Genomic DNA, 72,089 nt, shown 5'->3' with positions numbered 1-72,089 from the left:
ATAGCATGAAACAAATACCCTGTCGACCCAACATGTAAAGCTCATATTTTCTCGGTTTGTGTTTTGTATATGAAATTTGAATATAGGTACACATCTATTGTCTAGATAAATCATACTTTCCGAGAAAGACACAAACATTGAATTCAAAAAAAAATACTGCAAGTGACATTTTCGAGATCCCTTTTTATTGTCAAAATGCGTAGCATAATTTAAAAAAAAAATCGCTTTTATTGGATTTTACATTTCTTCTTCCACACAACAGTTTTGTTGGTTGCTATATATCTTTGTTGAAATCAATAGATATTAGAGATCATTATCAAATTTCGTTTTTATTAGAAAAACCATTGGTAAAGTAATTGTTTTGCAGTTTTTAATGTAATGATCTCATGAATCTAAATCCAGAAGGACCTAGTATCAGTCGGAAATGCCTCGTAGACAAAAATCTGTAAGTGATTGCGTAGACGATGCCTAGTGGGCACAATCCTTTTTCTTCAATGTATTTGAATCAACAACTTAATATAAAAATTACTTGCACTTTTAATCAGAATAACAGTGGAGAACTATTCAATTAGGGAACAATCTATAACAAGATCCGCAAACTTTCAAATCTTACATTGATTGTTTATGAATTTTCATAAAAAAAATTGTAGAAATATGAAGGACTAGAATTTGTAAGATTGAATTTTTGAATTTGCAACTTATTACCGTTTCAGTAGATGTATGTCTTCATGGTATTTTTTTGGTTTACCATATATATACATGGTTGGATTACAAGTCGACTGATTTTTTTATGTGTATAGCGTGAGTGATTTCTTCTAGTGTTTTTTTTTTAATATTAATAACGAAAATAATAAATTTCATTTCTAGATTTGTTTTTGATTTAACCAAATATCTCGTAGACATCACTTGTAAAATTCAATTAGAATTTCAAAATAAACTTCCTTCTATTAATGTCATTGTTTATGAAATTTTAAACGCTCATTTCCTTTCACCTTAAGTCATTTTAATGACAAGTATACCATATTGGAAACTAATCCCAATGAACATTTAATATACTGCGCGCAATGATTTATCCAACTGCATATTCAAATATACAATCATCGTAATGTATTTAAAGCAGTAAGTGTGACAAGTTCAAGACAACTAAATTGATGATATGCTATATCATAGACCAATCAGTCTTAGACAGTGAATCAAATTTATCTATAGTCATGAGAATTACAAAAGTACTATGATAGGATTTATAAATTAGTTTTATTGCGATGAATACAAAATCGTTCTGACACCAAGATTTCAAATTACATTGCTCACGCATTTCTTATAACTATTGCATTTTATTCAGTTCTAGTGTAATTTGATAAGATAAAATGAATTTAAATTTTGTTAAATGTATCTTATCATGAAGTATTTATGCATCCGATGTCTGCGTCTTAGATGTAATGCAAAACTTTTCACCACTAAAAGATTCGAGTAAGGAAAACAAAGGTGAGATATTTGGTATTGCAAATTGTGAAGGTTTTTAAAATCAAATAGCTTCGCCTATCCGGATAACTGATAGGTGTCAGACCACCAATTACTCCCTCCAAATTAGAACGTATGTAAAAGTAGCCCTTCTCTGACACAAAATAATGGTTTTGATGTCCTTGTTTACTTAAACTAACCAACAAATTTGCAGAAATGAAACTTTTGGTGAAAGAGAAATATATCTAGATCATTTTGATTGAATGAAGAAACATGTATATTTCAATGAAAAAATGACAGTTTAAAGAGTGGATTCCTCCTAGATTTGCGTAAAAATCATGCATTTGGCAACAAAAAATTATCATCTGAACACATAATTCCAAAAAGAAAACAAACTTGGTGAGAATCTATATATTATTTTTTTTTTCATTTCTTTCGTAGTAGTAGACTTAAGTACTTAAATTTCAATAAATTCACTACAATGTCAGTGGCGTAGGGGTACGTACGCTGATCTATCCCAAGGCGCTAAGATTGAGAGTTCGAATCTCACTGCCGGAGTTGGAAAAACAATTTCCTATATTAAATGTAACTTAACTTAACTTTCCTATATTAAATGTAACTTAACTTAACTTAACTTTCAATTTCAAAAAGGAAACCTACGAATATTTTTTTTAAAAGAATGTGTGTGCAAAATTGCCCCCCCCCCCTTTTTTTACCCCATTTGCTCCATCGGGCTCGGTCAAGGGTGTCCCAAATCGAGCTAGCATTGGTAATTCAATGAATTTTCCCTTGTAAAAACAAAGTAAGGTTGCTGATTGATTGAAAACGAATTAGACAAATAATTAGGGTCCAAGTTTGAAAGCGGACAAAAAGAGCGTCTAAAATCAATTATTTTGAATGTTACGGACATCGATATTTCAAGGCCTATAGCACGTTATGCGTCTATTTATACCACTATGATAACTTATATGGCTTCAACAGACTCGAGGCATTGTGTTTCCATCAAAACCTGACCCTATTAGCCCACCAATATGTCTCTGCACGACTTTTTGCCCACGTGACTTTTGGAAATATACCACGTGACCAAAAAATGACGAATTATCGTCAAACTTAATTTTTTGAAATATTTTACCAATTATCTTTCATTTGACCCCAACATGGCATGTGTATGACCATTGATGCGAATTCTGTATTCATTTAAACTTCGATAATGTATTTTCGATAAGTAAAGGTCTAAAATGCATGAAAGGGAAAGGGTTAAAAATTGAGGATTAATGCGCTCTATAGTATACTAATTTTAGATTTCCAGAAAACCAGGTTTTATTTTAGTACTTTGTTTGAAGGTCAGTTATTTTGTTAGAACTCTTTAAAGGTAAGGTGAAAATTGGCATGTAGAAAGCTGATACATGTACAATTAAGGATATACCTGGTTTCTATGAAGTTAAACTTAAGGTAAAATATTAAGAAAGCTGTGAAAATTGCAAAATTTGGTTGAACAGATAGGGATTTTTAATTGGTGGTCTGACACCTTTAAGACATCTGTTTTCTTGAAGTGATGATTTTTGTTTTTTTTTTTATTTCGGCCTTCGCTAATTAGACAGATGATGATATAGGTTTTCGAGTGTGCTGTCCATTTTCACTGAACTAGTACACAATTTGTTTAGGGGCCAGCCGAGGACCACCTCCCGTTGTGGGATTTTTTCGCTGCGTTCAAGACTCATTGGTGGCCTTCTGCTGTTGTTTGGTCTTTGGTCGGGTTGTTGTCTCTTTAACATATTCCTAATTACCATTCAGAATTTTATCTTAGGTATTGAACACAAAGCATGACATTTAAATGAATTTATAGTGTAAATACAGATCTATGAAGGATGGCCGTATTACTCAGATGTTAAGTTTTATTACTCAGTGTTCCATGTTACTGTATCTCGTTTCTCTATACATATTGATCATTATATATGTCGTTTGTATTTTTTCCTCATATAGAAAAGCCATAGCTATCTTACTTATTGCAGTCAATCATAAAAATTGAACCAATTGAAAACAAAAGCATTGAAAAATCTCCACACAGTCATAGTTACAAATTTAGAAAGAATAGAATTGACAAAGAGGTAATTGGCAAAACCATTTAATACTTCATCAGGATAAAATATGTAACAATTAGTAAATTTTTAGTGAATTAGAAAGGCTGGAGGTTGATGTAACGATTTAGTATGAAAGCTTTTTGCACTCTGTATTTTATTTTGTATTTCACACAGCGTTGAAGTTAATTCGAATGTCATACACGCGAGAGATTTAGCTAGCTATAAAACCAGAATTTATTCACCATTTTCTACATAAAAAATGCCTGTACCAAGTCAGAAATATGACAGTTGTTATCCATTCGTTTGATGTGTTTGAGATTTTCTGTTTTTAATTATCCTTGGAGTTCAGTATTTTTGTGATTTTACTTTTTTCTAAGCATACTCTGGAAAACAATCATTCGGATATCTTTTCTGTTTTTGGGGGTGAGATCTGCAAGGACTAGGATAACATTCAGGACTATTTTTTTAATGATAATAAAATGTTTAATTTGCTATGTTTCATACGAATACATATCAAAAGACACATCCTTTTGTTTGTAATATTTTCAATAAATAAAATGTTCAAGACACCTCATTTTATACCATATAATATACCATAGACAAAACTAGTTTTTGGCAGTGAATTAAATGAATACTACAAAAGAACGGAGATATGATTATAAATCAACGTATTACCTTGGATATGAAACCATTCTGGCACTAAGATATCAAATCAAATTACTCACGTATATTTATGATGATTACTTGTAATTTGATAAAAAAAATAATAGAATTTAAATTCAAATAAATGTACTTTATCAAGAAGCAATTGTCTGTATCTTCTTAACCAAATTATTTCATAGTTTGCACCAACAAACAAAATGACGTATGCTTAAAGTGTCAAATTTAATATGAATGTTACTTTTTTTTTAGATGTTTCAGTCCAAATAGGTTCAAATCAACAACGATAGATAAGAAATTAAAGTAGCACTTGCTAACTCGTCCGAAGCCTTATTTTTGCACATATGTATGTTTAGAATGTAACTTGTCTCTTATATGAGATGACACACTGCTTGTGGACGTTTCGTTCCCGATGATATCCCCAGCCCAGAAGTCAACATTTCGGTGTTGACATGAATATCAATAATGTGGTCATTTTTATAAATTTCATGTTTACAAAACTTTGAATTTGTCGAAAAACTAAGGATTTTCTTATCCCAGGCATAGATTATCTTAGCCGTATTTGGCACAACTTTTTGGAATTTTGGATCCTCAATGATCTTCAATTTTGTACTTGTTTGGCTGTAAAAACATTTTGATATGAGCGTCACTGATAAGTCTTATGTAGACAAAAGGCGCGTCTGGTGTACTTAATTATAATCTTGATACCTTTGATAACTATTTACACCACTGGGTCGATGCCACTGCTGGTGAACGTTTCCTCCCCGAGGGTATCACCAGCTCAGTACTCAACATTTCGGTGTTGACATGAATACCAATAATGTGGTAATTTTTATAAATTTCATGTTTACAAAACTTTGAATTTGTCGAAAAACTAAGGATTTTCTTATCCCAGGCATAGATTACCTTGACCGTATTTGGAACAACTTTTTGGAATTTTGCATCCTCAATGCTTTTCAAATTTGTACTTGTTTGACTGTAAAATTATTTTGATAGGAGCGTCACTGAAGAGTCTTATGTAGACGAAAAAAGTAAAATCACAAAAATACTGAACTCAGAGGAAAATCAATTTGAAAAGTCCATAATCACATGGCAAAATCAAAAAACAAAACGCATCAAAAACGAATGGACAAGAACTGTCATATTCCTGACTTGGTACAGGCATTTTCAAATTTTCGAACCGCGCGTCTGGCGTACTAAATTATTATCCTGGTACCTTTGATAACTATTTATAGTTTTTGATAGCTTTTGTTGATAGTTTTTGTTCTTTGCATCAATGGGAATATAACCTATTAAAATAAAAATTTGCTTATGAAATGGGTATCAGTACAAATTGTATTTCAAATGTATATTGCATCTGATCCTTCATAAATGTCATTTGCTGCCAAATTCATGTTGACCAGTTTTGACTCTAGTCTTATAGCTTACTAAAACGTACAACATTATATACAAATTAAAAAAAGGAGCAAGATGACAGGATTTTGGGCTGTTCATTTCAGTTCCAATGTTATTAATACAAGCAAAAAGCAAAACCGTAAGCTTTAAAACGTTTGACTTTCCAAACTTTTGGCGTCTCGGGTATCTAATGAAGATTTTCGGAATACACACATCATGAACACAGGAATCGGTAGGAATATGCCTTACCACATACAGATTTTCAATCAGCGTGTGTATATACATTGGTATTATACGTTTTTCAGATAATCTTTATTGGCGGATTCCTACGAGGTTGTTTTTCTCAAAAATATCTCCTTTATCAAGTTATACCGACAATAATCTCTTATATTACATAAATTGCAAACAGTAAATTTTAGTTGTATGAATGATTTGCATACAGTTCATTGTGTTGTATGGTGGTAAGACATACCTAAATTTGTTGGCGTATCGTTGTTTAGAAAACATGTAATAACTGTTGCGATATGTGTTGCATAGCATGTTTGATGGGTTTTTTTCCAATTTAGTAGATTTGTGTTTTACCTTCTTTCAAATTCAAATTTCGATTGAATGGTTTGTGATGCATCTACTTTAATTTTGTAAATATCTTTTTAATTGAAAATACTGCAACCATTACGATTATTCCATCACTTTCTGACTGACAAATTTCTTGAAATGTATATTATTTATTAAAAAAATATATTAAATGGCATCTCTCCATGAAATACGCTAAATGATAAATTGGCTAGGGATACAAAAACGATTTGGCAACACTTCTACGTCAAATATATTTCAAATAAATACCAGTATTTAGTTTTGAAAATGATAACTCTGCATTAGAATTCAAAGTTATGTTTCAGACGTATTTGGCACTGAGTTTACTGGCATGTGTTCTGGTTTGCCAGGCAGACCGTGTTCAGGTATTTAAAATATAAGTTATCTTTGATCAAGCATACAGTGAGTTTTATATATGGTTCTTGTTTAGCAGGTAAGCCTCTTTAATAATCGTTGAAATAGTAAGTTTTCTTGTCATATTTAGTTTAAACTTGCTTTACCATTTGATTACAATCAATATTTTTGACAACTCTCTAAATTATATGTCTATGTCTGTATATTTGATTGATTCTGATCAAGATAGTTCATATTCATTCATAATTTTGCTAGTTTTGATATTCCTTCAATTAAGATTTATCAGAAGGAATTGACACATACACATTTGAGTTTTGAGATTCCTTTTTCCGTTTCCACAAAAAGTTTCAAAATTAGTGTTGGAATATTTTGGGAGGTTTTCCATTATTATTATCAAATTGAGTTGTTCAGATTGTTATGTACAAAGAATGGACAACAGATATCTGCAAACAATCGATTTAATTAGTGGACAGTGTCGAATTTAGTGCAGATGTTTGCTTATTGTGGCGCTCCAGTGAAAACGGAAAAAATGAATCATAAAAGCAAGGCAAGTTTGTAAATTTCAGATAACATTGTATGCATCTATGGTTTACTTATTTCGTTTCTGTCATGTTTTTATCAAGGTTTGTCTGTATTCATATTTATTTTTTGTGACATATACTAAAACAAAAAGTTTGAAGTAGTTTTGGGTATTCTTCCTCACCAAATACGTTTGGATTCATGTTTTGGTTGTTTTGTGGGACAACGTTCATTAGCTCTCTCTCTCTTCTCTCTCTCTCTCTCTCTCTCTCTCTCTCTCTCTCTCTCTCTCTCTCTCTCTCTCTCTCTCTCTCTCTCTCTCTCTCTCTCTCTCTCTCTCTCTCTCTCTCTCTCTCTCTCTCTCTCTCTCTCTCTCTCTCTCTCTCTCTCTCTCTCTCTCTCTATTTAATCAGTGTTGATCTTAAGAATTGTTGACCTTACTGCCAACCATCCTCTTCAATCCTCGTTTAGTTATATAGATTATGTTAGTAATCAAATATAGATTCTATTTATTGTTGCCTTAACTTATCATCCTCTTCTCTTGTATTAAATAGTCCTAAATATTAATAAAATATTTGCCGCTTGGTGTTAATAAAAACAACATCAATTCAATTGGCTGTTAATCGACTTTGTGTTTTCAATTATGTCAACAGCATTTAATTAATTGTAACTTCTTTTCATGTTAAGCTTATACATGTAGAAAAATTCATGTGATGCAAAGCATTGTTATAATTCACACACTTCCCATACTACATTAAGTTAAAGCGAAATGAACTATAAAATTTGCTTATGAAATATGAAATACATAAAATTATATTCATCTTACAGGAGTTGCTTCCAAATATGGATTCGTATAAGATGTATGACTATGATGAAAGTTTTGAAGAGAAGTCATTACTACCACTTCTTAGAGATCAGTACAAGAATGAGGTAATTACACTTACATCACTTTAATCGTGGAATTTATTTCTCATGTGTACCAAACTTGCATTAATGTGTTGTTCTCGTCAAACAATTATTAAATTAATTAATAAAAATTTCATGCAAAAGGATTGTTCATGTTTGTCTTTATGACATAAATGAACTGTTCCTGGTGAAGGGAAATCGCTTTAAGAGCTTCGGAGGTATAAATTCATATCTATCAATTATAGGTTTTTAACGAGTTCAATACATGTATGTTACATATATACCTGTTCCGATTATATTGACCGAGGACAAGGTCTGGGTGTCAATATAATCTAACAGGTCCATATATATAACGTATTGACTGAGTTAAAGTCCTTAATTTTATGTTACTTATGATAATAATGTATTATGGAAATGGACTCCAATGTTAAATTGTATTTTGCAAAATTGGTCACAAGGCGTCGAAAATGTTAACATATAAGATAAACTTTTTTTAGTGTAAACAAAAAAAACTTATTTTGTTTAACTGTTAAGAACAAAGAATTAAAATTATCTAAGTTTCCACTGCTGTGGTGCTTCTACCTTGATTTTAATGGGCGACGTCATAACGTAGAGAAATTTCAGACCAGAACGGCTTATTTCCGGATCTATATTTATCAAGATTTTTTATATTGACCGTCAAAAATACATATAAATAGATACATATCATTAACATACTTAAAAAATAGTAACAAGATTTCAGATACATAAAATAACCTTTCAAACACGTGATCAATGGAAAATCAGAATGCTACATAAAGGCAACAGTTGTTTACCGCTGTTTAAAAATCCTAAATCGATTGAGAGAAAATGAATCCGGATTACAAGCTTAAACTGAGGTAAACACATCAACTATAAGAGGAAAACAAGGAAACAATAGAAACAATTAAGTGTAACAAAAAAACAAAACAACAAAACACACAAAGAAACGAAATATAAGTAACAACTGCCATTTTCCTGACTTGGTATAGGACATTTTAAGAAAAATGGTGGGTTGAACCTGGTTTTGTGGATAGCCGAAACTCGCGCATTTATGGCAATGTTAAATATAACACTAAAAAATAACAACATTATATGACAAGACTACAGTACAAATAAATGCAATAACATTCAGGACAGATATATACACAAATAAACATTAGGACATTTCGACATGTTAATAATTAACTTAGGTACTAGTCTTATAATTTAATACACCATACGTGCGTTTCGTCTACATGAGACTCAACAGTAACGCATAGATCAAACTGGTTCAGAAAGACAAACAAGTACAAAGTTGAAGAGCATTGATGAACTAAAATTCCAAAAAGTTGTGCCAAATACGATTAAGGTTATCAATGCCAGTATCAGTATTTAGAATAACTCTTACTTTTGCAAACGGTAGATATTTAAAAATGACCATACAATTGATGTTCATGTCTACACCGAAGAGTTGACTAACCTCAGAATAAAAACGAACGTTAAACAAAATATGATAACCCATAAAACAGCAAAAAGTACCATGCATTGTCGACTGTATAACGGTTCAAAAGTGATGTCACAGGTAAAATTCTAAAATTTTGATTCAGTTCAAAATCAGGTTTGTAATTAAGGTATTTGATGTATGATATAACAATTACAATACTATTAATATAGAATTGTGTTAGTAATTAGAAAATTATTTGGATTATCTAGCTATCTTCTAAATCAAACTATATATCAAATTAATCGTGTAAGTTGCCCCAAACTATAATCTTATAAATGAACTGGGTGATTGGTTATCTTTACTTTACATAAGGTAAGACTTACCTATAATAGACAAATTTTAAGTCTGATTTCCGGTTCCACTTGAGTGCAATGTTGGGTCAAATACAAAAGCAGAATATCCAGTCATCATGTACAGAATAGATTTCTGAAAAACTTTGTTTTCAGTTATACAGCACAGAGTCGAAATTAATGGTGAAGAACTATCAGTCCCATAGGGTGTCACCAGCTCCGTAGACAATAATTCTTCACTAATATAGTTTCTAACAAATCTTTGTTTTTAAATTGTCCGTAAATTATAAAGACACTTAGGTAGCAATTCTCTCAGGCAAAGTTTATTTATTTTATATCTTTTGGGTTGTATTGCTTTTCAACAGTTTCGTTTCTTATGCAATCAGGAATACAGTACAAACAAACGCAAGCCCTCTCAGCACAGAAAAATGCATAAAAAAATAATATACAGACACAGACATATTAACAAGCTCCACCTTTACGTTATCGTAACACTGCGTCTATTACAGTCATTTCGAAGTGATCATTAGAATTAAGGATAGGGGAAAGTTACTGAAGGAATACTATACATTTATTGTGCGCAGTCTTTTGTTGTGTTCATATGTAATAACCTTTGTAAATAATTTAAACCATAGTTCGTTTGTATATTTCAGATATCCAACATTGAACACAAACGTTACTCAATTTGTGGAGCAACAGGTTGCCAGCGAAAAACAGGTCGCAATAAGAGTAGTTACCAAAAAGTTGCAGCTAAGCGATTTATTGTGTGTGGACCAAAGGGATGTAAGATTGAATGATGTGATCATATGACAATTATCAATAATATGACGGGAAAAAATTCTATATTTTCATGATTAAATGATACCTAAAAATAAATACATTCTTTTTTATGCTGCATTGCATTATTAATTAATGTACAGTAGGAATTTTGCGTCATAACTGCAAAATCAAAGGATTTCAAGAAAACTTGACGGCATCGTATAATTTCACCAAAGAAAACAGAGATTATAAAATTCGCTATTCTTTAGCTTTCAAAACTATGCCCTTATTCCAATAAACTACCATTTGTTTTTTGTTTCATTCAATCAAACAGGACGCCTATCGAACACGATTCTACATTTTGCCTATGCATTGAATGTTATTCGATACTTATACATGCACTAGAGACAGTAAAAATTTAAATGAAAATTAGAGAGTGCAATTTAGTGCACCGGTTAAATTTTGAACTGAACATTTAAAAACAAAAATATTTAAATATGCCACTATCGAAGTTATTACGACTGGACGGATGGTATTTGCAACATGAGCTTTTGAATTAAAAAATCTTGTTATTCGTCCATATAAGGTGATAGTTTAGGAATAACATGATGACAGAACAGTTACATTGTAAATAAACTCATCATAGACACGAGGATTAAACTTTATATTTACGCCAGACGCGCGTTTTGTCTACAAAAGACTTATCAGTGACACTCGAATCCAAAAAAGTTGAAAAAGCCAAATAAAGTACAAAGTTGACGAGCATTGAGGACCAAATTTCTTAAAAGATTATTATTCTTCCTGAGCACATATCACTCCCGGTTAAAGATAATAAACCTTTTTCTACATTTCGGTGTTGTGTTATGTGGATTGTTGTTTGGTAATGGTTTTATGAATACCGGATTAGTAATACTTTAGAGTTCTTTTTCGTCGTAGATGAATTTATAGATTAACACATTGAGCAACACATGGTGCAGCTGAAGCAACTAAGAAGACAAGTTTTTATTATTAAAAAATTCTTGTAAAGGAGTAGGTTCAGTAAGACCCCTTTTTGGCCCCAAAATATAGCAGTTTTACAAAATTGTTAAAATGTAAACCTTTAGTTATTTATTGGACAGTAAAATGCTTCTGCTACATAAATATGGGCTGTTTTTGACAATACAATGCACATATATCCGGTACTAGCACCATTAAGTCATGCTAAATTACTGAAATTCTCATAATTCTAGCATTTTAGTTACATTTTAGACTGTTTTTGTGTAAAACGAAAGTGGCCGCATTCGTGTTCATCCTTAATATTGAAATGTATGTTGTATTTTATGATATTACATATATAAAGGTTGAGGATGAACACGGATGCGGCCATTTTCATTTTTACAAAAAAACCATCTGAAAAGTGACATTTTTCGGCATATTAGGTAGATTTTTCATATTTGAGCTTGGATCGGATCGTTTTTAATGACTAAATATGTTAAAATCTTTCACATAAACTAATTAATTCAAATATAATAGACCCTTAAGTGTTTAAAAAGTGGTCAAAATCTTTCGTCAGATGAACATGAATTTGAGGCCAAAATCGGTCCTTACCCGTTACCGGACCTACTCCTTTCCTTTTTAATCAATTAAAAGTACAATAACAAAAATACCGAACTCCGAGGAAATTTCTAAACGGTAATTTCCTAAGAAAATGGCAGATGCAAAAGCTCAAACACATCAACAATGTATTAGTACTGAGCCTCGTCAAATGGATATTACCAAAAATAAACTTAACAGGAAATGTAATAATTTACACAAAGACAAATCAAAGAAAACAATAAAACTTTATTCAGACGGTAAACGAAATCCGTACCTAGAATCTATACTTTAAAACCATCTAGTTTTATTTGTGAAGTTGTCATTTATAAAAAAGGTCTTGATATCTTCTGATGAACATTTTCTTTAGAAAGGACGAGACTTTCTTTGACATTCCCCTGGTTCATCCACTTTCTACTCATACAGTGGTGACCTTTTACAAAGTCTAAGTAGCAATTGCAAGCTCTTAAATACCGAAGTAGGGAAAAATATATCCCGTATGCAGGTGGAGTTTGGTATATTGGTACTACGGTTAGGGAAATTGATAATTTCAAATATTACAATTTTTTCTTTTGTAATTGGTTCTGGTACTGAGATGACATCCCAATTCAAATTCGAGGTTTAAATCTTAAAATGAGACAAAATGTGTCTGATATTTCCTAAATGTCTAGTGCTGGAGGATATATCAATTGAACGTAATCAGAAAAGTTTGAATTGCATCAAAATATCTAAACATAAAATTAAATGATCTGTCTTCTTGAATTTCTTGTTTTGACAAGTGTCAGGAGGAATTCCGACTTGTATGAGAATAAGAAGAGGTCAGGAAGGAGAGGTGTACAGTTCGTTCTGATGTGAATGCCGACAATGTGTTGACAAAGCCTACCTTCAAATTCAACAAATATGTTGTCAATAAGAAACTTCAGAATACTGATCACTTGTTCCTCTATGTAGCATGTTTTACTGTTTTGATTACTATTAACAAAATATGCCGTACGGTATCCCAAAGTAATAAATTTATAGCGTGTGCAACCATTTTATGCTGAGTTATTATTATGTATTTGTCTATCTTCTGAATTTATATTATTAAAAGTCCTGTATCATTATTTTGTACATGTCACAAGATTTTTGTTTCTTTAACCTTAAGCTTATACTGACTTGGTACATTGTTAAATGTAGAAAGCAAAAACGTTGTATTTTGTCGATGTGTGTATTATGGGCATGCATTGTTATCATAAGCTATGTAATTAGCATTTTACGTGAATGTAGTGCATTTGTGCCAAAAAAAACTCCGTTGACACTCAATAAACGATTTTGTTTGGTTTACATTAATTTTACAGTTAAATGACTTATCAATATTTATGTTTTCACACATGTTTATCATTTTCAAAAGATGTTCTGCTGTTTATTAAAAAAAACTTGTCATAAATATTTCTTATTTCGTTTGATGTTCTTAACGATTTTTTCATATATTATTACATTATTCAGAAGACAGAATGTATAATAATGGTGGCATTGGTATATGTTAATTCGCTATCACAATTGCATACTTGTTATAAGGCCATAAGCGATAAAACTAAAACAAATATTGAATTTTACAAAGCCTTAATACGTAAACAGCATAATCAGAATAACAATTGGCGGGAAATCAAAAGTACATGTATAAGGTTTTCCGAAAGAAACAAAACCGAAAAAATAATATCGCTACTATATTGATCATGGTTCTCCTTGTAATTATAGCCCATTACGACCCCTCTGTCTGTTATATTTCCTTCGGAAGGATGTTATATATTTCAAAGATTTTATATAAGTAGGTAGTTAACTTTCACATTGATATTTTTCAAAACTATTTTTGTTGTTGTGATATATGTAGTTTTGTCGCAATTACCCCCACAAATTTTGGTGTGACTTGCGCTTCGTATCAACTGAAGTAGGAGGTTACATGACAAAAACGCTTATATCATAAGTATAAAACACTATATAAAATTCTTTATTTTAATAGTTCTATACTTCGGGAATACCAAGAGGGAATGCCAAGGCGTGTTGAAGACTATTTATCAAATTTTCTTTGATTTAATCATATCAAAAGTTGATTTTGAATTTCAATTTGGAATCCTTCACAAGAAAACATTGAAATGATTCCAATCTCTTTAATTTTCATTTCAATATCAGTTCTTTGGTTTTCCAAGGCATTTCCTGCTCAGGTAAGTTTTATATTTTCTAAATTACTTTGTTGAACCATCAGTTTCCATTTTCAAAATTAGTTAATTCATATAAAAATTTATGATTCTCACTATTCAAACATTTGCAAAGCTTTATATGATTTAATGAATGATTATTTTATTATAATGTAATTTGATTGTGTACAATATATTTTTGTGTGACATGGCATTAAAACATAAAAAATTAAATCAAATCAAATCATAAAGCTCAAATTTTCTAGCTTTATCTTCACCTTTTGTGAACCCTACTTAGTTTTTTCTTCAAAATGCGGGTTCTCTCTCGGTCAAATCAGTTTTCTTTTTCGTGAACAATTATTTGTTTTTCTGAACAAATATACATTTGTTAAGAACAAGTATATTTCATGAACAGTTATTTATGTTTTATGCATATATGTTTTATTTTATGAACACATATTTAGGTTTTTTTAGTATATATTTCGTTTTTATAAATATATTTCGTTTTTATTAATATCTTTCGTTTTTATAAACATATTTCGTTTTTACGAACAATTATTCAATTTATGAACAAATGTTATTCAGTATTGATTTAGAGCTTGAAATATGTTAAGGCTATTTTTCAAAAACGTATATATTACAAAACTTTACGACAAAAGAGATGATTTCAGCTTTCCAATTGTGAACGTTCCATTTATAAGTAGCAACATTCAAGCAGCACCTGCATACGGGGTATATATCTCCCAATTGATACGATATTCCCGTGCTTGCATTTCCTATCATGATTTTCTTGATCGAGGGTTGCTGATCACAAGGAAGCTATTAAACCAAGAGTTTCATATGGTGAAGTTGAAATCATCCCTTCGTAAATTTTACGGACGCCATCACGAGTTGGTTGACCGTTATGGAATAACCGTTTCACAAATGATATCGGATATGTTCCTTACGTCGTATCTACAATCCCCTTTCCTTTCATGAATGTGACTTACCAAATTAGACTATTTACCGGATTTGTTCACATAAGCAACACGACGGGTGCAACATGTGGAGCAGGATCTGCTTACCCTTCCGGAGAACCTGAGATCACCCCTAGTTTTTTGGTGGGGTTCGTGTTGTTTATTCTTTAGTTTTCTATGTTGTGTCATGTGTGCTGTTGTTTGTTTGTCTTTTTCATTTTTAGCCATGGCGTTGTCAGTTTGTTTTAGATTTATGAGTTTGATTGTCCCTTTGGTATTTTTCGTCCCTCTTTTACATGACGCACATCCTATAATCATCATTTTACTTTTTTGTCTGTAATGTCGCAATAGTTTCCATATATGTATGAACGTTTGAAATATATCAGATGAACTTTTATAGCCTTTTGTGTCCCTCTTATTTCAGTATGATATTGGCAGAAACTATGGTTTTACTATAGATGACAATGAGGATTTAGACGTGGAAAACACTGTGTTTTTAAATCTACGAAAAGAAAGTAAGGTACGATGAGTCTCTATATTCACCAAACTTCTCATTATTTTTATTTTCTAATTATGTAATTCATGATGCAAAGCAATATACAGTACGATTAATGAATGCATTATTATTTTTAAGTAAATTATGTAGACTTTCAAAGTTGGAAATAATGCTGATATCGTCGTCAATAACTAAAAAAACTTTAATTGTAGCAGGTTAATAGTTTTTTCATAGGATATAAAAACGGCGATTAGAGTGCACTAGAAATTGTATTCCAGTGTAATATAACAGATTAGTTATTGGTCACTAATGATACCTGTGCTTAAAGTACTCGATAAACAGGAAGTTGAGTAGCAATGGATGTGAAAACCAATCACTCGGTATAAAATTATTACATAAATGTTGATACCAAATTGCAGGTTGCTCTTATTTGTCGATCTCAGAAAAAAGTAAGATGAAAAATTCATACATAATAAAAATAAAAGATGTGGTATGATGGCGCTATTCTGTGTTAGGATTTATAGATATTCAGCAAACAAAAAACTGATGAATAATGAATCTGACAATGTTTGACATGGTAAATCAATGTTCCCACAAAGAGTAATCTCTTATTCGTAGTTCCCCCCGAAAAAAGTCGGGAGTATCATATCTGGCCATTATCTTAGATATTTTTACAAATGTTCAATGCTGTGACGCAGTATGCTTTTTGTACTCAAGCTTTATTTATTTCAGATATTCACCAATTACCAGAAACGTTCTGAAGTACTTAAAAAGTTTTCTGGTTGTAGTGTATTTGGTTGCGATGGCGTATCACAAGGAAAGTAAATTTGAAAAGAAATAAATGTTTAGAAATAATTACTAGTACAATATTGATAAACTGTATATAAGTTTTGTTCATACATTAAATTAACTATTAATAATTTGTTTTGTAAACTTGGCACAATAAGTAAAACTTACACAAATACCGAACTTCAAGGGAAATTAAAAACAAACGCATCTAACGAATGGAAAACAGCCTGTCTTATTCCTGACTTGGTACAGGTATTTCCTTAGGTTCAAAATGGAAACTATAGAGCATAGTTACTCAAATCAACCTTAGGTAGAAAATGGAAACTATAGAGCATAGTTACTCAAATCAACCTTATGTAGTAAATGGAAACTATAGAGCATAGTTACTCAAACCAACCTTAGGTAGAAAATGAAAACTATAGAGCATAGTTACTCAAACTAACCTTATGTAGAAAATGGAAACTATAGAGCATAGTTACTCAAACCAACCTTAGGTAGAAAATGGAAACTATAGAGCATAGTAACTCAAACCATCTTAGGTAGAAAATGGAAACTTAAGAGCATAGTTACTCAAACCAACCTTAGATAGAAAATGGAAACAATAGAGCATAGTTACTCAAACCAACCTTAGATAGAAAATGGAAACTATAGAGCATAGTTACTCAAACCAACCTTAGGTAGAAAATGGAAACTATAGAGCATAGTTACGCAAACCAACCTTATGTAGAAAATGGAAACTATAGAGCATAGTTACTCAAACCAACCTTAGATAGAAAATGGAAACTATAGAGCATAGTTACTCAAACCAACCTTAGATAGAAAATGGAAACAATAGAGCATAGTTACTCAAACCAACTTTAGGTAGAAAATGGAAACTATAGAGCATAGTTACTCAAACCAACCTTAGGTAGAAAATGGAAACTATAGAGCATAGTTACGCAAACCAACCTTATGTAGAAAATGGAAACTATAAAGCATAGTTACTCAAACCAACCTTAGATAGAAAATGGAAACTATAGAGCATAGCTACTCAAACCATCTTAGGTAGAAAATGGAAACAATAGAGCATAATTACTCAAACCAACCTTAGATAGAAAATGGAAACAATAGAGCATAGTTACTCAAACCAACCTTAGATAGAAAATGGAAACTATAGAGCATAGTTACTCAAACCAACCTTAGGTAGAAAATGGAAACTATAGAGCATAGTTACGCAAACCAACCTTATGTAGAAAATGGAAACTATAGAGCATAGTTACTCAAACCAGCCTTAGATAGAAAATGGAAACTATAGAGCATAGTTACTCAAACCAACCTTAGATAGAAAATGGAAACAATAGAGCATAGTTACTCAAACCAACTTTAGGTAGAAAATGGAAACTATAGAGCATAGTTACTCAAACCAACCTTAGGTAGAAAATGGAAACTATAGTGCATAGTTACGCAAACCAACCTTATGTAGAAAATGGAAACTATAAAGCATAGTTACTCAAACCAACCTTAGATAGAAAATGGAAACTATAGAGCATAGCTACTCAAACCATCTTAGGTAGAAAATGGAAACTTTAGAGCATAGTTACTCAAACCAACCTTAGGTAGAAAATGGAAACTATAGAGCATAGCTACTCAAACCATCTTAGGTAGAAAATGGAAACTTTAGAGCATAGTTACTCAAACCAACCTTAGGTAGAAAATGGAAACTATAGAGCATAGTTACTCAAACCAACCTTAGGTAGAAAATGGAAACTATAGAGCATAGTTACTCAAACCAACTTTAGGTAGAAAATGGAAACTATAGAGCATAGTTACTCAAACCAACATTAGATAGAAAATGGAAACTATAGAGCATAGTTACGCAAACCAACCTTATGTAGAAAATGGAAACTATAGAGCATAGTTACTCAAACTAACCCTATGTAGAAAATGGAAACTATAGAGCATAGTTACTCAAATCAACCTTAGGTAGAAAATGGAAACTATAGAGCATAGTTACTCAAATCAACCTTAGGTAGAAAATGAAAACTATAGAGCATAGTTACTCAAACTAACCTTATGTAGAAAATGGAAACTATAGAGCATAGTTACTCAAACCAACCTTAGGTAGAAAATCGAAACTATAGAGCATAGTAACTCAAACCATCTTAGGTAGAAAATGGAAACTATAGAGCATAGTTACTCAAACCAACCTTACATAGAAAATGGAAACGATAGAGCATAGTTACTCAAACCAACTTTAGGTAGAAAATGGAAACTATAGAGCATAGTTACTCAAATCAACTTTAGGTAGAAAATGGAAACTATAGAGCATAGTTACTCAAACTAACCTTATGTAGAAAATGGAAACTATAGAGCATAGTTACTCAAACCAACCTTAGGTAGAAAATGGAAACTATAGAGCATAGTAACTCAAACCATCTTAGGTAGAAAATGGAAACTATAGAGCATAGTTACTCAAACCAACCTTAGATAGAAAATGGAAACGATAGAGCATAGTTACTCAAACCAACTTTAGGTAGAAAATGGAAACTATAGAGCATAGTTACTCAAACCAACCTTAGGTAAAAAATGGAAACTATAGAGCATAGTTACGCAAACCAACCTTATGTAGAAAATGGAAACTATAAAGCATAGTTACTCAAACCAACCTTAGATAGAAAATGGAAACTATAGAGCATAGTTACTCAAACCATCTTAGGTAGAAAATGGAAACTTTAGAGCATAATTACTCAAACCAACCTTAGGTAGAAAATGGAAACTATAGAGCATAGTTACTCAAACCAACCTTAGATAGAAAATGGAAACTATAGAGCATAGTTACTCAAACCAACCTTAGGTAGAAAATGGAAACTATAGAGCATAGTTACTCAAACCAACCTTAGATAGAAAATGGAAACTATAGAGCATAGTTACTCAAACCAACTTTAGGTAGAAAATGGAAACTATAGAGCATAGTTACTCAAACCAACTTTAGATAGAAAATGGAAACTATAGAGCGTAGTTACGCAAACTAACCTTATGTAGAAAATGGAAACTATAGAGCATAGTTACTCAAACTAACCTTATGTAGAAAATGGAAACTATAGAGCATAGTTACTCAAACCAACTTTAGGTAGAAAATGGAAACTATAGAGCATAGTTACTCAAACCAACTTTAGATAGAAAATGGAAACTATAGAGCATAGTTACTCAAACCATCTTAGGTAGAAAATGGAAACTATGAAGCATAGTTACTCAAACTAACCTTATGTAGAAAATGGAAACTATAGAGCATAGTTACTCAAACCAACTTTAGGTAGAAAATGGAAACTATAGAGCATAGTTACTCAAACCAACTTTAGATAGAAAATGGAAACTGTAGAGCATAGTTACTCAAACCATCTTAGGTAGAAAATGGAAACTATAAAGCATAGTTACTCAAACTAACCTTAGGTAGAAAATGGAAACTATAGAGCATAGTTACTCAAACCAACTTTAGATAGAAAATGGAAACTATAGAGCATAGTTACTCAAACCAATCAGCATCTGTGCCTTACATTTCTTCTACATTCCACAAGTTGGTTGTTTCTGAGATATCGGACCTTATAACAAAAGCTAAACTTTAACATATTAATCATAATTTTGAGATCAAGGTTATTATACCTGTCAGACAGTAATTTTACCCTTATAATCCTTCTCTGTACATGTATACTAGTATACAATGGTTTTATTATTGTTTTATAACATATCATTATCATTGACTAAAAAGCATTTGCTGGCAATATCAAATAAACCGTGGCAAAAAGATAAAAACACATTTTCATTAGAATGCACACGTCTTGAAAATGAGGTCAAGATAAGACGAACCCTGGCAGAAAGAAATGTACATCTTGCTATCATTTGTATATCAAATTAAGTTGCCCAATTGCTTATAATATCTTAAAACCCTAGACAACTTTTTGGAACTTTTGGTCCTCAATGCTCTTCGACGTCGTACTTGTTATTGCTTTTGAACTTTTTTTATCTGAGCATCACCTGTTAGTCTTGTGTGGACGAAACGCGTCTGGCATTTTAAATTCTAAACTTGGTACCTTTTGTTAGCTATTATTCGTGTGTTTCTCTGTCCTATATGTTTTCCTATTTATTTGTATTGTATTTCTGTCATGTAATATTGTCCTATTAATGTAATATTTTACATTACCATAAAAGCGGGAGGTTTGGCTAGCCACAAAACCAGGTTCAACACACAATGTTCTGTACCAAGTCAGGAAAATGGCCATTGTTATATTATACATTTTGTAGTTCGTTTTTGTGTGTGTTAATTTTAATGTTGTGTTTCTGTTGTGTCGTAGTTCTCTTATATTTGATATGTTTCCCTCAGTTTTAGTTTTTTTACCCGGATTTGGGTTTTTTCGTAAACGATTTATGAATTTCAAACAGCGGTATACTACTGTTGTTTTTATTTAGAGGACCTAACAACTGAGACTTAGCATTAACTAATGCATCATTAAAAATAGGTCAAGGACAAATAATACCTGAACATGTATACCTTACAATCTTCCATTATCCAAATATAGTATCACAAAAACAGAAAGAAAAGCGAACATTAACAATGAACTACGCGGGTTATTCAGTGTGAATCACATTTTTTATTTTTTATTTCTTCATAGACAGACAAATATTGTAGTCATTCCTTAAATATATTTGACCTGCTGATAACAGTATCTGATATACAGACCTTGTCATGTACTTTAACTTTGATAACTGACATCCACGAAATAAGGTTGAGGTTATGTGAACCCTGTCTTCAAGAAAACATTATATACCAAAAATAGTTTGTTTATACTCATAGAAAGTGAGAAATTCACATGACAAAAAAATAAACTTTTTTTTTCAAGCAGTCACTCAGTCTTGAGATTTATTATGTATTTTGGTTGAGGGAAGCGTATTTCATTATAACATTGACAAAGGACATATGTCAAGTGGAAACTTCATAACATAAGGCATCTGTACACAAGGTTATGATGCATATAGATCTTCTTTCCTCTCGAATATAAAGTTTATTGGTTTTCCTGTTTGAATGGTTTTACACAAGTCATTTTGGGGGGCCCTTTATAGCTTGCTGTTTGGTGTGAGCTAAGACTCTGTGTTGAAGACAGTGCTTAGACCTATAATGGTTTACTTTAACAAATTGTGACTTGGATGGAGAGTTGTCTCATTGGCACTCACAACACATCTTTTAAAATCTACATATATACGTGCATTTGCGTAATGGTGATCTATATCCGATGCAGCTCATATCATATAAAACAAGGAATGAGCTGTCATATTGAAAATATTGTCAAGACTTTTCCTGTTTCCAAGACATCTGTTTTCAATACCTGTGACATCAATTTCTTTGGGAGAATTTTTCATATCTGTTGGATATTTTACCACTAAATTTTGTAATAACCTCTTATTGAAGGTGCTTGTTGATAGATCTAATGGTAGTAAATGGTGCAATATCTACATGTTACAGGTACAAAGGGTTGTGTTCTGCACATGTTAGTTAATAAATTGACAAAAGCATGATGGTAAATAGTTGATAGATCATACCAAATGACGATTTGGATACAGAGAAATGACACTTTCAATGTATTGTATGGTCTTTAAATGTTCTGTTTTCATTACTTATATAGACATTTAATAAAATAAATAGTTCTATGAACAATTTTAGAAGTATTCTCCTTTGATTCACAGCTAATCTTCACATCAAAAAAACTTTTAAATATTTGGTACATACTTCTCATCTGTTGAACCCTGTATGTATGTTGACATCAAAACGTTGTTTTTGTTGATTGTCTCATTTTATTCATACAAAGATGTTGGTCATAGAAACATAATTGAATTTTTAGGTATAACTACCAGTATCATGGACAAACTGTGCTAATGTAAATACAAACTAAAACTCTTTACCATAGCATCAGTTGTATCTATCAGAATATACTTACTATTATTAAACCTGATTTTAGTCCACACACAATGATCTATAGAACAGGGCTGAACAACTTAAATGAAATGTGATTAACTAATTTAACTACAAATTAACTTTATTTCTCTCTTATAATTCTTATTAGATTACTTATCAAAAAACCTAACAATTTAAAAAAACACTAAGAGAGAACGCATTTGCTTTGCTAACCTTAATTGTTTTCAGTAGAAAATCAAATTTTAGATTCCCATAAGATAACATATATTGTGCACATAATAACTTGAACTTATTCAAAATATTTTATTACTGAGAATTTGCATTCCCATACAAATACATTTGTTTTATTTTGCTACATACAATGGAAACCATCTTTTTTCTTCTATTACTTTTTTCTTGTATCTGTTGTAAAGATAGTAGTTTATTTCAGTATATCAAAATTTTCAATTGTTGGGTCCCAGTTTTATTTTAATTTCCAATACTTCACAACACATTGATGAACAGTACAACACAGTTTTATTTATCATATCAATAAACTAGAACCATTGAATTGAAAAGGCCCTAATATTAACCTAACTTCATAAAGTAGATTACAAATTTTGATAATATGCACATGTCCAATGGTTGTCATAATTTGGATATAATTTCAATGAATGTTCGTCTTTGTGTAACGATTCAGGAATAAATTAGAATCAATCCTCCAATCACTGTACAGCTTGCGATTGTTGACTTCCATCTTGTGCAGAAGTTCTACAATAAATAAATCACAAGATATAACCAAAAAAACAAATAGAAATATAAGTACTTCCTGATTTTCATTTTGATTACATTAATTTTTGTTAAAATCAACTCATGTAAAATTTTATGAAGTTTTTTCAGAAGCTTAAGGTTAATCACAGGACAATGACAGGAAATGTGATGGGAATAGCTGTCATTGACCATCACAGGACAAATTATGACAGGAAATGTGATGGGAATAGCTGTCATTGACCATCACAGGACAAATTATGACAGGAAATGTGATGGGAATAGCTGTCATTGACCATCACAGGACAATGACAGGAAATGTGATGGGAATAGCTGTCATTGACCATCACAGGACAAATTATGACAGGAAATGTGATGGGAATAGCTGTCATTGACCATCACAGGACAATGACAGGAAATGTGATGGGAATAGCTGTCATTGACCATCACAGGACAATGACAGCAAATGTGATGGGAATAGCTGTCATTGACCATCACAGGACAATGACAGGAAATGTGATGGGAATAGATGTCATTGACCATCACAGGACAAATTATGACAGGGAATGTGATGGGAATAGCTGTCATTGACCATCACAGGACAATGACAGGAAATTTGATGGGAATAGCTGTCATTGACCATCACAGGACAATGACAGCAAATGTGATGGGAATAGCTGTCATTGACCATCACAGGACAATGACAGGAAATGTGATGGGAATAGCTGTCATTGACCATCACAGGACAATGACAGGAAATGTGATGGGAATAGCTGTCATTGACCATCACAGGACAATGACAGGAAATGTGATGGGAATAGCTGTCATTGACCATCACAGGACAATGACAGCAAATGTGATGGGAATAGCTGTCATTGACCATCACAGGACAATGACAGGAAATGTGATGGGAAAAGCTGTCATTGACCATCACAGGACAATGACAGCAAATGTGATGGGAATAGCTGTCATTGACCATCACAGGACAATGACAGCAAATGTGATGGGAATAGATGTCATTGACCATTTGTATCATTTAAGCTAAAATTAACATGTATCACTACATTGATTATTTGGTTGCATTTTCACAAAAACAATTTCACACAATCAAACTTGAAATCCTCAATGAATAACACTCACTCACGTGATTTCATACAAACAGAATAGGTACATTTAGCTTGCTTTTATTAACTGCCAGCATATGCTATGTTGTTGTTTATAGTTTCTTTGTATGTTCTTTTACATAACCAGCTTGTATTTATTACATCATAGACCCAAAATTTCACAATAAACATAATATAATCATCAATTTAACATTGATCAACACTTTATACAAAACATAATATAATATATAAATATATATTTAGACTAAAGAGTATATATTGCAGTCCATTGATATCATCAAAACATCGTGTTTTGGAAATACATAGCCACATGTTGTTTTTTTTAAATGTTATATTCATCATCTATGGTTTCTGACATTATTAATACTTACGGGGTTGGACTGGTATTTGGCTTGGGCATTTTTTCTAAAATTGCTGCAATTTCCTTTTTCTCATCATAACTTTTCCATAACTCATACAAAGCCAAAATCTGTCTGGAAATTTCAAGAATCTGCAAACAAAGCCATATTATATAAGTATTTATCTATAAAGAATTTTGTAATTTCTGTGTTAACAGGTATCTAACTAACTTGTTTTTAATTATGATTTTCAGCATTTAAATGCATAATAATGACATTAAAACTGTTGAAATGAGTCGGAGTGTTACAACTCTTGATTAGTGCTCACTGTTACTATAAAATGCAACTATCGATTTTTCCCAATGGCGAAAGTTCAGATCAGTTTAATTGAGTATTGTCAATTATAAAGTGACATTTAAATAATTGTTTTCTAATCCTGGTGTGGTCACGTTTCTCCAACATTTGGTAATTAGACTAAAACAACATTAGGGATTATGGGGTCCTCTTAAGGACTGGATCTTGATATGTACCTGTAATTCACCTGTTCTTGACCAAAATATTGTTAAAAAGGAATATAATTTTTAAAGATATATATATTTTTTAATAGTCTCCCAAAAATGTAAAAGTCCATATAGTCTAACACAGTGATGTAATTTTTTATTTTATATAAAAAAAGATGTGCATGGTATGATAGACAATGAGACAACTCTCTACAAGAGACCAAATGAAACAGAAGTTAACAAATATAGATCACCGTACGGCCTTCAACAATGAGCAAAGTCATACCGCATAGTCAGCTTTAAAAGGACCCGAGAAAATAAATGTTTAACAATTCAAACGAGAAAACTAACGGCCTAATTTATGTACAATAAAATGAACGAAAAACGAATATATTACACAGCAACGACAACCACCGAATTACAGGCTCCAACACTTCCCCTTATCTTGAGACTTTGGTGCAACAGAACAATAAAAGAACTGTACAAAAACATACATAAACCAGCAACAAATAATCTAAGACTAAATTATCAATCACTACACATCCAATATCCGTTACCGTACGGCCGGAAGCAATTTTTTGAATTTTTTTAATAATTTTGTTCTCTATTTTTACATAATAATGTATTATAGATTACAATGTTGCGATCTTGAATAAAAATTAACATTTTATATTTTGAGAGCTATTAAGAATTCATATATCTTGAGTCATTAATCTTATAGAAAAGTACAAAACGCAGCTTATTATCACCGATACAGTTTATTCAAAATTCTTAGTCAACTTGCATTAATTGTCCAAAGCTTAAGTAACAAATCGAAAATACTAGTAGTGCACAATATTCACCAAGCCAGTTCCCACAGTAAACACTATAGATCACGACGCGACGTGATGTACCCAATTTGTATCAGCTCCGTTTCCATGGAAAAAGTGGACAGATATATGACTGATTATTTCATCTACTAAGACAGCATACCACAAAAACTAGCTTCGGCTCTAGTGATATACAGACAGAACGACTAGGTAGATATATGGTTCTTCGCACTAGAAGACAATCGCTTTTGGTGACTTTTTACATAAATAAAACTTGGCTGTTTTGCATCGGTTTAGATTTTAACATCTACATGTAACACAAATACAAAAATATATCAAGTAATAGAATAAATTACTAAAATGAGGTACAGTCAGTGAACATTTCGACTTTTCATGTTACTTTTAATAAAAAAAAATCTTTTAAAAAAAATAATTTCGGGATTATTTCTTCATAATTTTTTATGAAATTTTCAGTTTGATTAGAATTTCCCTTGTTTGTTTAAGGATTTTTTGTTGAATAACCTTTTTAATTTTGTAAATCAAATACGGCGGATGAAAATATTTACGTAACCGTTTCTGGTTATACTCGACCAAAAATATATGGTTTGTTGATGTTTTGATATAAATATTTTTTAACAATATCCCTTTTTGCAATATTTTAGTTAAGACCTGATATAGGTGAATTACAGGTAATTATCACGATGCCAGTCCTTATGAGGACCCCCTAATCCCTTATGTTGTTTTAGTCTAATAATCAAATGTTGGAGAAACGTGACTAAACACTAATCCCCACGAACTTACTTTTTGGATACAAAACCACGAAATTTTAACCCCACGAAAAATTAATGTTTATACAGTATCAGATTTGATGAATTTGTCATAGTCTGTATACAAGTATACAAGCCTATAAAAATCTGTACTTAGTTGAAAATTGAAATTCCTATTTTACCTATTCCCATGAAATCCTCAAAAGAGATATCCAACGAATAATAATGATTCTACAGTAAAGGAAATGTGGTTTGACAGAAAATGATGAGGACGGAAACAACTTTATGTCACTGTACAGCCTTAAACTATCAGCAAAACCCATATCTTACAGTAAGCTATAAAATAAAAATGCATGATCAAATGTGTAATAATTCAAAAGTTCGAACACACAGTCTTATTTATATAATATATAAACATACCTTATCCATATCTACATTACATTCAGCTAACCACTGTCGCAGGTCCTTCTGTTGTATAACACAGGCTATATGTAAACATGCTGTAAACAATATAGAATTCATATAGAAACATATTAGAGCATTTCGAAATTTTTGACAATAGAGTTCTTAATCATCTTATTAGGGATTGTCAAAGCAAGATGAGTAAAAGTTGGACATATGGTTTAAGAGATATCAACTAGAAATCAAAACTTTGACAAAATTACAGTATATCATTTTTTGTTGTAACTTTGCCCTTTAATCTATTGATCCCCATATAGATAGGGATTTTCCTTATGCTATGGGACATTACCTAATTAGTAATAGGTTGTTCAGAAAGATACTACGAAGATTAAAGTTTTGCCAAAATTTCAGTTCATCAATTGCTTGTCATCTTCACCCTTGACTTTATGAACTGAAAATCAACAGGTGTTTTCCTGATCATCCCATTGAAAATATCCAGTAATGTTTTGTAAAGATATTCCCTTTGATAAAAGTTTGGTCCCGAAACTGGCATTCACCAAGTTATAAGGGGAGTTTGACTTTTCAGCAACTATGACTTAGAATTAATGAACAGAACATTGATGTTCAATAATGGCAGTAACTTATATATAACAGTTCCAAGTCACATATCAATCTTACCTAAAGATATCAAATATGGAGGATATGTTAAACATACATCTGTTCTTAAACTGTCATTTACTATTCTCCTGCACAATAATAAATACATCATTAGTTTTATCATCATGGCAACACAGGTATAAGTTTAACAAACTATTTTTTTTATTCTAGTTCATATATATATCATATATTGCATAGATAGTAGATTAAATTATTAGACCATTTCTAATAAAAATCTGCTCTTCATTCTTGTGGATTTTGATTATTTTACATAAGGGAATGCCTGTACCAAGTCAGGAATATGACAGTTGTTATTCATTAGTTTGATGTGTTTGAGCTTTTGATTTTGCCCATTTTTAAGGGACTTTCCCTCTTGAATATTCCTTGGAGGTCGGTATTTTTATTATTCAACTTTTGAAAGGTTTGTCATGTAACAGTTTGGACTTGAAAGTCAACTTCAACAGCTCTGTCAAAATCAAATACAAAATTCTGGTTCTGGTTTTTGATTGGGTTCATGTTACTCAGTCTTAACTTTTTTATGAAGTGTTTTTTTAATGTAGTTTATCCTTGTGTCAGTTTAATTTTTGGCCTTGATGTTGCCTACTTTTAATGGATTTTCTGTTGCCCCTTTGGTTTCTTCTCTCTTTTTTATATCCAGTTAAAAGACTTATCGATAAGGGTTACCCAACTACATGTGAATGTGTTTAAGTTATGTTATTGATTGTGTTTTGGTCCTTTTTAGAGATTAACGTAAAGTAAATATATCCAATATTTGGTCGGGTTCATGTTGCTCAGTCCTTTTTTTCTATGTTTTGTTTTGTGTAATTTTGTGTCTTTTGGTAGTTTTGGGGTTTTTTTTGCCATGGAGTTGTCAGTTTTTCAACTTATGAATTTGAAGTTCCCTTTGTTATATTTCACTTCTCTTTTAACAAATGATTATCACTACAGATCCTTTCTCCTTATCTGTTTGTTGTTGGTTTGCTGTCACAATGATGCCTACCACACAGTAAACTAATTAATATCTGTATATAAACATGTTTACCAAGCCAATGGAAAGAGAGATTCATCTTGTTGTAGTTCTTTAAAGTACTCTGTTAAAGGTCTGTAAGGATGGTACAACACTAAACAACAATCCTGAAATCAATAAACAATATGTAAGGTAAGGATTGTACAATACTAAAAAACAATCCTGAAATCAATAAACAATATGTAAGGTAAGGATGGTACAATACTAAACAACAATCCTGAAATCAATAAACAATATGTAAGGTAAGGATGGTACAATACTAAACAACAATCCTGAAATCAATAAACAATATGTAAGGTAAGGATTGTACAATACTAAAAAACAATCCTGAAATCAATAAACAATATGTAAGGTAAGGATGGTACAATACTAAACAACAATCCTGAAATCAATAAACATTATGTAAGGTAAGGATGGTACAATACTAAACAACAATCCTGAAATCAATAAACAATATGTAAGGTAAGGATGGTACAATACTAAACAACAATCCTCAAATCAATAAACAATATGTAAGGTAAGGATGATACAATACTAAACAACAATCCTGAAATCAATAAACAATATGTAAGGTAAGGATGGTACAATACTAAACAACAATCCTGAAATCAATAAACAATACGTAAGGTAAGGATGGTACAATACTAAACAACTATCCTGAAATCAATAAACATTACGTAAGGTAAGGATGGTACAATACTAAACAACAATTCTGAAATCAATAAACAATATGTAAGGTAAGGATGGTACAATACTAAACAACAATCCTGAAATCAATAAACAATACGTAAGGTAAGGATGGTACAATACTAAACAACAATCCTGAAATCAATAAACAATACGTAAGGTAAGGATGGTACAATACTAAACAACAATCCTGAAATCAATAAACAATACGTAAGGTAAGGATGGTACAATACTAAACAACAATCCTGAAATCAATAAACATTATGTAAGGTAAGGATGGTACAATACTAAACAACAATCCTGAAATCAATAAACAATATGTAAGGTAAGGATGGTCCAATACTAAACAACAATCCTGAAATCAATAAACATTATGTAAGGTAAGGATGGTACAATACTAAACAACAATCCTGAAATCAATAAACAATATGTAAGGTAAGGATGGTACAATACTAAACAACAATCCTGAAATCAATAAACAATATGTAAGGTAAGGATGGTACAATACTAAACAACAATCCTGAAATCAATAAACAATATGTAAGGTAACTTAAAGGATAGTACAATACTAAACAACAATCCTGAAATCAATAAACAATATGTAATGTAAGGATGGTACAATACTAAACCACAATCCTGAAATCAATAAACATTATGTAAGGTAAGGATGATACAATACTAAACAACAATCCTGAAATCAATAAACAATACGTAAGGTAAGGATTGTACAATACTAAACAACAATCCTGAAATCAATAAACAATATGTAAGGTAAGGATGGTACAATACTAAACAACAATCCTGAAATCAATAAACAATACGTAAGGTAAGGATGGTACAATACTAAACAACAATCCTGAAATCAATAAACAATATGTAAGGTAAGGATGGTACAATACTAAACAACAATCCTGAAATCAATAAACAATATGTAAGGTAAGGATGGTACAATACTAAACAACAATCCTGAAATCAATAAACAATATGTATTATTATACCTTACATATATTTTAAACAATTCTATTGGGTGAAACGTTATCACGTGACATGGAATAATTCAGTTGTTTTCCATTCAATTGCAAGGAAGAACGAATAACCCTAAAAATTTGCACCAGCGGTGAATAACCCTATTATTCACCGGTGAATAACCCTATTATTCACCGGTGAATAACCTTTTCAGTTTGTTGATTTGTACTTGAGTTACCTCCCATGAAAATGACGTCACAGACGTAAATAAACAAAATGGCAGCGTTTACGTTACACTGGAAGCCCACCGAGAGAAATGGAAATAAGGCAGTGGTCATGAGAGAGTGCCAGCAGCAGTGTCTCTTATAAACGGTCCTTTTCAGGGCCATCAATATTTTACAAAAAGATTCTACCTTTGTTGTACATTCGAGAAATTCTAGAACACAAATCCGTTAAAGGTATTTTCAGCTTGTGTGTTTGTGTTGACTGTTGTGTAAAGTCCAAAGAAGTGTTCGAAAGGCCTTTCCAATGTTAGTTCGGTATAATAAAACAATTGTGGCCCCTTAGAATCGATGAATATCCAAAATTGTCAACCCTTAAAAGTTATTTCACTTCGGGCTGCGCCCTCAATGAAATAACCTTCTCGTGTTGACAATTTTGGATATTCACCTCTTCAACGGGCCATAATTGTATAAGGTAAGGATGGTACAATACTAAACAACAATCCTGAAATCAATAAACAATACGTAAGGTAACGGTGGTACAATACTAAACAACAATCCTGAAATCAATAAACAATACGTAAGGTAAGGATTGTACAATACTAAACAACAATCCTGAAATCAATAAACAATACGTAAGGTAAGGATTGTACAATACTAAACAACAATCCTGAAATCAATAAACAATACGTAAGGTAAGGATGGTACAATACTAAACAACAATCCTGAAATCAATAAACAATACGTAAGGTAAGGATGGTACAATACTAAACAACAATCCTGAAATCAATAAACAATACGTAAGGTAAGGATGGTACAATACTAAACAACAATCCTGAAATCAATAAACAATACGTAAGGTAAGGATTGTACAATACTAAACAACAATCCTGAAATCAATAAACAATACGTAAGGTAAGGATTGTACAATACTAAACAACAATCCTGAAATCAATAAACATTATGTAAGGTAAGGATTGTACAATACTAAACAACAATCCTGAAATCAATAAACAATATGTAAGGTAAGGATTGTACAATACTAAACAACAATCCTGAAATCAATAAACAATATGTAAGGTAAGGATGGTACAATACTAAACAACAATCCTGAAATCAATAAACAATATGTAAGGTAAGGATTGTACAATACTAAACAACAATCCTGAAATCAATAAACATTATGTAAGGTAAGGATTGTACAATACTAAACAACAATCCTGAAATCAATAAACAATACATAAGGTAAGGATGGTACAATACTAAACAACAATCCTGAAATCAATAAACAATATGTAAGGTAAGGATTGTACAATACTAAACAACAATCCTCAAATCAATAAACAATATGTAAGGTAAGGATGGTACAACACTAAACAACAATCCTGAAATCAATAAACATTATGTAAGGTAAGGATGGTACAATACTAAACAACAATCCTGAAATCAATAAACAATACGTAAGGTAAGGATGGTACAATACTAAACAACAATCCTGAAATCAATAAACAATACGTAAGGTAAGGATGGTACAATACTAAACAACAATCCTGAAATCAATAAACATTATGTTAGGTAAGGATGGTACAATACTAAACAACAATCCTGAAATCAATAAACAATACATAAGGTAAGGATGGTACAATACTAAACAACAATCCTGAAATCAATAAACAATATGTAAGGTAAGGATGGTACAATACTAAACAACAATCCTGAAATCAATAAACAATATGTAAGGTAAGGATGGTACAATACTATACAACAATCCTGAAATCAATAAACATTATGTAAGGTAAGGATGGTACAATACTAAACAACAATCCTGAAATCAATAAGCATTATGTAAGGTAAGGATGGTACAATACTAAACAACAATCCTGAAATCAATAAACAATATACAATTATGACCCGTTGAAAAGGTGAATATCCAAAATTGTCAACACAAGAAGGTTATTTCAATGAGGGCTCAGCCTGAAGTGAAATAACTTTTAAGGGTTGACAATTTTGGATATTCATCGATTTTAAGGGGCCACAATTGTTTTATTATACCGAACTAACAGTGGAAGGGCATATCAAACACTTACTATAGTGCCTATATTTCTAACATATATAACACACAGACTGACGTTTGAAAATACATTTGTGTTCGAATTTCTCGAATTTACAACAGAAGTAGAATCTTTTTGTAAAATATTGATGGTCCTGACAAGGACTGTTTATAAGAGATATAATCGGCTGCTGGCACTCTCAGCTCTATTCATGCCCAATGCCTTATCTCCTCGTCTCTCGATGGGCTTCCAGTGTAAAGTGAACGCTGCCATTTTGTTTATTTACGTCTGTGACGTCATTTTCATGGGAGGTAACTCAAGTACAAATCAACAAACTCAAAAGGTTATTCACCGGTGAATAATAGGGTTATTCACCGCTGGTGTAAATTTTTAGGGTTATTCGTCCTTCCTTGCAATTGAATGAAAATTAACTGAATTATTCCATGTCACGTGATAAGGTTTCACCCAATAGAATTGTTTGAAATATATGTAAGGTATAATAATATACAATTATGGCCCGTTGAAAAGGTGAATATCCAAAATTGTCAACACGAGAAGGTTATTTCACTGAGGGCGCAGCCCGAAGTGAAATAACTTTTAAGGGTTGACAATTTTGGATATTCACCTTTTCAACGGGCCACAATTGTTTTATTATACCGAACTAACAGTGGAAAGGCCTTTCGAAAACTTTCAATATATTTTTTACATAACAAAATCAAAGACAAACTGACGTTTGAAAATACATTTGTGCTCTAGAATTTCTAGAATGTACAACAAAGGTAGAATCTTTTTGTAAAATATTGATGGCCCTATAAAGGACTGTTACTCTATAAGAGCTATCATCAGCTGCTGGCACTCTATTCATGTCCAATGCCTTATTTCCTCGTCTCTCTGTCAATGAGCTTCCAGTTAACGTGAACGCTGCCATTTTGTTTATTTACCTCTATGACGTCATTTTCATGGGAGATAACTCAAGTACAAATCAACAAACTCAAAAGGTTATTCGCCGGTGAATAATAGGGTAATTCACCGCTGGTGGAAATTTTTAGGGTTATTCATCCTTCCTTGCAATTGAATGAAAAAACAACTGAATTATTCCATGTCACGTGATAACATTTCACCAAATAGAATTGTTTAAAATATATGAAAGGTATAATAATATGTAAGGTAAGGATGGTACAATACTAAACAACAATCCTGAAATCAATAAACATTATGTAAGGTAAGGATGGTACAATACTAAACAACAATCCTAAAATCAATAAACATTATGTAAGGTAAGGATGGTACAATACTAAACAACAATCCTGAAATCAATAAACATTATGTAAGGTAAGGATGGTACAATACTAAACAACAATCCTAAAATCAATAAACATTATGTAAGGTAAGGATGGTACAATACTAAACAACAATCCTGAAATCAATAAACATTATGTTAGGTAAGGATGGTACAATACTAAACAACAATCCAGAAATCAATAAACATTATGTAAGGTAAGGATGGTACAATACTAAACAACAATCCTGAAATCAATAAACATTATGTAAGGTAAGGATGGTACAATACTAAACAACAATCCTGAAATCAATAAACAATATGTAAGGTAAGGATGGTACAATACTAAACAACAATCCTGAAATCAATAAACATTATGTAAGGTAAGGATGGTACAATACTAAACAACAATCCTGAAATCAATAAACATTATGTAAGGTAAGGATGGTACAATACTCAACAACAATCCTGAAATCAATAAACAATATGTAAGGTAAGGATGGTACAATACTCAACAACTATCCTGAAATCAATAAAAAATATGTAAGGTAAGGATGGTACAATACTCAACAACAATCCTGAAATCAATAAACAATATGTAAGGTAAGGATGGTACAATACTCAACAACAATCCTGAAATCAATAAACATTATGTAAGGTAAGGATGGTACAATACTCAACAACAATCCTGAAATCAATAAACATTATGTAAGGTAAGGATGGTACAATACTCAACAACAATCCTGAAATCAATAAACATTATGTAAGGTAAGGATGGTACAATACTCAACAACAATCCTGAAATAAATAAACAATATGTAAGGTAAGGATGGTACAATACTCAACAACAATCCTGAAATCAATAAACAATATGTAAGGTAAGGATGGTACAATACTCAACAACAATCCTGAAATCAATAAACAATATGTAAGGTAAGGATGGTACAATACTAAACAACAATCCTGAAATCAATAAACAATATGTAAGGTAAGGATGGTACAATACTAAACAACAATCCTGAAATCAATAAACAATATGTAAGGTAAGGATGGTACAATACTAAACAACAATCCTGAAATCAATAAACATTATGTAAGGTAAGGATGGTACAATACTAAACAACAATCCTGAAATCAATAAACATTATGTAAGGTAAGGATGGTACAATACTAAACAACAATCCTGAAATCAATAAACATTATGTAAGGTAAGGATGGTACAATACTAAACAACAATCCTGAAATCAATAAACATTATGTAAGGTAAGGATGGTACAATACTAAACAACAATCCTGAAATCAATAAACAATATGTAAGGTAAGGATGGTACAATACTAAACAACAATCCTAAAATCAATAAACATTATGTAAGGTAAGGATGGTACAATACTAAACAACAATCCTGAAATAAATAAACAATATGTAAGGTAAGGATGGTACAATACTAAACAACAATCCTGAAATCAATAAACAATATGTAAGGTAAGGATGGTACAATACTCAACAACAATCCTGAAATCAATAAACAATATGTAAGGTAAGGATGGTACAATACTCAACAACAATCCTGAAATCAATAAACAATATGTAAGGTAAGGATGGTACAATACTCAACAACAATCCTGAACTCAATAAACATTATGTAAGGTAAGGATGGTACAATACTCAACAACAATCCTGAACTCAATAAACAATATGTAAGGTAAGGATGGTACAATACTCAACAACAATCCTGAAATCAATAAACAATATGTAAGGTAAGGATGGTACAATACTAAACAACAATCCTGAAATCAATAAACAATATGTAAGGTAAGGATGGTACAATACTAAACAACAATCCTGAAATCAATAAACATTATGTAAGGTAAGGATGGTACAATACTAAACAACAATCCTGAAATCAATAAACATTATGTACTAAATGCCTACACAAGTTAAATTATGGTAAAATGTTGGATCTACAATTGATTTTTTTTGTGAAAATGTTTGTCATTAAATACATTTTTTTCTTCAATACAAATTTTTGCATTGAATAATTGCAATTAATACCTTAAAGTACATGTTTTTACAATAGTAGGAAAAACGTAATCAGTTATTCAATTTTTGTTTTATTCATCAAAACTCAATACCCCCTAGTCAGGTGGTGATACAAAGTGATTGTTTAAGCTTGACTAACTGAATGAACAAATGCAAAAAACAAACAAAAAGTTAAATTCAAGGTTGCTCCTGGCAGTTGCCATTATCCCATAAATAAATAAACTTGTCAAAACAAATAGTTATGGTGAAAAAATTTTGAAAAAGAATTATGACATTTCAACATCCTTCATCTTGTTTTTTCTGGCTTCCCTGACTTTTTCATTTATCAGTTGGTCTTTTTAACCTTGAACTGGTCAAAAGTTTCTAATTAAAGCAGAAAAACAGTATTCATTTGTTTTAAAAAAAGTACAAGCATTTGATAGCTATCAGTAATCTAATCAATAAAAGGTGTTAATTGTATGGTTTTATAACATTGTGTGAACTAAACGGCCTCAAATTTATCTTAAATGAGTTGTTTTTGTCAACATTTATGAAATAACAGTTTAGAAGAATATTCTTTGCAAGTTTTATGTTTTATCTTGTTATAATATATAAACTAGAGGCTCTTAAGAGCCTGTGTTGCTCACCTTGTTCTATGTCCATACATGTATTAAACAAAGGACACAGATGGATTCATGACAAAATTGTGTTTTGGTGATGGTGATGTGTTTGTAGATCTTACTTTACTGAACATTCTTGCTTCTTACAATTTTCTCTATCTATAATAAACTTGGCCGTTTAGTTACACAGAGGAAAATATTTTGTTATAAAATTAATGAAAATGTAAAAATTGACTATAAAAGGCAATAACTCTTTGAGGGGGTCAACTGACCATTTAGGTCATGTTGACTTATTTGTAGATCTTACTTTGCTGAACATTATTGCTGTTGACATTTTATCTTTATCTATACTTATATTCAAGATAATAATCAAAACAGCAAAATTTCTTTAAAAATTACCAATTGTGAGGCAGGAACCAAACAACCCATTGTTCAATTCATCTGAAAATTTCAGAGCAGATATATAAATATTGACTAGATAAACAATTTAACCCCTTTTCAGATTTGCTCAATGCTTTGGTTTCAAAATCTACATCAACTCGGGTTTACTGACAGATAAAAATTATGTGGATATAGTAAAAAATACTTTATCAGAATGTAATAATAAATATCACAATTTAGAAAATAAAAATTTGAAATGGGATACCATAAAAAGTGAAATAAGAGGCGCAACCGTCAAGTATATAAAAACATGAAATTATGGGAAAGAGAGTCCAATTTAAAAAAAACAACAAAACAAAATTCAGAAAACTCTCTCTTGTACATATTTAGATAAAGATATAAATAATCTTATGGTTGAATTAGACACTGTTAAAGAAGATTTAGAGCAAATAGTAAATAATCAAACAAGGGGGGCTATTATACGATCACACGCCGAGCACTGTGAAGGCAATGAAAGAAATTCAAAATTTTTCTCATCATTAGAAAAACACAATTATAAAAATAAATGTAAAACAAATTAGTTGTAAACGACATTGAAATTGTGTCACAAGAAAAAATTCTGAACGAAGAGAGAAATTTCTATGAAAATTTGTACGCATCTAAAGAAGACCCTGATAAATATTCAGGTGATTCTAATTTTTTTGACTTAAATTCTATTCCTAAGCTTACAGATCTGGAAAAGAATATATGCGATGCAGATATTTCAGAATCTGAGTGCGTTAAAGTTTTAAAAACATTTAAAAATAATAAAAGCCCTGGTACAGACCGGCTTACTGCTGAGTTTTACAAATTTTCTGGATTGATAAAAAATATGTGTTAGAAAGCTATGAATATTCCTTCGAAACCGGAACCCTCTCAATAGACCAAAGACGGGGTATTCTTACTCTTATTCCAAAGAAAGATAAAGATAGAACACTCTTGTCGAACTGGCGTCCCCTCTCTATCTTAAATTTTGATTATAAATTATTAGCCAAAGTTATTGCGGAAAGAATGAAATTATTTCTTCCAAAGCTTATAGATCAGGACCAAACGGGATATGTGGCTGGTAGATACATTGGTGAAAATCTACGACTCATTGCTGATATTATATTGTTAACTACTTTAAAGAATTATCCAGGGCTTATATTACTGGTCGATTTCGAAAAGGCGTTTGATACGCTAGAATGGAAATTTATTCAAAAAGCATTGGTTTGTTTTAATTTTGGTAGCAATTTCCGGAAATGGGTCTTAACTTTATACTCAAATATATCTAGTCTTGTCGTTAATAATGGATTTAGTTCTAGTCCATTCACAATTGAGAGAGGTGTTCGACAAGGGTGTCCTTTGTCTCCTTTTTTATTTATTTTGGCCGTTGAACTGCTGGCAATAAGTATTCGTAAGAACAATCAGATATCTGGTATAAAAATTGGGGATAATGAAATCAAAATTTCACAGTTGGCTGATGATACCACTTGTTTTTTGAAAGATGTATTCTCCGCACAAATTTTATTAGATTCCTTTAACGATTTTGAGAAGTGTTCAGGATTAAAAGTAAATTTTTCTAAAACCGAAGCAACATGGATTGGAAGAAATAAGTTTAACAAAGAAGGTTCCCTTCCTATTAAATGGAAAGATGGTTGTGAAGAAATGGTTTGTTCTAATTTAGATACATGCATAGAAATCAAAGAGCTGAAAGCTCTGAAGAAAAATGACGCCACTGTCTCTAATATTGGGATAGTTTTTATGCAAGTTTTGATTTTCACATACCGTAATTAGTTTAACAATGCAACATGTCTCGTAAGCATATAATTGATATTCGTATATGTGTGTGTGTGAAGTGAAGGTGCCAACTGGCTGGTTTTTTTTAAGACAAATGAATAGGTCAAGACTACCTGAATTGTACAAATAAATACTGTAGAAAGGCTTCTATATTTCTCACTGGTACATAGGCTGAATCCGGGTCCGTTCGCGCCCATTCACGTTTGCCCCAACTCATGTTCGCCCCCTTTCACTTTCACACCCTACATGTTCGCAACTAATCTTAATTGGTTTTGTGTTTAATAACTCTGTAAGCAAGTGTTTTCTTATAAGTATAATTGTTGTCATTGTCTCAAAATAAAGTGAGACAGCATTTATTTTTGTGTTGAATAAATCTTAATCATGTTTTGGATAGCGTATTGTTAAAGACAATAATAATCCTTTCTAAATAAAGTGGTATTTTGTCAACGTTTTATTTAGCGTGGAATAACTCTTAATCATGTTTTGGTTAGTGTATTGCTATACTTTGTTTCATTGACCTCTTTCATAATGAAGTGAGATTCTGACTAATTTTTTTTCTGTGTGTTGAATAAATTTTATCATGTTTTGGTTATAATAGTGGATTGCTATATTTTGGTTCCTATATTTTATTGTTTCATTGTTTCAGATCAAAGGGCTTAAAAACAATTATCTTTTGTGTTTTTCCTTTAAAATCTTCAATGTTTTACTCATACCAAGCTATAAATACATTCAGTATTTACACCAAAGCAATTTAAAACAACTTGAATTTGAATTAAAATTGGGCGCGAATGAGTAGAGTGCGAACGGACCTTGGGTGTGAACGTGCGAGGTGCGAAAGTGTATTGGGCGCAAACAGACCTGATACCACATTGTCTGAACCTCCTTCTCCCACAAAATATGAAGTAAATTAAAAACAAATTGTTCAGAGAACAATTGAAGTCTTTCCACTAGAAAAGATCTATTTTTATATTGAAATATGAAAAATCAGTTTAAAATGTTAGTTCCTATGGCTTTATGACGTCCTATTAACCTATGACCTTGACCTCAATTTCAAGGTCACAAACCATGGACCTTGAATCAAAATATCCTAGGTCTTTAATATGTTTGGTTAATGAGTACTACCACTTGACGCGTAATTTTAAATGTAAGATGGACAAAAACTCCCTTTTATTGTATGCGCAGCCTTTCAACCAAAATATACAAGTAAGGACATGTCGCAACTAATAATTTATGAAAAATCATTTGTCAAAATGTCATACAGTATTTGAAAAGTGAAAATAAGCCAAAATCAAAATTTATAATATGACCTTGACCTTTGACATTGACCTCATTTTCATTTTTAGTACCAATGACCTCATGAAGACCCTAGGTCTCTATCAGTTATGGTTTACCAGTTGAAAATGCATATCGCTTGAATCAAATGAAAAAGGGGGAATAACTCTCATATGGAGTCCCCATAGAGCTATGGTTCAAATGAATATTCTTATCCTAAATATGTAACGAGCAATTTGGTAAAATAAAATCTTTTACGGTTACGAAGGAGAGGTGGCCACAAGAAAAACAGTGTTTGGGGAGATAACTCTTACAACGTAATGTATTTTGTTATAACTACATTTGATATATGTTTCATTATAATACTTTATTCTGATTGGCTAACTGCACATCACATGTTATTCCTCAAGCAATTGCATCACTCAATAAAACTTTTCATTCATGATAACACGTGGTCCCACAATAAAGTGCACAGATGAATTGAATAAAAAAGTTAAAAAATTCGTGTTTTCATGATCCTAGCTAAAAAAAGTAATTATAAGTATTGAATGTTTCTTTTTGTAACCTCATAGGGTTGCAAAAGCGTTGACTGTGTGCACATTTTTAGAATGAAGCGCTTACGCTTACGCGCTTCATACAAAAAGTACTTCGGTCAACGCTTTTACACCTCAATGAATTTACAAAAAAAAAGCATTCAATACTTAAATGCAGTTGTAAATTTTTAAAGCAAAAAGAGTTAATACTAACTTTCACTTTTTTGGATGTTCATGTACATTTTGTATGTATTTATTTTTCTCAACTACATGATTTTTTTGGTGTATTTTTAATGATATATATGAGTAGTCCAAATAATTATTACGTCTGGCAAGGCTTTTCAAATTTTATTCTGGGACACCTTCCTATGACCACAAGGCTATGTTTATTTTTTTCTGGGACGCCTTCTTAGGAAGCCTTCCTACGAACGTCTTAGGAAGGCGTCCCAGAAAAAAATAAAATAGCCTTGTCAGACGTCATTATTATTTGGACTAATACATGAGATATTGGATATTTTTATGCATTATTTAACCAGTTGAGTCTTTTACAGGATTGTTTGTTTAATGCTGTTTAAACATTACTGAAAAAAAAACCACCTTAAATTTGCTAATTATTTGGCATGAAAGTTTGATTTATTGAAAGGGACTCATAGTTTTCCATTTAATTTTAATAGTTGTCTAATGGTTAAAACAATAGCTTCGTTGTTTACTTTTATACACAACAACATATTCACTTTGGTTTCGTTGTTTACCTAATATTCACTATGTACTTGGTAACAGTTATTAATTAATTGAATAGAAAATATTATAATAAATATTATTGGAAGCCGAATTGACGTCAAATAGGTGCCGATTTGACTAGATGCCAATTTAACCAGGTGCCGACTTGACTTGTACGTTTCAATTCCTCTGCGATCGTTTGCGGTATTTTCTTGAGAAAACCTATTTTCCATCATCAAAGAGAAGAAGAAACTGCTTGAAATGATTCCCGAACGCTTCGTGATTGTTAAAATAAGTTTAATTCACTCAAAAAACAATTTTAAAACTTGCGATGTTTAAACAGGAAGTTTCAAAAGCACGTGTAAAAGAAGAAATTAACCGGTGAGAGTGGAAATCCGTACATAACATATATCACTATAGTACGACTTTTAAAGCAAAACAGTTTCATCCTTTTGTTAAACAGTCTTTAATATACCTATCACATTAATGTTTGAAGGGTCTTAAGCTTATTCAAACCATAAAAGTCGGTATGAAACACCAAAACGGAATGATAATAACCGATTACGTTTTGTAGTTTACAAAATTCTGGACTGGTTTCTGTCAAACTACAACACTTTGTTCGATTGTAGTGGAATACAAACAGAAACCAGTTAGTTTGTAAACTGGTTCCTGGCTGATTACTACACAATGCTCATGCATATTAATGATAACACAAGCACATTCCAGTTTGTATTGAAATTAGTAAATACGAAACCAAGCGCGGTAGGCAGAGAAATCAGGTCGGCACTTATGGAACAATGACTGCGTCATTTTCCAAAAATGGAATCAATAATTAAACTATGGAGGATCAGAAACCTTTCCTTGATCGGAAAAATTGTAATTCTTAAATCACTTGCAATATCGAAGCTTATTTATGTCATTTCATCTACACATGTACCAAGATCTTATGTAATTAAAATACAACGTGATATTAATAGTTTTTTATGGAATGGTAGTACTCCGAAAGTTAAATCGGAAGTTATTCAAAAGTCTCCTAGCGAGGGGGAACTGAAAGCTCCAAATTTGAAGTACAGCTGTTATCCTTTCGTATTATGTGGGTAAAAAGATTTCTGTCAGAACATGACTCCAAATGGAAACATGTTTCCAAAGCATTTTTCTCCCTTTTTGATTTAGAGGACTTGTTTATGAGCAGATGTGAATTTGAGTTTTTGAATTTGAAAGCACCTCTTTTTTATATAGAAGTGCTATCTGCTTGGAAACGTTTCAAGGGTATTTTCATCCCGTTAAATGCATTTCATGTTAGAAAAGAATTTATTTGGTTCAATCCGTTTATCAAAATTGATCAAAAGAGTATTTTTTACAGATCTTGGTACATGAAAGGCATAAGGTTCATCAATGATATTGTAGATGATAAAGGCAAGTTTTTGTCTCATGACCCTATTAACAAAAAATATAACCTGAATGTCACTTTTGTAGACATTCTATCTATTAAGCTTGCTATACCACGTGACTGGAAAGATTTTTTATTACAACAACACATGTCACCTAACAGCAACTCATTTGGATTTGTTTTTGAGCATGAGAATAAAAAAATGCCTATTAGTAAATTATTTGCTAAAGATGTATATTCACTTTTTATCGATCAGGGAACTGTTTCTCCTATTTCACAATAAAGATGGGAAGAAAGTTTTAATATAGAAATTGGTGACGAACAATGGAAAAATATTTATTCATTAGCTTTCAAATGTACTATAGAAAGCAAACCACAAGCTTTTCAATATAAATTACTACACAGAATAGTCTCACATAATTATCTTCTTGAAAAATATAAACTTTCCTTAACTAATGAATGTGCCAGTTGTAAAGAAATAGAAACTATAGAGCATAAATTTTTTGAATGTACAGAAATAAAACAATTTTGGAGAGATTTTTCAAATTGGTGGTATTCAGTTTTTGGAGAAAAACTATTCTTGAATAAAGACAGTGTCATTTTTGGTGTATTGAATTCTGATAACTTAGTTTTAAATTATTGCATTCTACAGGCAAAATATTACATTTATTATGTAAAGAACACACAATTAGACAGACTGTTCATATCTGTACAAGCTTTTCTTAAATTTTTGAAAAGACGTCTGGAGATATTAGAATATTTATATATTTCTAAAGACAAACACGAGTCATTTGTCCACAGATGGGGGGAATTCATGAAAGTTATTTAATTAAATTTATTTTTTAATATTTTTATACATGTAGTATAATGTATTCCAAAGTATTCTCAAGACGTATCATATACTGAATATTCACACCACTATCTTGTAAATTTTTACTATGTCTTATTTGCATAATGTCAATAGTATAACAATGCCATACATGTCATGTCATTCACTATGTCCTGTAAAAATGTATGTATGCACTGTAGTTTGAACACCAAAAAGATCAATAAAAAATTTAAAAAAAACAATCCTGAAAGTGCAAGTTAAACCTTTAATTAATAAGCTATATGATACATAAGAGTTCCAATTTTGAATAAAACAGTGATGACGATTTCACCTTATAAAACAAAATGTAAAACCTTAAGAAAATGGTAAACAGTGTTGTAAAATGTCATGTAGTCTAGCGAAAGGTTAAGAAATAACATTTTCCAGACCTAACATTAAATGCCTACACAGGTAAAATGTTGAATCTACAATTGGTTTTTTTTTGTGAATATGTTTGTCATTAAATACATTTTTTTCTTCAATATAAATCTTTGCATTGAATAATTGCAATTTATACCTTAAAGTTAAAGTACATGTTTTTACAATAGTAGAAAAAACGTAATCAGTTATTTAATTTTTGTTTTATTCATCAAAACCCAATACCCCCTAGTCAGGTGGTGATGTAAAGTGATTGTTTATTAGCTTGACTACTGAATGAACAAATGCAAAAAACAAACAAAAAGTTAAATTCAGGGTTGCTCCTGGCAGTTGCCATTATCGCATAAAAAAATAAACTTGTCAAAACAAATTGTTATGGTGAAAAGTTTTTTGAAAAAGAATTATGACATTTCAACATCCTTCATCTTGTTTTTTCTGGCTTCCCTGACTTTTTCCTTTATCAGTTGGTCTTTTTAACCTTGAACTGGTCAAAAGTTTCGATTTAAACAGAAAAACAGTATTCAGTTGTTTTGAAAAAGTACAAGCATTTGATAGCTATCAGTAATCTAATCAATAAAAGGTGTTAATTGTATGGTTTTATAACATTGTGTGGACAAATGGCCTCAAATTTATCTTACATGAGTTGTTTTTGTCAACATTTATGAAATAACAGTTTAGAAGAATATTCTTTGCAAGTTTTATGTCTTATCTTATTATAATATATAAAAAAAAAGACAGTTTTTGTTTTGTTTTTCAAAATTTAGAAAATCTTTGATTTTATTCAGAGCCCTTCAAATAAATAGAAATAATCTAATATAAAATATATTGAATACAAAAACCCTGCCGATGTTTTGACACAAATATAATTCCTTGTTTTCAAAATTCCAATAGGGAACATATCTTTTATAATTGTATAAATAAACCAATTGTTCAAGACGTTTCGGCCATTGGCCTTCTTCAGTTGTTTATTATTCCTCTAAACTACATGGCTGCCATTCTTTTTTAAAATCATTGAAAAGATTCAAAGATTTTAAAAAAGAATGGCAGCCATGTAGTTTAGAGGAATAATAAACAACTGAAGAAGGCCAATGGCCGAAACGTCTTGAACAATTGGTTTATTTATACAATTACAAATATAATTATTGACACTCCACAAAGAGGGGGCAGAAGGAAAGTTTTATTACCTTTGTAATTATGTTATTTCACAATTTCAATAGATGTAAGTAAAAAGATTGATAAACCTTACCATCATCTCCAGTAAATAAAATTCACATTCCAGAACTAAGTTTATTCTGTATGGATATTCTAGTGGGTGTGCATGAGAGAATTTGTTCTTCACTGAAATTAAAATATAACATGTTTATAAGATTGTTACAGAAGTTATTTGTTTTATTGTTGACAAATAAGATATATATATAGAAATTTAGTCTGTACTATGAGAATTAAAACATGATTGGTGCAAGCAAACATGTTTAACACATCACATTCAGTATGTGCCTGTCACAAGTCCCGAGCCTGTATTCCAGTGGTTATTGTTTGTCTCTGTATAACATATTTGTTGTATTTTATTTATTATTTTCTTCATAAATCAAACCATTACTTTTCTCTTTAGAATTGTTTTTCATTCGTGATTTCAGGACTTTTTATATCTTGTTATGTGGTTTTGCTCATTGTTCAAGGCCTAACAGTGACCTATAGTTGTGATCTTCTACATGGTTTGGTCTCTGGTGGAGAGATGTCTTATTGGCAATCATATCACATCCTCTTACTTTTATATTAAAACCTACTTAACTCATTAGAAAAGAGGAGGATCCATAAATGGAAACAAATAATTTTTAAGGAGGGTCAAACATTTGTTTTTAAGCACAGTGAATATTATTTTATTTTACATGCTTACTGTGGGTAACAGTCAATATTTCAAAGCATTACAATCATAAAATTGGTCCTTTTAATAAATTGGACCTTAAAACTTGTTTTGTTCATATTAAATGTTTTTGATGAAACATGGATTAAATGTTTATTGACTTTATTAATATATCAGTTCTCACAGTTTGGACAAATCTAATTGTGGAGAATTTCAAATCAAAAAACCTTGTTAATTAACAATAAATGAAAAATTCATGAACTTTTAACATGATGTGTGCGATGGAGGATAACATAATTTCAATTTATAGTACAGAGAAAATCAGATGGTTTAATTGTGCACACAAAGTTGGAAATCAAGAATTTTAGACCCTACCAAAGTGAATTTTCCATGACAAAACCTTGGATCCAGGATTCGCATGAATTTAATTAATAATAAATAATTTGGAATTAGGTGACTACAAATTATTACAATGTAACCTAAAAATAGCATCTGCCAATATCACTGATGAAAACTTTAGAGAAATAGTACATGAATTCATTGGTTGATCTAAGGTCAACTTTGAATCCTATAGTTTAACTGATGAAAACTAATAAAATAATAAGTACATTCATTGATTGATCAAAGGTCAACTTTGAGTTCCAGTTTACCTAGTTAAATAAGTGTGTGCTTGAATGAAAATACACTAACTTTCTATATTTCTTTGTTATATTCTGAATACTATAGACTTAGCATTAAAATATATTGTTGTAATACTACCTACCTACTGCCTGACAAGTACTGATTAACCTTGTGTTTGATATAACACCAAATTCCTGAAAATCAAATCAAAATCTTCAATTAAATCATATATTGACAGGTTATTAGTTGAGACTGATATTATAAGTTATCTTCATCATTTCGGTAGATATGGATATTTTAACAACCTGAAGTATCCAAGTACACCCTAAGGTGAAGCCAAAGGGTGTACAGGGTACTGAAGGGTGTTAAAATATCCATATCTACGGATATGAATGTAGATTACAAATTTATAGCCGTCTTAGTCCAAATCTGACGATTTTTAGAAAAATTGGACCTTAAAGTGTGATGTGAAAGCAACATTTTTCATTTTCTAAAAATATTTGGCAATTTGGCATATTTTTCACATGATGTACCTTTTGTAGAACCCTACAGGTAGTCAAATATAAGACGTATTTAATATAGAGACAGAGAAACTGGAATGGGTATGACACCCCCAGGGTAATGTATAGCAACATCCAGATATATGGGTTAGTAAGACCCAGTGGCTATGGGTTTTGTTACAAAGTGTGTTACCCAAACAAAATCCTAGAAATATACTAAGCCAGGGATAAGTACTGATAGCAATGCAACTTTATAAAAAATATCATTGATCTATCACTAGTAGTTTCTATCAACCTGACTTAAGCAGAAAACTCATGTTTGGTTGAGGCGCAAAAAGAATAACTTTTTTTTACCTTTCACACTTTATACGAAGTCAAGCAGGACTTTCTCTTTTTTATTTATATATTGCTGTTACCAAAAGGTATTTTTAAGTGTATTAATCAAAACAATTCTAGAATGGTAAATAGCCAGACATTGGAACTGATTTTGAAATATTTCCTAAAAAACAAAATAGTCTGATTCCAGTGCTAAATAGCTTTTCTAGTCATTTACAATAGCTCCTTTCTTGGTCTCTTTTATATACTTAATTTTTTACTTACCTGAAATATTCGATTATTCTAAGTTTAGAAATTTACACATTTGATAAGTGACTTGATGACTGTAATAAACTATTCACCATTTCATGAAATGATTTGTCAAGCCATGTGCCATGATGTGGCCAGCCATGCTTGTTTGGTAAATTCTACTTTTGGTTTTAACTAGATTTTATTTTTATATCAAAACAAATGACAGACAAAAACCTGGGGTTTTTTTTCATTTCTTATATGATTGTTTATATATAGGATCATTGAATAATGTATATATGTATTGTGTGCTCGTATGAATACTTTGTAAAATGCAACTAACACAAAATATAAATATAAGATCTATTTTGCTAATCAAATCCCCTGGTTTCATTAGCAATTAATAACACGGAGAGGAACCTTAGCGTCATTGTTGTAGCGCTAAGGGACATTGTTCACAACCAGTAGTGAAATAAAATATTTAAAGTTGAAAAAAAAAAGTAATTTTACAAATTTCCGCCACTTGGCCTATAGCTAACTATATAAATTAAAACACACATTGGTTACATGTCCTGATATTCAGTCAGACTCCACATACTTCTAGTACATTCTAATGTAAGACCTACTGACTGTTGTGTACCAGTGTCATTGAACAGATATACACATTTTTATAAACCAAAAGACTTCCATTATTGCATCATCTGGTGATGTAATATGTTTCAGAAATAATTGATGCAAGCTATTCTTTATTGTAGTTTTAACATTGTTAGGCATTATATTCATGATTATTTTGCCCCAGCAATAGTGAGGGCTTAATTAACACGAATATAATGCATAACCATGTTAAAACTACAATAAAGTATAGCTTGCATCAATTATTTCAATTCTGATTAGGACATTTAAGGTAATTTTTATGTCCAATGTGTATAACTTAAGTGTAGAGCGTTTGTGTAGGTTCTTCCATGAACCTCCTTTTTTTGTTTGTAAACAAGCAAACATCTTTCAATGTGATTTTTCAGAGGGAGGAATTTTGAACAGCCAGCATGAACAGTTGTCGTATCTAGGTCAAATATGTCAATTTCGAATTGCAACACATTACAGTCATGATAAATGAATTAGTAACAACATGTGCATCATCTAAGAGTTTGGAAGTGTTTTAAGTTAATGAAATATATTAAATGCATGCCAATTTGATAAAATTCATTTTTCTGCAGTAGTCAATATATGCATGTGCAAACAAATTTTATTGGATTTAGAGCATGGCTACACATTACAGGGAAAAATTGTTGTTTTTATTTTCAATTATATAGATAGAAATCAGGAAAAGCCATCAACAAGATAAATATAAAACTGTCTATGTTTACCTCTACTTTAGAAGCTAAGAATACACATGTTGGTGCCATAAGCCATGGATCAATACACTTCAATGAGTTTCTGGAAAACACAAGTCAGATTAATCTTATATATAATGTCAATATAAAAATGTGAACTGCCTTTTTTTATTATCAGAACAATATACATTTTGATTTTGATCTCCATTGTCTTTTTATTTGGTAAAAAATCAAAATTATTGGCTAAACTTTATCTTCATATTTCATATATTTTCATGTAGTAATTGTGGCTTGTGCTTATCACAATTGAAAAATGATAAACATCTGAAAAATTGCCATGAAAACCACTTGCATAAATAGTAATTCTATCTATCATTTCTTCCATAAAACTAGCATCCAAATCATTAACTAAAAGAAAACAAAATGACATTGATCATGATGATGGAAGATTTTAACGTCCTTGACTTGCTATACAGCCCTTGCATGTTTAGTATGACATTGTATGTAATTGTCTACCTATACATAGCTTATAGTGTAAATGGACATGTCATCTGGTTTGACTATCATTGACATCATTGGCTGGACAGCATCATTGCATTGTGTTATTTAATTTCCTGCCAAAAAAATGATAAAACTTTTTTTTTATATTCTAACAAACATGTCCACATTATAGACTGTTTATTGGGGTCTCTAATGGGGGGGTTCTGATCCCGAATCCTGCTTACTGTTTTGTCAGATTCCCATATCCCGCTTACACTATGTACGTAAGCAATTCTCATTTTTTTGTCATTTCCCGTGTCCCGCTAGACTTCATTTCCCGTTTTCACGGCACAATAATTTGACTTTCACGTGTCACGCTTACAAAAAATCAACAATCCCACGTCACGCTTAGACTGCAATGAGACCCACTTTATTTAACAAGAGTCTAAGGTAATTATAGTGGTCATGTGACTTCAGATTTTACTCTAAGGTTCTATCTGTATGTAGATCTAGTGGGTTTCAATAGTCTACAACAAAGGATATCTTTTGCTTAAGGTGGTATGGGAGTCTAAAATAAAAATGATAGAATTTGTTCATACTTTGCCAAAACGTAGTATCTATTGATACATGTTGAAAAATATAATGAAAATGATAGGTCACCGCGCATTTTCTCAAGCTACAGGACAGGACAAAATGACACATTTTGTATGGATTATACAGGAAAAAACGCCATTTTGTGATTAGAAACTAAACAAAATGATAGAATTGTTAAATACTTCAGGAAAAGATAGCTTTCAGACACTGCTTTGAGAATATCAAAAGAAACGATAGGGTCACCATACATTTTTTCCAGCTAAAATATAAAATAGGAAAATTTCATGTAGAATCCTTCAGAAAAAGCACTGTTTTAGAGTTACCTCCCCTTAAAATGCTCATTTAATTAATTTTTTTTAAAACAACCAAAGATAATTAACATTTGCAAAAACATTAATATTTATAAGTTATATTCTTATAAATTGGTTCTTATAAATGAAAATTCACATTAAATATCTGCATTCCTGCATCAAATTTTGTTAACTTGATGGAAAATCTGGACTTTTGTTTCTGTTATTTACAATCCAAGATGGAGGAAGACACCCATACCACCTGAAGAGATCTTTACTATTCATATAAATAAATATGACTTTAGTAAAGTTTTTAGTTTACTCTTTCATTCACTGCTTATTGTCATTGGGTTAGCGGCTCTTTAGTATTAGGGTACCAAATACTACCAATAGCATTATAGGTAAACAAATTGTAATATGGAAAACCTAAAGATGTATAATTTGCTATATAAAACAGGTATTACCTAGAATAAAATCTTTTGAAGTATATGGTTGCTGTAGCAATAACCTGTTGTCTCAATTTTAACTGTTCCCCAAGAGACTGAATGACTGAAAATTTAAATCAATTTATTTTAAAACACATTTTGTGCTTGAATGTACACATGTATACAAAAAAGAACTTGAAATCAATATTCATTACAGTAAGTTGATAAATTTACATTTGTATATTTTCTTATAAAGTTACATTTTTTAACTGAAAATAGACAAAATCACCAGAAATGTGTGCAGTTGGAGAATGATTAAACTTGATATTACTGCAGCAAGCTCAACAAGTTTATTAAAAAAAAAAATATATATATAAAAACTATACTTATGTTGTTTGAATATATTCAAGAGCTTGTTTTTGGTAACTACACGCATTGTTTGCCAAATTTTCAAACAGAAATATATTGATGAATATAGAAGTAAGTGAATGCTGTATGTTTTTTTTGCTTTATTATGGGTCTTTTATGATTTTGCACGAGACAAAACATAAGCAGCTGAAGTCTGCCTCCAGGTGCAGGATTTTCTTGCTGCTTAAAAGATCCATTGGTAGCTTCAGCTGGGTTTTGGGTTGTTGTCTCTTTGACACATTCCTCATTTCCATTCTCAATTTTATTTGCAACATATGCAACCACAATCAGGGTGGGCAATTTCCTTACATGAATGTTATAAATATACTCTGTTGCATAAAAAGTTGTAAGAAGTCAGAGCAATCGCAGACTAAATTGTTAAATCTGTTAAAAAAACTTATGTTTCATGTATGTACAATAAATGTACTCACAGTTTGCAAAAAATATCATAATCTTCTGGTATCCATCCTCAGTTAAAACATTCAAATCAGCCTGTCTATTCTTAAACAGTTCTGGTGGATCTAACACCCATTGTTGGCTGTAAAGTTAATATACATGTCGGAATGAATTAACACCACAATAATAATATAAAATTGTCATAAAAACTTGAACTTTTACATACCGGGTATTTTCAAAATCATTGGTTATTAATTACATTATTTGGAAACCTCAACTAACCTTCAATAAATTTTGTTTACATGTAAATGTGTAATACACAAATTTAAGACCATATTTACTCTATAGCACTTGTACCTGTCTAACAAGGATCTGACACACTCAGTTCTTAAGATTGTATAACAAGGATTTGACACACTCAGTTCTTAAGACTGTATAACAAGGGTCTGACACACTCAGTTCTTAAGACTGTATAACAAGGGTCTGACACGCTCAGTTCTTAAGACTGTATAACAAGGGTCTGACACACTCAGTTCTTAAGACTGTATAACAAGGGTCTGACACACTCAGTTCTTAAGACTGTATAACAAGGGTCTGACACACTCAGTTTTTAAGTCTGTATAACAAGGGTCTGACACACTCAGTTCTTAAGACTGTATAACAAGGGTCTGACACACTCAGTTCTTAAGACTGTATAACAACGGTCTGACACACTCAGTTCTTAAGACTGTATAACAAGGGTCTGACACACTCAGTTCTTAAGACTGTATAACAACGGTCTGACACACTCAGTTCTTAAGACTGTATAACAAGGGTCTGACACACTCAGTTCTTAAGACTGTGTAACAAGGGTCTGACACACTCAGTTCTTAATACTGTATAACAAGGGTCTGACACACTCAGTTCTTAAGCCTGTATAACAAAGACGCCAATATAACAAAAAAGTACAGGAGTGAAGCAATGAATGTGGACTAATCTATTAAACGGATCAAGATTTTATGATTACATGTTGTCTTTCTGAAAAGCATAAACCACTTCAGTTTTTAGGGGGAAAATGTCTGAGAAAACAAAGAAAAAAAGATGGATGACTTCTAGCTGTTATAATTCTTTCTCAAGATTTAAGTAATGAGATTTGTTTTGCAAATACAGAAAGGCCCTTAAAATATATTTCAATGGACTTAGAGGTAGTTTGAAAAATCAAGATTCATATGATATACATGTTAAAATATGTGACATGATTTTTGCTGTTGTATTTATATTTCTTCTTCAGTTACATAAAACCATCAATATTCTGTGCCATATCTGGTAATTACAAAAATTTTATGTTTTATTTAATTATTACTTTTTGTTTGGGCATCATGGTCATATATTTTTGTATTATAAACTTTTACAATTTTTCTTCGTTTTTCGTTTTTATTTTATACATTTAATATTTATTTTATTTATAAACATGTTGTACACTGCCGTGCCCACTCTAGCTATAATCTCCTTTTTTTTGTAAAAATATTGATTACAAATGCTTATCTGCTTTTTTCAATTGATTGTACTTGCAAGTCTTACGATTCAACAAAAGAGATTGCATGCCCACTCCTATGGCTGGGCAGAGTGCATCCAGTGCCCACTCCCACTGTGGACAAAGTAAAATCCACCTGAGCTGTAGACGTAGTGTAAAAATTGTATGTATTACATACTTTTTTTTAATTCTAATTTAAGATAAAAATAAAATAGCCTGTTTATTTCAGGTGTGGATAGGGGAAATTTGCCTAATTGCAGACACTTTTTAAAATCCAGAAGTTTGGATACCGTAGAGACCAATTGCAGACATACTGGTGGTTGCACTGGACAGGAAGGATAGAGGGGTTTCAAACGGACTATTTCTCGCGTTTTTATGTCACCTCTCTTGATTGGTAGATTGGAAATACTTAAAATCCGCGGAAATGCACAGTTGTGTAAATGCTGACATAGAGAGTTAAAATATGGACACCTTGTCGTCAAATTTCCGACACTTATTGTTTTAACTACTCTTGCTATTCAAAACGAAATTACTATGTATACATGTATATATACGATTCTTAAAGCATGTCTGAGAATGATTTTCGCACGTAAACTTGTACTACACGTGGAAAGGTGAAAAAAATAATATTAAAATGTTAAATATCTCAGACCACGTTTATTATTAAATGATATTAAAAGCAGAAACTTTTTTGTGCTGACAAATTCTATTGTGACATTGTCTTTCAATATGCATACATGCAAATATACATGATGCTTTCAGGTGTGGATCCAGGGGGAGGGTACGAACACCCCTTTTTTGATGGGGACATGTAGTTGGAACACCCCCCCCCCCCCCCCATTTTATCCTGGGTTAGGAACCCCCCTTTTTAAAATGGCTGGATCAGCCCCTGGCTTTTGTGATAATTTTCAATTTCAAATCGCTTGGTATTCGTTTCTATTTCTTAATCACTAAAAAATCAGGTATTCCAAGAGAACAAGACGTCTTTGGGCTTGATATTTATAGGTCCAGATTCAATATTTTATCAAAGTCTCACTACTTGCAATACATTTATATTTCGAAAATTTCAGGGAATTTTTATCCAAAATATAAAAAAGATAGTATTAATATAAATGAGGACCCTGGTGACACTCCTAAATGAAGGGCCCGGCTGACTGTAATTGTTGCATCTTTATTTCCAACTTTTTGGGGTTTTTTTATTTTTGTTTTTAAGATTTCTATTTTTGTTTTGTTTTTAGTTTCTTTGATTTTTTTCCACTAGCCGTTTTTAGATTTAAAAAAAATCAAATAGCGCATTAAGAACATATGTCGTACCTCAGGCTGATTCTTATATTATGATGTCTTTCATTCATGTTTTACGTGAAATAAGACACGGCCAACTTCGGATGAACTATACTCGCTGCCTTTAAGATTGTTGTGCACACAGTTTGCCAATACAATGTATATGTATAGAGATCGAAATTTGTCTTTTTTTTCTCAAAACACCATATATTAATTTTTTTAATAGAAGATAAGTAAATACGGATATAGATATAAATTTACATTGCTTAGAATGGCAGTAAGTATGATAGATGGTTTTAGATTTAATTACATGGCAAGATACAAAATTACTTATCCATCGGTCTGTCTATCTAAGATTCATTCACCAATTTATCGTACATGTGCTTCGATGGATACACAACATTTTTAAATTTGATTTTCTTGTGGAGTATTTCTGAATTTATTTTAAATGACCAATAGTGTCTTTTCTTGACGTTGTCAGTTTCCTAGTAGGTTACGTTATTTTTCCAATTCATCTGATTTGTTTCATGACAGAGACGGACAGACAGCCGACTGAATGCACAATGTCATTTCTATTGGACGCTTGCAGAAAGTCAAAAGAGATGATCATTAAAGCCAATGTAATGGTATTTTATTTTATCATATTTTAAAATGTTTTATATAATCATTTTTCATTTCCCCAAAAGAATGTACGTGATATTAATAAGTTTGTATGCCTCTTCTGCAGCAAGAATGTCCAACTCTTTACCTCTTCTACCTAATTGTCTAGCAATAAACACAATGTTGCTGAGTTCATTTTCCTTATCACTTTCAATAATTTGGCATAGTAGTGTTGATACATATACATGTTTTGATCAACATTATAATTTCATGAATAAACAGCAAAACATTGTCAAACACACTCTTCTTCGAGACATTTTTGCAATTTAATTTTGGCAATGATTTTAGGTACATTTGGTTTCATCCCATTTGCTCTTGCAAAAAGTACTAAACATGTAGAAATTCTGTAAAGAGAGAGCAATAGATTGAATTAATCAAAGAGCAGATTGCTCTGAGGGATAAAATTGCCATTGTTTTTATTGACACATGTATACATGTAGCTGGATAATATTATTTTACAGGAACCTTTGTGATTTCCATTAATGGAGGACAAATAGCGATAAGGTATATTTAAAGGTTTCTGTAAATAAGATAAAATTGAGAATGGAAATGGAGAATGTGCCAAAGAGACAACAACCTGACCATAGAGCAGACAACAGCAGAAGGTAACCAACAGGTCTTCAATGCAACGAGAAATTCTCGCACCCGGAGGCGTCCTTCAGCTGGCCCCTAAACAAATATATACTGGTTCAGTGATAATGAACACCATACTAAACTCCAAATTGACGGAATAGAATCAGTCCTTGCAGTGTAGCACTGTACTCCGACAGACACCTAATATGACTGGTCTTTTAAGATAACATGTTTTCTAAAAGTATTATTTGAGTTCTGTTGGTTTAATTTAAGATTTAAATTATTTAATTAGCAAAACAGTGAAATTTATATTTTTACACCTCAGTAATCACACTGGTTCAAACTAGATTTTCGTTAGTATAAACTCTTGCATTAAATTTACTCACTATATTATTTCGCCCTTTTTATTGGATATAAACTTTTCCTTTGTTGTTATTTGTTTATTTATACTACTGCAAAGTGTTTTCTTTACATTTTTGAATTTGATATTACGTTGAAAATACGCTTTGTTTTATTCAAGCGAGTTTGAAGTTTGAAGTTTGAAGTTCGAGCCAGACACATTTTAGGTGTAGAAAATAGACTTGCTGACTATTTGTCTTGATGGCATTGTAGTCATAAATACAGAGAGTTATTTAAATCAACTATTTCAGTAGATAGATATGAAGAGGTACCAGTTCTCATGTCGGATTTTTCATTTTTAAATAATTGGTAATTTATTTTACAGAGTTAGAGGTTCTGAAGTTTCAATGTAAAGATTCTGCTAAGCATGCTTTTGCGGAGAGTACTTATAAAAATAAACCAGATGCTCCGCAGGGCGCAGCTTTATACGACCGCAGAGGTTAAACCCTGAACAGTTGGGCAAGTATGGACACAACATTCAAGCTGGATACAGCTCTAAATTTGGATTGTGATTAAATAGTTGACACAGCATAGGTTTCTGACACAGAATGAATGTGGTCTAATGAACTTAAAATATTTTTTTTGCCTTTGAGCAATTCACTTTGCTGTTGAATATTAATCCTCTCAAAAAAATGTTTGAAGAAATTTTCTTTTTATTTATGAAATCTGAAATGAGAAAAATTTGACCCCCCAACCCCCCACATTTTTTTCACATACCCCTTTCCCTTTTTTCAAAACTGATCTCAATTCAAATTTCTAATGGAGTTTGCAACAATAACTACTCATTTAAATACATCATAAAATATTAAAATGTAACAAAAGGTGCTTGTTATCACTGAATGGTAAAGATTGTTTTAATTTATCAGTTGGTAGTAAAAGTGAATATACATTGTATATTGTATAAAACAATGATTTAAGTTGACTCAACTACTATTCTGGACAAAGAAAGATAACTTCAATCAATTGAAAATTTCTTGTTATTGCACTATATTGTGCAATTAGATATTTCTGGCTATTGTGCAATACTGTGCAATTGAAAATATTTGCTATTGCACAATACTGTGCAATTGAAGATTTCTTGCTATTGCACAATACTGAGCAATTGAAAATTTCTTGCTATTGCACAATACTGTGCAATTGAAGATTTCTTGCTATTGCTGAATACTGTGCAATTGAAAATTTCTTGCTATTGCACAATACTTAAAATAATAATTTTGGATCCTGATTTGAACCAACTTGAAAACTGGGCCCATAAACAAAAATCTAAGTACATGTTTAGATTCAGCATATCAAAAACTCTCAAAATCAAACCCAACCTTCCTTTTATGGTCATAAACCTTGTGTTTAAATTTCATAGATTTCTATTTACTTATACGTAAGTTATGGTGCGAAAACCAAGAATAATGCTTATTTTGGCCCCTAATTCCTAAACTGTTGGGACCTCAACTCACAAAATCAATTCCAACCTTCCTTTTGTGGTCATAAACCTTGTCTTCAAATTTCACTGATTTCTATTTACATTTGTACTTATACTAAAGTTATTGTGCGAAAACAAAGAATAATGCTTATTTTGGCCCTTTTTTGGCCCCTAATTCCTAAACTGTTGGAACCAAAACTCCCAAAATCAATCCCAATCTTTCTTTTGTGGTCATAAACCTTGTGTCAAAATTTCATTGATTTCTATTCACTTAAACTAAAGTTATAGTGCGAAAACCAAGAAAATGCTTATTTGGGCCCTTTTTGACCCCTAATTCCTAAAATGTTGGGACCAAAACTCCCAAAATCAATACCAACCTTCCTTTTGTGGTCATAAACTTTGTGACAAAATTTCATCGATTTCTATTCACTTTTACTAAAGTTAGAGTGTGAAAACTAAAAGTATTCAGACGACGACGACGCAGGACGACGACGACGCCAACGTGATAGCAATATACGACGAAAAATTAAAATTTTTGCGGTCGTATAAAAAACTCAGTTAGAATCATATTTTATGTTTTGTATATATTTTGAACTTATTCCTGTTCCTGCTACAGTTTATGTTTTGACATTATATGCACAGTTTCTGAGTAGAAGTTTTAAATCTGTTGACTCTAAGAATTATATTAGTTCAGTAAAATATCTGCATTTATTGTTAGATTTAGAATATCTACAGTTTGAAGCTTTTCATTTGAGATTAGTATTAACTATTAAGAGGTTTATGTAGAATTAAGGCACATTGTCTAAAACAGGCCTTTCCAATTACTCCTCACTTTTTACTTCAAATTTATAATAAGCTACATGTAGATATGAATAGTGCGCATGATGCTACTATATGGTGTTTAATTTTACATGCCTTTTTTCTTATGTTTAGAAAATCTAATTTGGTTCCAGATTCTGTTTCTACTTTTGATCATAATAAACAGCTTTGTAGGGATAGTACATGTATTATTTTCGATTGTAAGCGTAAGCTATTATTGATAAGTGTTAAATGGTCGAACCCCATTCAGTTTGGTTAGAGAGAATTATTGATACCTCTAGTCTCAATACCAGATTCTCCATTGTGTCCCGTTCAAGCTTTTTTGAATATGAAGTCTTTGGTTTGTACTTCTGATAAGAGTCCAGCTTATTGTTTATAAAAAATAAATTATGTGTACCTGTCTTGTATAGACAATTTCAGACAATACTGAAACAGTTAATTACTGAGATTGGTATAGATGCGTCGTCATATTCTACACATAGTTTTAGGCGAGGGGGGGGGCTAGCTGGGCTTTTGCAGCCGAAGTACCTACGGAGTTAATTCAATTGTACGAAGATTGGAAAATCGATGCTTACAAGAGATATTTAAAATTTCATTAGACAATAAGATTTCAGTAGCAGAAAAGATGACAGCACATATTTCAGATGTTTTATTATAAATTTTACAGGGAATTTCTTAGAAAAAAGGGTGACCATTGTGTCAGCGTCTATACCTAAATATGTTAGTGGAATAGATGGGTGTACAACTCAGGCCTTTCCTGGTGCCACTATTGGTCGTCTTACTGAATTAATTTCATCTGGGAAAGTAGATTTAATTTCATTAGATTTCCTTATAGTACATGTTGGTACTAATAATATTTCTTCGTCTCAATCCGTAGATACTATTATGTCTTATTTTGGAGATTTAATTAACAAGTTAAAAAAGAAGACATTTGCTAAGTCTTCCTAGACCAGTTGATCACATGAACACTGGAGCTAAAGTTAATAAAGTTAATACTGAGTTAAAAAGATTGTGTAAAAGAAATAATTTATTATATTGTAATTTGTATAGAGTTTCTTACTCTACAATATTCCAGATTCTTCCTCATTTGCTTCCGAGAGATGGGCTTCATTTAAATTTTGCTGGTACAGAACTTTTCAGAAAAAAGATAATCAACATTATTAAGCATCAGAGTATATAAATTGTAATGTGTTACAATTGTGTTTTTATTTACATTTTGTACTTCATACATGTATATTGTTTACTATAATTATTCTTTTTTCTCTTTTCAGAGAACTTGCATCCTGAATATAATGTTGGTTTTCCTCTAACTACCCAGGATCTACATACATTCTGAGTTGGTTTGCTGTTTTGTCCTTTCATTATCTATACACATTTTGAAAGGAAGGAGCTTATTTGAAGAGAGAAAAAAGATAATAGTATGTCTGGTGTTAATCATGATTAACTGTTTTGATAGTTAGTATTTTATCTTTATTTTTTTGGCGGCCTTTCAGGCTTGGCGGATGATGTGTTTGCCAAAAAATATATTTATTATGCATTTATGTTTATGTATTTTCATTTGTGTACATGTATTTAATTATTTATGATACATGTATCATCGTGTAATGTGTTTTCGTACTTATAACAATTTTCACTGCTTACGGTTTTTACTGTTGAGTTTCTATTTAGGTGTTTACTCAAATTTAAAAAGCATGTCCTGTAGATTGATTTTAGGTATCTAGTTTTTTTGTCAATGATTTCTACGATTTTTTACTGTTTCCGATTACTTTGCGATTTTTGTATGTCAAAAAAACGGTGTCATATGTTTTCGTATGAAATAAAAGTTGGATCAGTACACGGACAGGAAATGACTACAAAATCCGGAAATACATTTTTTCTAAAGTCGTGGTTCGGGTGATCGCTTGAATCTTAAAAAAAGTTATTAAATACTTTTCAGTACAAAAAATTACTAGTAAAAAGTGTAAGGTTGGTGTTTCGTGTGATGAAATTTTTAGATTTTGATTAATTTCAGATTGGCACCTGGTTTGTACAAAATACATTATTTTTTCTAAAATAAAATGCAGTTTTCAAAATTTATGATTAAATATAAAAAGTAAAAGACTGTTTTCATCTTCATGTATCAAGGATGTATAAAAAAAATTGTCAATGAAATATTGAATAGTTAGATTTTGAACAACCATTTTATATAAGAACCCTGCTAATTTTAACTCGATGGTTTGTAATTAAAACGGCCAAAAAAACACATGACAGTCATACGTCTTGAAGATCCGGTGTCTGACTTGCAAAAAAACATATCTGGACTTTATTTTAACCCTTCAGAATTTTTTTCCACAACTATTCTAGTGATGCGTATTTTTGACATTAAATAAAAATGGCTAAATAGGTCAGTTTTATTTAATTTGTTCTAACGTCTTTAAAAAGCGACGTTGAATATGTTTTAAATATATCAAGTTGTAGTAGTGTTGTTGTTCTAAATATATAAACAGAAAAACATGCCACAATGTACGCGTATGCAGTCGAAACCGACGAAATGTGGTTGATACGAAAACATATGACATACAAAAACATATGACACGACGATATATTGTGTTTTAACTTTTGTAATATATTGAAAGAATATTTATATGGGGACGAAGTCCCCAATAACAGTAGAAAATTCAATAAAAAAAAAAATTCGGGAAAATTTCCCGAATTTTTCATTGTACTAATGAACTCAAAATCGTTCAATTTTTTTTATGTCATGTTTTGAAATTCCGGACCTGCGCAGAAATGTACAATATACTTCCTTTTTCCGGTCTCGTTTGTATGAAACTTTGAGTAAAATATATATTTATCAGTCTAGTATAAAATAGGAAGGAACGCGCAATACTTATTTTATTTTTAATAATTCCTTGATATGAAAAAACGTTACCTAATGATAGCGTTTCTTGTTTACATTGCATATGACGTCATAATTTAAATAACGTCACAACTAAAATCCTTAACAACAGAACCAAAATCGGAAACGTTACTGTATTTCCGTGTATTTTTTTTTGACAAATAATTGAGTTACAAAAAAATAATTCATATAGACTTCGTCCCCATTTACAGGTAATGCCTGCCTCATATTAACAGGCAATACAAATTATACCTATTGACTTCCCTTTATTTCACCCACTTGATAATTTGAAAGAAAAGAATTCAATCCAATTTATGATTTTTTTCTGATATGCCTTAGTATTTCATTTTTCATAGTAATCTTTTGTGTGGTACATGCTAATATTTATTAAACTTCTTTTTGTACATACAAATGAGAACTTTGCCAGAAGTTTCCTGCCATTTTCAACTGTGTATCAATTCATACTATCAAAATAACTGTATCGCACTGGGGTATTAATAACAGGTGCTTTCTAGTTGAGTCCTATCTGTAATGTTATTATTTTTTCTGGGAAAAAAAGATCCGGATGTCCGAAAATGATTAGAATCGCAGCATCAAATGCCGACCAACTGTGTGACATTTCCGAGATTTGACGTCAATTATTTTGAAGCTGATTTTGAGGCCCCTCGATATTGGTAACAATATAAATAATAATGGAATTGACGAACGTAATCGTTAACCAGCGAATAAACATTTATAATTCTCCCTGTGCAAAGTTAAGGTAGATAGATAATTTTATTAACCAATCATGGTGCCCAAAATTTGAGCTATACAATCAAATGAATTACAAAATAAAGCACAGAAAATGATTAGAATGATTAAAGTACATTTAAACAAAAAACCACATGAATACACATTTACACTAATTAACCTGATATAAACCAAGTTATTGACAAAACATAGTTGTTATGGGTAAGGCCAAGGTTTGAGTAAACCATACAAAACATTTAAATGCCAGTTTCTAGCCTTCAAACAGTTAAAATTTTTATCTCCACCTGCTCTTTTTCATAAATTGTACCTGCAGCTCTTGTAAATAATGTAACTCCTTGCTGTCCAATGATTTGAATTTGAAGCCTGGTATTGTTATGCCCACCTACGTTCGTGCGTGCGTCAGTCCGTCCGTCCGTTCGTCGTACCGTTCGTTCGTTCTTCCGTCTGTCCCAGCCCGCATCAGGTTAAAGTTTTTGGTCAAGTTAGTTTTTGATGAAGTTGAAGTCCAATCAACTTGAAACTTAGTACACATGTTCCCTATGACATGATCGTACTAATTTTAATGCCAAATTAGAGTTTTTACCCCAATTTCATGGTCCACTGAACATAGAAAATGATACCCGGTTCGAGTGGGGCATCCGTGTATTGGGGATAACTTTTCGCTTTTCCGTTATTTTTTGCAGCCGGTTATTTTTATTTATATATTTATTTATTTATTTATTTATTTATTTATTTATTTATTTATTTATTTATTTATTTATTTATTTATTTATTTATTTGCTTATGCATTGTGTGCTTTAGCTGCATGCAGTCTTTTGCTTGTGTTCATAGTGTTTAATTTTACATGTGCTATTCTAATATAAATACTACTTTATCCTGCAATTGGGTGTTCTACTATACAGATACAGCCCTACAGATATCGCTTTGCTGTATCTGTATACTATACAGATATCGCTTAAAAGCTCCGCCAACTGCCGGACTGAGTATTGTATGAACCTACGTGACCTCAGAATGTGTATTGGAGTCGCATTCCAATGACGTATCAATTGCGAATTAACGATTACTTTTATACGTTCTGTTTGTTTCCAAACATTTCTTTAGAGCAATAAGAATCACACCAATTGTCTGATAACATACACACATGAACAACTTGAATGTGTATGGTTGTGTAACAAAAACAACCATGTCAATTTCAGCATGCATTTTAAGTAAATGTCGAGTCTGAAGCGTAGGACAACTCGTACACTCCTGTCTCAAATTGGACAATGTTTTGTTATTTGTTTTTACTGTTGAAATTAGTTGTTATGTTAAAATAGATAATTATTCACCTTGAGCGATGTATTATTGTTGACCATTCGAGATTCTTTTTTTGCGAACCCGCCTTCTTCTGAATGTGTGATTACTACATATCGTATTACTACACGGGCCTCAAGGGATTTCAAATCGAAAATAAATGCAAAATATGTATTTTTGTGTCTTTCAAAACACAAATGATATACAGAATTAATTGCAGGATAAAGACAATAACTGTTTAGTGTCTTTAAATATCAGCTGTATTTGTACTCGGCTCGAAACAGGTGTAATAGCTCGCTAAAAGCTCGCATACACCTTGTTTCCTAGCCTCGTACAAATACAGCTGATATTTAAAGACACTAAACAGTTATTGTCTATATATTCTACTATGTGCTGATATTTGACATTCTTTTAATATATATCTTGCTTAGCTTTTATTTTGCATGTGCTATTTATGTATTGATACATATGTATGCTGTCTGTCTGTCTGTTTGTGTGTTTGTGTTGTATATGTATCTGATGTTATTACATGTATTTTTTGTTTATTAATATCAGTCGGTTAAAGAGCTCTTAAGATCATATGTTCCTTGTTATTATGTATATATGCAAACCGACTTTAAATAAAGATTACTTTACTTTACTTTAAACAATAGTTACTGATCATTCATCATAAAAAAAAAGCACAGGGACTTCTTTAAAACAAATATCTTGCAAAAGGAAAGTGATGATTTGATGAATATACAAATGGGCGAGAATAAGTCGGTGAAAACGAAATTCATACTGAATCTAGTACTAGCAGGGTTTCTGATGAGAAGGAGAAGCGGTATGGAAATGTTTAAATGACCTGGAAAAGATTTTCAATTTTATTAAAAAAATCTTCTTAATATATAATACCTTATATGCCAGTTAATCATATACCTACATATTTGGTTTTTCATCGGTCTAAAATAAAATAATAAATTTGGAAGGAATATGTTTAGGGTCCATATTGTTTTCTGCTGAAAATAATTTTGTTTGTGCTTTATCTGAATGACAATGCGTACATTCATTATTTTGTGCCATTTTCATATCCATATTTCTTTCTTTGCAAATACACCTTGTAGAACGCCACATGCATGCGGGGTGTCGGCTATGTTTGACACGGGCCGGGTGGCAATTTCGAAGCGGAGAAAAACTATCAAAGTAAGTTCAAGTATCAAAATTTCTTTTTCTTAGAATTCTTAGTACCATAAAATGTATTGCACGGAATGAACTGAAACATAATCTATTTCCTGCAAGCAGAAGCAGTCGTATTTAGTACTATGTTTCCTCAAACACCTCTCCCTAGTTTTCCGTGTTGCAGATTTTGAGGCTTCATATGCAAATTTCTGGATAAAAAACTTCTTTAGACGACTTCCTTCCGTATCATATAGAATTGAATTCCTGTCATGTAATTTAACCAAATACCAGCTTCTTACTTAAAATTAATTGATTTTAAAACTAGTTTTTCATCCAAATATGAAGTGTCGCTCGGGGTGTCAGATTTTGCGTCTCAAGGGGTAGATCGCTTTTTATAAAAATAGAATAGATTTACATATAAATCGGTCTATATCTGATACTTTTTAGTTCAAACATATCTGCTATTTTATGATAAGACATTACATACTGAATGTACTTCATTTTGCCTGTTTTCTTTGAAATTGTCTTTTAAGACATGTGCTTTTGATTTCGTAAAAAGTAAAAAAATTGACTCAGAAAAGGTCCCGGTTGAGGCTCATTGCACAGATACATCGAGGAAAATCACAGAACACACCTCTATAAAATATTTGGCCGAAGCCACCATCAGTCAAACTCCATCAAAGTGCATCACCAGGTTCCTCTCAAAAGCTCTCGCGCAAGCCGCAAAAGCAACCACTCTAAAACAAACTCGATTACTTTCTCCAATGAAACACTCACCGGAATTTTTTTTCCATCAAATGTCAATACAGCTTCAAGGAGAGATGAAGACGATGACACTAATATTCTTAACGATTTCAAAACAGAGATTCAAAAAAATTTAATCTGGCTGCTGATTTCTATCTTTTATCCAAATGGTAAAAGAAAAAAAATCTTTAGACAATATTTCTCTCTTTTTTTTCCCTGTAGACGGTCAGATTAATTTCAAAAGGAATAACATCGGAAATCGGCTGTATCCGACGGGAAACTGGTTACATCATTTTTCTCGGTATTTTTTTTATATTTTATGGGTGGACCAAAAAGTATTGGACACATTACAGAAAATTTGCAGGTAATGGCTATTCGTCCGGCTAGCCGGACAACCGAACGAATAGACACTCCGAAATTTTTATGAGCGTGGAATATACGATCCCCAGGACGCAGGAAAATTTTATGCAGTTCCAAGTCAAAACTAAAGATACTATCACACTTCATCGCTATGCCGTTGACAACCCTAAATCTGACCTCTGCTTTACATATCTTGGTTCTAACGTTGAAACATTTCATCATGTTCCACGAGGCTGTCATGGTTTCCTTGATACGAGATATCTATTGTGCTTTCATTAACATAATATGAGTATGTTCCAAATATGTCACTTGCACTAGAAAGAACCGAGTTGATACAAGAAAGGTCATTTCCGACAATTTCCGATAGCTGTAACAGTTACGCCTGTAATCCACTGATCACAAGGAAACCATTTCAGCCTCATGGAACTTGAAGACATGTTTCAACGTTAAAACCAAGATATCTAAAGCCGAAGTAAGAATTTGGGATATCAAGGTCCATGGCGATGAATTCTGATCGTATCTTTTGGCTGGGAACTGCAAAATTAATCACTGCGTCTTGTGATTGTCATTCCGAGCTCACAAAAGTTTTCTGTAATGTGGCCAATACTTTTTGGTTCACCCATAAAATGATTAAATAAGTCTGTAGCCCGTTTCCAAAACCTCCTCATTGATTCCCGATACCACATTTCCGATGTTATTCTTTTTGACATATATCTAACCGTCTACAGGAAAAGAAAGAGAAAATGTTGGTTAAAGATTTTTCTTTCTTTTACCATTTAGATAAATATAGAAAATCAGCAGCCAAGTTTGGTCTGAAAACCGATATGAACAAAAACAATCTGTCATGAACTTAAGTGTTACGTATGATGAGATTTACAGATTGTCAATTTACTTTAAATTTGTCAGAAGAGTTCTTGTAGGAGTTATTGCCCTTAAATGACAAATTCTAACATTTTTTTCATGTATGCTTATTATCTGAACAAACCTGTTTTATAGAGAAATGTATATGTTAGCGGCAATAAGTGAAATTAGACATTAAGCTTAAATCCTAGGCAATAAGCTAACGCCTAGGCAGTAAGTCTATTGCCTAATTATACTGTTAGGCATATGCTCTTATAATATACTAGATTATGGAGTGTGTGTCCGAGCGAGAACTTCTCTAGTTCATTACTTTAGGAATATTTATCAAAAAGTAACTACTTCAATATTCAGCCCCTTTCTACTATTTTGTCAGACGTCAGTCGATACCCTGATATATCCTAATCTTTTCGGGGTAATTAATACGGATAGCGTTTGACATCTTTATCCGAACAGATTTATCATTTTTACATAACTTAATTCATTGTATGCTGGTTCATATTCTGGACACCAGTCTTTGCTCCTTTCTAATATAATTCACAAACAAAAAAACAAATATGAAGATTAGAAATGGAAAAATATTTTAATACTAAACTCGTTCAAAGGGTATCTACACGTCTCAATCTTCAAAACGCTTATCTAAAAATACGACCATCGCTAATATTTTTAACAATAAAAATCGTAGTTACCCTTCTATCGATAAGTGTCATGCCAAAAAATGACTTACATGTCCCCGTCTTTCCACCAACAATACGGTAAGGTCCACATTTAATAGTCGCACATTTTTTTTTAAATTTGAAACTGATATAACTTGAAAAACAAACAGTCTTATTTATTTACTCGCATGAAACAAACCGGGATGCGGTATTCAGTACGTAGGTGAAACTGGACGGTATTTATCTAAACGCACTCAAGAACATCTGTATCGTTTTAAAAGACCCAATAAATTCAAAAGTATCATTTACAACACCTTAAGCACAATCATCCTATTGAATATTTAGAAGTTCAACCTTTGGAAGTAGTAAATAAACAGCCTGGTGAATCTCATTCAAAGTGTGTACGATCACGGAAAATAATTGAATTAAATTGGATTAAAAAATTACAGACAGTCTACCCTCTCGGTTTAAATTATAATATCATGGGAATTGGCAATATATCAAGAACCGATTCAGTTAACATTTTGGATATTGTTTCTAAAACAGTTCGAAAAAAAACGCTCTCATGGTCGTAGAAAAAATCGTAATAAAAGAAAATTTCGGACAAATCATACCAATATTTCGGACTTAATTTCTATTTCAAAAAACAACGGCAGACATTATCTGTTAACAAAGCTCTGTTCATCACCGATTAATAAGTTAAATACAATTTTAGAGGATTGCAACACAATTTCATATAGCAGTCCTAAGTATGAAATCGTTCAAATTATAATGGCATATTGTTATTTTAAACTGTTTCCTAAAATTGATCGTCCTGAAGATCATAAAAAACATTTTATTAAAATAAAGTATGTCAATAAAGGTTTTGATTTTGTTAATATTGCTGGCATTTTTAACGACCATTCTGTTAAAGAACAAATTCCTGGATATTTTGATAATACTGAGCTCCCTCCTATTTGTTATATTTACAAGAAATCTACCCGGAAATTTGTGTTTAATTATAGCCAATTGTGTAAAGATGGTAATATCAGTGAAAATACACCTACTTCATGTAATTGCAGTAATTCCAAATACATTTATGGACCCATTTCCCATGTTATAACAGGAGATCTTAACATCGTTCAAGACCGAGAGTTAAAATCATTCCTCAGTAAAGGACCTAAATATCGTCCCCCTTCAACTATAAATTGGAATGAGTGTCGTGATATCATCCACGACTCACTCCGTACTTACTGTTTGAAATGGATAAAACGGGAAAAAGCTGACAAAAAATCTTTGGACTCTTTTTTTAATTCAGTAATAAACATTGTTGATATAAGTATTCAACATTTTAAAGAACATTTTACTCAAGTAACAATAACCACAATAAACCTATTTCTCGTATCAAACATAAACTAAAAGAACTAGCCAGGGAATTTGTTTTTGTCCCGGCCGATAAAGCTGCTAATAATATTATTATTGTTTGACGTAAATTTTACATTGAGGTTCTACAAAAAGAAATCACCAATTTACCAACATTCCAACTGACTCATTTTCAGAAAACGATATCTGTAACAAACATAAACTTTTAGCTACCGCTTTACAAGCAGAACCAAAAACAATGAAAGTTCCAACTATGTATTGGCTTCCGAAACTACACAAAACACCTTACAAATATAGATTTATTTCGTCTTCAAGCCATTGTTCCACTACTAAATTATCTATTCTTCTTACAAGTACACATGGTACAATCAAAAACCTGATAATAAATTGTTCAAATAAGGCCTTCGAAAATAGTGGAATTAATTACTTTTGGAGTGTCAAAAACTCGTTGGAAGTACTTGATAAATTGCATGCTTGGTGATTTTGAATCTGTTCAAAGTTTTGATTTTTCTACCCTTACCACATTGCCTCACATTCTCATTAAGAAAAAAATCACACACCTAATTAAATGGGCATTTAAAAAGTCAGAATGTGCAGATATATTATGTTCAAACTCTTTTAGGTCATTTTTTAGTAGCAATAAACAAAAAAACTATGTCAATTGGACATGCTTTGATACTATATTTGCTCTTGAATTTTTACTAGATAACATTTTTGTTCTCTTTGGAGATTCCGTATATCGTCAGGTTATCGGAATTCCAATGGGGACTAACTGTGAACCACTTATTGCGGACCTGTTTTTGTATTGCTTTGAGTTACAATTTATGACAAAAATCAGCAAAGACCCATCGAAACAACATCTGATACACAAATTTAATAATACTTTTAGATATTTGGATGATATTTTAGCTCTCAATAATGACGACTTCGGTATGTATACTAAAGAAATTTATCCTGTTGAACTTACTTTAAATAAAGCTAATACTAACAATGACCACTGCCCTTTCCTCGATCTTGATATATATATATCATTAACGGAAAGCTTAATACTAAAATTTATGATAAAAGAGACGATTTCTCATTTCCTATAGTTAATTGTCCATTTTTAGATGGTGACGTTCCCTTGTCACCATCTTACGGTGTTTTTATATCTCAACTTGTACGATTCGCTCGTGTATGTAACAATGTTTTAGATTTTAACGAGAGAAATTTATGTATTACTGAAAAATTATTACACCAGGGTTTTCGATATCACAAACTAGTCAAAACATTTACTAAATTTTATCATCGGTATAAGGACATCATTCGTAAATATAGCTCAACATGCAGACTTCTTATACGTTCAGGTATTTCACATCCAATATTTTATGGAAATATTCTTTATAAAGCACAGAAATGTCAGTATTTACCTCAGAAGCTAACAAAACCTTTAAATAGACTTATTTAAAAGGGATATAGTTACGATACTGTTGTCAGGTCATTAAAGATTGCATATTTTGGCGTTAATATTGATTCACTTATAGGGTCTTTGCATCGGAACTAAACACATTTATTATTAATAAACCAGTTGTTGGCATGACACGGGTTATGTTCTCTCATATATGTTATGATGGTATCATACTAAACCCCTCACGGGGAGGATTGTGCCTGATATTCATATGATGAAGGCATAATTTTTCAATCAGTTTAATTGAAGTCCGGAGCTGGCATGTCAGTTAACTGCTAGTAGTCTGATGTTATTTATGTATTATTGTCATTTTGTTTATTTTCTTTGGTTACATCTTCTGACATCAGACTCGGACTTCTCTTGAACTGAATTTTAATGTGCGTATTGTTATGCGTTTACTTTTCTGCATTGGGTAGAGGTATAGAGGGAGGGTTGAGATCTCACAAACATGTTTAACTCCGTCGCATTTTTGCGCCTGTCCCAAGTCAGGAGCCTCTGGCCTTTGTTAGTCTTGTATTATTTTAACTTTTAGTTTCTTGTGTACAATTTGGAGTTTAGTATGGTGTTCATTATCACTGAACCAGTATATATTTGTTTAGGGGCCAGCTGAGGGACGCCTCCGGGTGCGAGAATTTCTCGTCGCATTGAAGACCTGTTGGTGACCTTCTGCGTCTGCTCTCTGGTCGGGTTGTTGTCTCTTTGTCACATTCCGCATTTCCATTCTCAATTTTATTAGTCTTAAATCCTGGAAAATGAGGGCAGGCATTAAGCATAATGCCTAACATGTAAATACGAGTAAATAAAAGGCATTTATTCATTTCAATAAAAATATGTTTGTTACATAATTACTTTATTAGAAATGGAGTCTGTTTATCGAAACTGTCTCAAGATCTTCTTAGGACAGAAATTGTGATAAAGTTGGGACCGACTTACGAGACATGTCTTAGCATGCTCATTAAGGCTATCTTAGGATTATCTTAGCTACAGGGTGTCCTAACCGCTGTCATAAGTATTGGCGTAAAAGAAAATAGCAAACGAAAATATTTAAATATTGAATCAAATTTAACCAACTTTATTTAAAAACAGATTAATTGCTAGAAAATAATTATTAAAGCACTGTAAATATACCTGACGCCTTACGCGTCCGGACGCATTAAAAATTTGTACACTGAATGTTCAATATTTTAACGTCATATGTTCATGCTTAGAGACGTGTTCAAAGTTTTAACGTTTGTGTTTAAAATATTAACATATATGTGTTCAGACACAGTGAACATCGATGTTCAAATTCTGATCTAAAAAAGAAGATAATTGTTTGTTCGATTTTCTTTCCTTCTAACTGGCAAATTTACAAAGAAATTCATTAAAGAAATATATTTGAATACGCAGGATCGATGATCTTGTGAAATTTTGACTAATATTTTAGTAATTAGGAAATATTAAACGCTTAATTTGTTTAAAAATGAAATGTCATTTTTCTGCAAATGAAACGTCAAAAGTTGATTATTCTGTTCTTATATGTTTCGGTAAAACAACGCACAACGGCTCACTCATTTATGAAATAAAACCTCTTATCTAACTATAAACTTTAATAATCAAGGTCAATTTATAGAGAAAGAAATGAACCCTTATTCCCTCTATGCAAATTTATGCATGTTTCATTGTAAAAATACAATAAGTATTGTTCAATGTCAATGTAACCAATGATTTCTTTTGGTCGACATAAGGACTTCAAAAATGAGCAAAACACACACCGTTTTGTAAGTTAGATCAGGGATAGGAATGATGATAACATGTGAAACAATACCAATTATATAATATGCAACAAAAATACAAATACAAAAGGTTGAACTCGAAATTTTTCATAAAATAAGATGAATATGCAAAACAATTATTTTACCCAAAGCAAAACATTCATTTGCATTCTTTGATGGGGAAAATATGACCAATGAAGAAGTTGAGAAATACTGAAAGGTGTCGAATTTATTTTGCAGTAAATAATGACGACAAAAATCGGCACACAATTTTGAAGATGAGTATAAGTTATTCAAATATACGCGAAAGAGTTTAAAATTTAAGGAAAACTATGTTTATGTTTTTAGTTTCAAACACCTGTTTTAAAATTTTGTTTTATTCAAATAGTTAAATTTGTCATTAAAACACGTCGCGTTTATTGCACCAAATTGAAGGTAATTGATGAAAAAACAATTCACTGTAAATAGTATTCAACCAAGTGTTTAAACTTAAGCATGCCCAATTTCTGTATATATATATTGTAATTGTAAGTGCTGTAAAGCCGCCAACACTGACCACTCTTTCAGCAGCACAGTAACAAAGCAGCGATACAACATCTATGTTACATCTAATTGCAAAACGGAAAATAGTATTTATATTCTTACTTGTGGAACTTGCAAGCTGC

General features: G+C 31.5%; 1 protein-coding gene across 1 annotated transcript; it reads right to left on the bottom strand.

The window, feature by feature from the left end:
• Window positions 1–22,313: 22,313 nt before the first annotated feature.
• Window positions 22,314–61,634, bottom strand: LOC139517758 (cyclin-C-like). Its single transcript, XM_071309143.1, has 11 exons — window positions 61,452–61,634; window positions 51,538–51,644; window positions 50,738–50,822; window positions 48,943–49,012; window positions 46,657–46,708; window positions 45,276–45,367; window positions 28,841–28,932; window positions 27,820–27,887; window positions 27,160–27,239; window positions 24,697–24,815; window positions 22,314–23,204 (listed from the first exon to the last, which is right to left on the bottom strand). Exons 1-11 carry the CDS (start codon window positions 61,481–61,483, stop codon window positions 23,159–23,161), a joined length of 843 nt encoding a protein of 280 aa, XP_071165244.1. The 5' UTR covers window positions 61,484–61,634; the 3' UTR covers window positions 22,314–23,158.
• Between the last annotated feature and the right edge of the window lie 10,455 nt (window positions 61,635–72,089).

This window comes from Mytilus edulis, chromosome 3, assembly GCF_963676685.1.
Source record: "Mytilus edulis chromosome 3, xbMytEdul2.2, whole genome shotgun sequence".
Taxonomy (NCBI): domain Eukaryota; kingdom Metazoa; phylum Mollusca; class Bivalvia; order Mytilida; family Mytilidae; genus Mytilus; species Mytilus edulis.
This window is presented reverse-complemented; position numbering and strand designations above follow the sequence as displayed.

What these genes read in the sequence shown, in the direction of transcription:
- LOC139517758 (XM_071309143.1), bottom strand. Translation starts at nt 61,483, where the DNA reads ATGGCAGGAAACTTCTGGCAAAGTTCTCATTT. An exon ending in TTCAAAAGATTTTATTCTAG is followed by an intron (nt 49,013 to 50,737) that starts GTAATACCTGTT and finishes TGTGTTTTCCAG; the next exon opens with AAACTCATTGAAGTGTATTG. An exon ending in GTAATGTAGATATGGATAAG is followed by an intron (nt 24,816 to 27,159) that starts GTATGTTTATAT and finishes CTTTGTTTGCAG; the next exon opens with ATTCTTGAAATTTCCAGACA.